The 72,089-nt window shown below is 46.0% G+C and overlaps 1 protein-coding gene across 1 annotated transcript; it reads right to left on the minus strand.

Moving 5' to 3' along the window:
- Positions 1 to 3,287: 3,287 nt before the first annotated feature.
- Positions 3,288 to 38,440, minus strand: Rubcnl (rubicon like autophagy enhancer). Its single transcript, XM_038310359.1, has 14 exons — positions 38,319 to 38,440; positions 26,039 to 26,650; positions 22,361 to 22,443; positions 21,653 to 21,863; positions 18,199 to 18,300; positions 17,736 to 17,796; positions 15,595 to 15,727; positions 14,089 to 14,234; positions 13,019 to 13,083; positions 8,255 to 8,493; positions 7,864 to 7,925; positions 6,586 to 6,739; positions 6,085 to 6,175; positions 3,288 to 4,228 (listed from the first exon to the last, which is right to left on the minus strand). The coding sequence occupies exons 2-14, from the start codon at positions 26,616 to 26,618 to the stop codon at positions 4,116 to 4,118; spliced, it is 2,040 nt and encodes a 679-aa protein (XP_038166287.1). The 5' UTR covers positions 26,619 to 26,650; positions 38,319 to 38,440; the 3' UTR covers positions 3,288 to 4,115.
- Between the last annotated feature and the right edge of the window lie 33,649 nt (positions 38,441 to 72,089).

Consider the following 72,089-nt stretch of genomic DNA (forward strand, 5'->3'; position numbering starts at 1 on the left):
GCCGTCCACTGATGGTCCTTCCAATGGCTTGGAGGCTTCGTCCCATGTCTCTTCCAGCTTCTGGTTACTGTTCACAACCCTTGGCTTGCCCGTACATCATTCCAACCCTGTCTCTGCCCTTGTCCTTTGTGGCTACAGCTCTGCCCATGTTTCTTTCCTCTTCTGAGAATATCAGCCATTGGGTCAAAGTTCATCCTGACCCTGCTCTAACTTGATGGATTACATCCTCAAAGACCCTAGTTCCGAATCCGTCATCAGTGCCTAGAGTTTGGATTCCTTCATATTTGGGGGGGCACAAATCAACCCACAACTGTAGGTATTGCTCCAATCCTCCTGTAAATTGTAAACTGAGATTCGTGGTAACTTACCCATCAATAAGATACATGGTACCTAAGTATCTACTTACACCTAATTATCACTTATTGTACCTTGACTGTGGTAGGTGCCCTGCTGGGTTCCTACCTAGGTCATTCAACTAGAAGAAGCAGGTGTGGGATTCCATGTAATGTCCTGGCCAGGTCAATTTAGCAGAATGTCTCTGGGAAGGCCTATCCTCCCTCTGCACCCAACATCTCTTGCCTCAAGGTGGCACCATTCTCTGCCTGCGTGTGAGAGCCATGACTGTCAATGACTGGAATTGCCCACATGCAGTAAGTCAGTACAACTGGATGCCTCACTGTGTGTGGGTGATGGTCTGATGGGAAAGTCTCTTCCACCAGCAAGTCACTCTGAGGAAGAACCACCCAGTGAGTAAACCCCATTAAACACCAATGTCACAATTCATGACCTCCCTATAGGGGGCGCCAGGGGGCTAGGATCACTTCTCTATTCTGATTGCCACCTCACTGGGAAGGAGCCTCAGCATGCAGGCTGGGGAGGAACCAAGAGTCTGGAATGGCTACAGATGAGCCAGTGAAATGATCTCATTCTTAAAATGATCTCATTCTGCCTCGAAGTGAAAATGGAAAAAAAAAAACCAGCATTTCCTGGTAGCCATTGGTCATCCTCAATCCCAACTGTGATAACACAGCTGGGGGCAAAGGCTGAGACAGTAAATCTCCCCTCTCAGCTTTTCCTGACACCAACCGTGATAACACAGCAGGAGGGGCGGGGGAGTGGCTCAGACAGTAAGTCACGCCCCTTGCCAGCACAGAGGCCTGAAGTCCATCCCCATGGGAAAACACCAGATTAGTTGTAAGCAACTGTAATCCCAGCGCTGGGGAGGCAACGATGAGAGGATCCCTGGGGCTCACTTCCCAGCCAATGAGAAACCCCGTCTCCAATGAGGCAGATGGCACTTGTGGGATTACAATGGATAATCCATTCGTTATAAGGGATAATGTTCTCTGGCTTCGGCACGCAGATTCACACACAGGCACACACATCTGCATGAATGCGTGCATACCCATACTCAAACACAGACACACTAAAAACAAAACAACAACTGAACCAAACACCTTAAGGCTCTTGGTGACAATTCTGAGGACCTGGGGTTGATCCCCGGGATCCATTTGGTAGGAGGAGAGAATTGACTCCTGCAGGCTATCCACGAACACACACTTGTGCTCACATACACATGAGGACACAAGTGCGTGTGCATGTGCGCGTGCACGGGTGCACGGGTGCACACACACGTGTAACTAAATGTCATTTGAAATTTTAAACCTGCATAAATACACACACACGCCAGTCTTATGAACACAGTGGCTCTGACCCAGAACCTTCACGCAATGACTGAGGCCCAGTAGGTCCCTAAGCTCAACATGGGGAGGGGGGAATAGTGAACAAAACACTTTACCCTGTGTCACGAATGACGCCCACTCCCTGTGCGAATCCAGGCAAGTTATTTCTCTTCTAGGAGCCTCAGTTTCCTTCCCTGTAAAATGGGGGTGCCAGCATTCACCCTAAAATACCATTGAGTGAGGAACCACACATGCTCTTTCACCCTTGCTTCTGAGGAGAGACTGTGAGGGACAGACAAGAGGGAAGCGGTGTCTGGGGTTTAATCTTACGTCCCCTGTGCACCCGTATTTCTACTTAAAAGTCCTTGCTTAAATACAAACATGGGAGAGCCCTCAACAGGATGTCCAGACATGGCGGGGACACTGTGCATACTTCAGTCTGCTGGGTATTATCTCACTGAAACTCATTCTCCTTTCCCTCACTCAACACAGATGGTGGGGGACACTGGTGGGCAGGGCTGGGGATGCCTGTAGCACTTTGCTGCCTGCCTTTGCTGTTTGAGAAGTTCAGCCTGGGGCACAGAGTGCTAGGCACTATGATGATATGATAAGTACTGTTGAGAACCAGTCAGCCTGAGGCTATTCTAGGAAGGGACTTGGTCCTAAGTCTCCTCAAGCAGGACAAGGTATGCAGGAGAAAGGAGGGAAAAGCAGGCTTACCCATTCCAGGAAAGTGTGTAACTAAGAGAAGCGGCAGGAAAAGAATTTAACCAGTTTTGTGATCCTCAGAACTTGGTCCTTAGCGTTTACATGCAAAGCATCCCCACCCTCAGCCCAGGTTCCTGCATTTAAACAGTTAGTTGGTCCTTACCTCAGAGGTTTGGAGCCTTTGGTTGGCAGAGGTGCGTCACTGGGGTGGGCCTGCGGAGGTCTGGCTGCTTTCTGTGACAGAGTCTGTGCCCTGTGTGCCTCTGTGACGTCTGTTTCTTCCCTGATCTCACATACCTAAGCCACGAGGTTATAGTGGTCCCTCCCTTACGTTGGCTCTAGCAGGCATTTTACCACAGGTGTGAGAAAAGTCATTCCTACGCATCGTAATGGATGTCACGATTCTAAGGTTATGATTGAGAGCGTATGTTTGTCAAGAGTTTAAGAGTACTTTTGTTGTTAGGTGTTGAGACATACCCCTCTAGTCCCAGTACTCAGGACAAGACAGGAGGGAGACGGGACAAGACTCAGGAGATGGGAGGCAAGTTCGAAGTCTGCCAGGGCTTCATAGGAAGAACTTGTCTTTTGTGCCTTTACTCCCAGCACTCAGGAGGCAGGAGGATCTTTGTGAGTTCAAGGCCAGCTTGCACAGGCTCCAAAGCTACAGAGAAACCCTGTCTCAAAAACAAACAAACAAAAAAGGAAGAACTGTCTCATAAAACAAAAACCAAGCAAATGAAAAAACCAAACAAATGAAAAGGAATATTTTATCCAAATTTATTTGTTTTTAAAATTCAATTCTCTTTAAGATTTTTTTTTTAAAAAAGGTACAGGTTTTATGTGACCTGGGCTGGCCTTGGATTTTCTGTTAATCTAGAAAGTCCTAATCTCGCCTCTTCTTCCTAAATGCTGGGATTACAAGCACAGGCCTTCGTGCTCCGCTTTCAGATTCTCTGTGTTCTGTTCTTTTTATACCCATGAAGTTTCACCATGAAGAGGTGGAATGGAGTTCTCCCCTCTGGCTCCCTTGGTTTAGCACAGACGTCAAGGCTAGCATGGGACAGAGCCGGCTTAAGGGGCTGAATGTATGCTCTTGAAACAGCGCCACCTATAGGCACCTGCTCCAAATAACATCTCACCAGGACCCAGGTGGGTGGCTGAAACAGTCCTCTAAAAGGGAACCTAAGAGCAGAGTTGCCTTGTATTCCTTGCACATCGTGGGATAAATAAAACAGAAGACTGACACACTCATGAGGTAACATCCAATAGAAGTCTTTTTCTTGAAGAAACAAAAGCTTGGCCAAACAGAATTCTTGTTGTCCTGTGTTCCCTTATGGGGCCAATCCATTTCACAAGCAACTTTGAAGGAAGCAGAACTAAGTATTTCACCTTGTCAGTTACAGTTCATAAAAAAATAGGTTCTGTTTTTAGCTTAAAACAGCTATCCCTCTACAACTTAAATACAAAAAGAATTTTTTTACAAACAGCCAGTAGCAGCAAAAAATAAAAAATAAAAAGTCAAACATTTGTAAACAAAACTTTAGCAACAACCTTATGCCTAGTAACAAAACTTCCATAGTTCTTGAAAGCATTAAATATATACAAGAGGGGAATTATTTTCATCTTTCCCTTACTATAAAGTACTTAGTATCTGAAACAATGTTACCAGGAGCAGACACAATTTGGTATGGTCATAAATCGCTTTGAACAAATGCTTCAGGGCCGTCATGTCCCCGTAGAGGGCAAGCTCTCCAGATGCTGTCTCCGAGCTGTGATCCTGGCACAGCGGGGGCATCTCGAAGACTGGAAACACTGTTTGTGAAAGCAAGCCCTGCACCCTGCAAGCAAGGGGGCCAGTGGTCAGAAATGTGCTCCTTAATTTCTCACATACAGATAGATACTTGTTCCCGTGGTGGTGTGGGGTTAGGGAGGGGCTGGGACCCTGAGTCCAGAACACAGGGTCTTATAGGGAAAAAAAATCAACCCTGCCAAAACTCTCAGGGCTATCAGTGACTCAACTGTTCTTGACTATGAATGAGGCTCAGGAGCCTGGTGGATGTGGTCGATACCACCTACTTCCAGATCAGCCCAAGCACTAGGGACAGTTCCCCTCATCTTAACTTGGTGGCTGATGGCTCTTGCGAGGTGGCATCCATGCTCCTGAAATGTCTCTAAGCGGACAGAGCTGCCTCATCTCAAGTCATGTTCTTTTCTTGGCACTAGCCTGAATCCAGTCACTGGTTGCTGTGAAGTTTGAAGACCCAGCTATCTCTGAAAGCTGGGACAATGCTGAACAGCTACCCCCATTGCCACCCAGAGCTCTGTAAGATGGCCCCGGGCTTCTTGAAGCCTACCACTATGCAATAGTGCCCCTGTCCAGGTCTGCTATTTTCATATCCCCACGGGCCTGCCTGGAAATCCCAGGCTGAAGTCTCTTTTCTGGGGAACTTGTCTGCAAGACTAGAACATCCTGAGAAGAGGCCATGTTGACATAAAATATGAAGAAAGGGTTCCCCATGAACATCCCTCCCACGCACGCAACAGAATTTAGAGAGCATGGGATTCCCGCAACAGCCCCATCTGTAAAGAGACAAATAATTAGGACCAGGAGATAGCTCAGTTGGTAAAGTACTTGCCACATAAATATGAGGACCTGGATTCAATCGCCCAGAGCCCACATACAAAGTTGGGTGTGGTGGCACATGCCTGTAACTCAGTGTTGAGATGACAGAGACAGGAGGATTGCAGGGACTGTGGACCAACCTAGCATATTCTAGGTGAGTTCGAGGCCAGTGGGAGACCCTGTCTCAGAAACAAAGATGGATTGTGCCTGAGAGATGACACCCAAGGGTGGCTTCTGGCCTCCACACACATGCATACACACTGGCCCATACACATGAACGTACATGCACACGTACATATAAGAGCCAGTATCAAATGTTTTAGACTTTGAGAGCCATTTTGTCTCTGTGGTGGTTTGACTAAGTATGCCCCCCCGCCATAGACTCATGTGTTTGAATGCTTGGACCACAGGGAGTGGCATTATTAGGAGATGTGGCCTGGTTGGAGGACGTGTGTCACTGTGGGCGTGGGCTTTGAGGTCTCCTATGCTCAAGCTACACCCAGTATGGAACACAGTCTCCTGCTGCCTGTAGATCAAATTATAGAGCCCTCAGCTCCTTCTCCAGCACCAAGCTTCTGCTTGCACACTGCCCTGCTTCCCACCATAATGATAATAGACTAAACTTCTGAACCGGTAAGCCAACCCTGGTTAAATGTCTTCCTTTGTAAGAGTTGCTGTGGTCACTGTGTCTCTTCACAGCAAGAGAAACCCTAACTAAGACAGTCTCTGTAACAACAGGTTCACTCCACCACTACGCTTTAAGAACAGAGATAACCCTTCAGAGTTGGGTGGAATTGTAATCTAGTAAAAACTGGTGGTGGGTGGCAATGGGTCAAACTGGGACTATCCTCTCCATCCAACACCCCAAGAAATATCATTCTTTATCCCTCTCTGCAAAATATGCCTTGCTGTGGACCCCAAGCTTTACCGCCTCCAATCCACCCTCGAACGCACACTGCATCACTGCCCTGTATGGAGATAAGGGGCTGAGGCATCATTTGGTTGAAGTTAGTATTGGGATTTTAGATACTTGGCTATTAAGGGATTATGAAGCTGATGTTATTAAAGTACCTGGGCATCTTACGCAAGTCATGGTCTGGAACGGGAAGATGACGGTCGTACTCTGACAAAACTCACAGATGAAGCCCTTTCCCTGGCACAGCTGCAAAAGAAGGCATCTAAGGTCACACGTTGACACTGCTGCTGGTGCTGGCCAGACTGGGCGACCATTTACACAGAACCGTAGAAGCTTCAATTGTTAGTGTCTATGCATTTAGCCTTTAGGACAATGGATCAGAATAACAACAACAAGAAGAAAAACCACATTCTATAATGCTGCTTCAGGGCAGAGTGGCCTCTTACAGAGTGTGGGCATTCAAACTAAGAAGCTACAGGGTCCCATCTTGCATCCCAGCAGAGAGGCTTTGGTTAGCTAATACAAGATTCTGTCTGATTCAATGCTCTCCCTGCTCAGGGCGGGGAAAGTTAGATGTGATCAAGAGTCAAATGAGAAGCGTCTCCCTCCCTAGATCCTGGCACTAGGAAAGGAACCTGTCCCAGGGGATCCTTCACCTCACAGCTGGCCACGTGGGCAAGAGAAGACTTCAGGATGTCCTTAAGCAAGGGTGCCAGCAGTCCTCTCTTGGTCCTGAGGAGGTCCTCCATGGAGAACAGATGGCATTCACCAGTCAGATGGCTGGGAACCTGCTCAAACTCTTTCAGCACACTGCCAGAGAGGAGACAGTTCCCTGAGTCACCTACACTCTTTCCCAATTAAAAGGCTCTCTTGGGGCTGGGGCAATGGCTCAGTCACTAGAATGCTTGTTTTGTAAGCACAATAAGGAGATCTATTGATGAGACACCCACCACCAACCTCTGGTCTGCACATGCACATAAACACACATAAAATCTCTACCCATAAATTCATGTCTCAGCCTTTACTGACCTTTTGCTTTTGATAATGTGTCTGTGATGTAAATTTAACCATCCTCCTATTACTGAACACCTAGTAGGTTTCTATGTTATTTCTTATTTTAAATGTATATTTTAACTAAATTTCTTCCCATCTCTGTAAGAATAGCCCTCGGGTAAGCATTGAGAAGTAGTTTCGGGAAGCCATGATCTCACTCAGTGAGACATGCATCCTGCCTCTACGTGAGGGGCATTTCGTAGGCCCTGGAAACCCTCACACCACTACTCACAAGAGACAGACAGCAGCCTATCCCTTGGTGGGTGGATTTAAAAAAAATCAATATGCACACACAGCCGAATGCTACTCGGTCTTCAAAAGGGCTGGAGTCCTGACACATGGGGCTATGTGGATGGACCCTGACAACATGGAAGTGAAATAATCCAGTGATAAGAGGACATTTATTCTATGAACCACATACGTAAAGTACTTAGAGTGGTCAAATTCATCGAGAAAGAATGTGGGTTGCCAGGGGCCGGGATGCAAGAGGAGAGAAAGGGACGGTGGAATGGCTACAGAGATGGGGTTTTGCAAGAGGCAGGAGTTCTGCAGATGGACCGTGGTGGTGGCAACACAATTGGAAACACCCTCAATCTCCATGGACTGTGCACTGAAAGTGGGTGGGGCAATACAACTCCATTGCTGGGGTCCAGCACAATCTATTGCATATATTTATATTCTGTATATACTCTAGCCACAAGGTATTTACTTTATCCTTTTCCTGTCCTTTTTTTGTATTAAAAAGACTCATTTTTGTTTGTTTACTTCAGTGCTGGGGGTCAAGAATAAAAGGTTCCAGGGAGTTGGAGGAACTGTGGCAGCCAGGCAAGGAAGCACACCTGAGCTGGGAGTGGGGAGAGCGTTCCCGCTGGGGATCTTACCTGTCAGCAAACCTGCAAGTCCTCAACAGCTTCTTGATATGAAACAGTTGCTCCCGGATGTCCTAAGGCAAGAAGTCAACCCCTGAGAATGAGATGATGTGTGGCCACTGGCAACGAACATGGCAAACCTTCAAGTTATTTGAAATACTATGCTGGTAAGCAAAAATCAACTTTCAAGGAAACATAACTGAATCCTGGGATCCAGCATCCTGAATGGACGCAGGTTCTGTGGAGCCTTGGGCCCCCGCAGGTGAGAGACCATTCACTCCACAGCCTATCTGCCTTGTTGAGGGTCGGGAGACTCTCTGAAACCAGAGTGACAGGCATCTCCTCCTATGGGGGGAGCCCTCTTCCTACCCTTGCTTCCTCCTCCATGGAGGCATCCGCTCACCTTCACCCTATCCAGTTCCTTGGCTTTTGCATAGAGGCTGTGGTGCCCGCCTTGCAGGTTGAAGACAGGCTGGTGCCATATGCTGTCTAGTAGCCTTTTCGAGAAGTTGCTGACTGGGTACTTCCTGAAGTCCCACATCGTCAGGATCCTGGCAGGGATCCAGGACTCTGCCAATGAGTGGCAGCTGTCACAGAAGTACTTGCCCAGATATTCACAGTACCGGAGCCGCTTCACAAACTCTGTGGAGGGCAGGAGGGTGAGACCATGTTCATGATGCTAGGAACCTGCCCTTCGCCACCTCCCCACTCCTACGCCGGCTTCAGACTCAGACCACTGCCCACAGTGGCAAAGCCAGGTTCAACAGCCAGACAGCATTGCTGGGACATGGGCATGGGGATTTCACTACAGCCATTTGTGACTTTGCAGGGATGAGACAGAGGCCAGAGAAACGGAATCCTCCCAAACACTTTTGGACTTGGAAAACGGGCTCTGTGAATCACAGTGCAGCGAGAACCTTTCGTGTGGGGTCTGGGAATCTGGTGGAGTGTGCAGATGCCACCTGCTACTGACAGGAACTCCAAAGACAGCTCAGAATCTCTTAGGCTAATAAACTGCGACCCAGAGACATTGGGGATAGCCCACATATGAAGATCACAGTCTAAAGCGGGGTACTCATGGTGTTAGGATGTAGCTGGCCGAAGGGCTTTTTTTTTTTTTTCCTTTTTTAAAATATAAATTTAGGGATTGGGCAGAGAGTACCTAGACTATAAATCACGGAGGAGGGCACAGAGAGAGTACCTAGACCTTCCCCCCAGAAAGCTAACGATGCACATCTCTGTGCCATGGGGAAAACTACTTATTTCTTGCACTTTTGAATCTGCTAAAACAAACACATAGTGCTTCTGGAATCTCTCTAATAAAATGTTTTGATGCATAAAAGATGTAGGGATGGCGGTGACATTATGGTGTCCTCACAACCTGGGCTAAGAAGGAAAACAACACAGCCCAAGTCTCCCGTGCAGCCGTCCCTCTGAGCCAACTCTTGGTGTTTGCCATTCCTGCTTTGATGTGTGCCTCTATGTAGTCGAGATAGCACAAGGTGTGATTCTAGTTCTTATGTCTGTTAGCTGCATGGTGAGAAAGAACAATAGAATGGGTGGGAAGGCGGTGACTAACGCCCTAGCACACTGTAGACACCCATGGCCATGTTCCTAATAATGCCTCGAAGAATGGCAGGAATGAGTCTCCTCTGGGCACTTAACCTGTTCCCCAAGCTGGTTATAGGTTAATATATGTCACTCTATGCTCATAATTCCGTGACTTAGGAGCTTGTGTTCTCTTTTTAAGGAAAACACAGGACAGTGAAGACAAGTGTCACCGTAGGGACACCCAGGCAGTGAACAGGCAAGCTCAGTTGACATCCAGTGTATAGCCAGCGTATCCTGCTCCTCCCTGGGTTCTGGTGCTGAAGGGGAAGAGGAAGAGCCGATGTCTCTGCACTTGCTGAATTATCCTTTGGGGAGAGGTTTGCTAAACAGTGAAATCTCCAACAAAACCAATTACAAAAGCACAGTACTCTGCGTGCCACCTGAAGGCAGACTCTGCCCTGGTAACCCTCATCCCTGATCAGACTTGCCATGATGGGAAGAGACAGAAGGATATAAGGGAGCAGTAATTTCCTCCTGATATAACCCAGATCTCCCCAACATCTAAGCCCCCAGCATCTCAGTATCCATTCACTCATCCACTCACCAAGCCTCACTGAATGCCCACTGTGCTGTCATGGGTACAGCACGGATGATGTCATCACTCTTCCTAAGACTGTTAGGGCAGAAAAATGGAAGGTTCCTAAACCAGCGACTCTCAGCCAGGGTGACTTTTACTCCCTTGGGGGGCATTGGCAAGTTCCTGGAGCCATTTCACTGGTCACTGTCTAGGGGGCTGCTAAGGGATCATGTAATTCTGCTCCAAACCTCAAACCCTGCCCCCCCCCCAATTCAGCAGAACTGGAGTTAGAAACCCCCCTCCCACAGCTGTTTTCATTTATTTATTTATTTATTTATTTATTTATTATTGATTGATTGATTGATTTTTGGTTTTTCGAGACAGGGTTTCTCTGTAGCTTTGGAGCCTGTCCTGGAACTAGCTCTTGTAGACCAGGCTGGTCTCGAACTCACAGAGATCCGCCTGCCTCTGCCTCCCGAGTGCTGGGATTAAAGGCGTGTGCCACCACCGCCGGCTCCACAGCTGTTTTCTATCTCACAGAGTCAGTGACATGGAAAATGATTCTAGAATTGGGCTGTCAAACAAAACCTTTTGAAGACATGGTGATGCACTGTTGTCCCACACGGCTGCCATGACATGGGCCAAGGGTGACTAAGAAACTGAAGTTTAAATTTCAATTGACTTTGAGTTTATGATGCCACATGGGCAGGCAGCTGCCATATTGGAGACTGCAGTTCTCGGATAAAGCTGACCAGAGAGAAATAGTACCTAGATGCACTATGCAAAATTTAAATTGGAACCTGAGCCATACATGATGATGTCTGGCAGATAGGGAGAGTGGACCAGAGGAGATAATAGTGGGACTTGCTGTTGCTATTTTGTTGTGATAACTACCTACAATCCTTCCTTTTAGAATGTTGAGTACAGGGTTGTCTTAGTTGGGGTTTCTATTGATGCAATGAAACACAATGACCAAAAAGCAAGTTGGGGAGGAAAGGGTTTGTTTGGCTTACACTTCTGCATTATAGCTCATCATTGAAGGAAGTCAGGACAGGAACTCAAGCAGGACTGGAACCTGGAGGCAGGAGCTGATGAAGAGGCCATGGAGGGGGCGCTGCTTTCTGGCTTGCTCCTCATGGCTTGCTCAGCCTGCTCTCTTATAGAACCCACGACCACCCCAACCCAGGGAATGGCACCGCCCGAAATGGACTGGGCCTTCCCCAATCATTAACTAATTAAGAAAATGCCTTATAGCTGGATCTTAGGGAGCTTTTTCTCAATTAATGTTCCCTCCTTTCAGATAACTCTAGTTTGTGTGTCAAGTTGACAGAAGACCAGCCAGCACAGAGGTAGAAGGTTAAATGGCCTGTATGTAAGATTGGAGGGGGACTCAGGAAGAATGTCAACAGAATGTGGAATTTTGGACTGAACTCTGAAATGGATAAAGACTATGGGCCACCGTCTTCTGAAATCTGGTAAAGTCTGAAGTTAACCTGAGGGGATTGAGCCAGACTTAACATCTCAGGTGTAATGATTGCCCTGTGATTGGCATTGACAGAAGCTAGGGAAGATGGCTTGGGAGCCCTTCGCACTGTTTCTGAAACTCTTCTGTAAGTCTAAACGATCTCAGAATTCAAAGTGGAAACAATCAGAATCAGACAAAGTTTTCAGGAGAAGCGCTAGATCGCTTCGGTAGATGACGTCACCTACTTACTCTGCACCTCCTCTGCAGAGTTTCCTTCTCCTCAGCCACCTTCCCAGTGGCCCCAGGCCCTTTGCATGTGCTGAGTACCCCATGTCCTGGAGATAATCACCTCCTTATGAAACCTCTCATTCTCCTCTCCACCTCCACCTCAGATTAAGTTTCTCCGCTGTGAATTCCACAGCAGTCTTGCCTTCCCCTTTCCTTATCTTGCCCTCCAAGCTGAGTAGCAGATTCTGTGAGGGTGGAATCTGCATGATTCCCCACTGTACTGACAGAATTTCAGTGAACTTAGGAAGGTATCAAACGATCGATGGAGTTGGTCATATCTACGTAGTTTCTGAGCCATGCATTTGACATTTTGGATGGCGTTAGGATGTACAGATTAACTAACAGACCTGCTTCTTGGTAGACTAGCTAGAAAAACTGAGTCATTTGAGGAAAATCTCTGTGACTGTGGTACATTCATGTGCAGTGAGATAGAAGAAGCGGGGTTGGTTCTGCTTTCAGTTCTAATCTCTTGAAATAGACATCTTTGCTGGAGACCAAGAAATGCCCTGTCTCAGCTAAAAATCTTTCACGGGTAAGACAAGTTTGCAGGCTCTTGGCCAGCCCAGGAATGAGTCACCATGTGCTCTCTCTGAGAAGTCTTGCCAGGAGCCATTTGTTTACTCTGTGGGTGTGTCTGGGGTGGGGGAGGGAATCATCTATGAGCCAGCATGGCCCTGAGGCTGGAGATGAACAGTGAACAAAACCAACAATGTCTCTGCCTTCTTGGAGCTTACTGGTGATGGAGACAGAGAATAATCTGTACATAAAGCTAAGAGTATTCTAGGGATGGATGCCATGCTGGGAGTAAACAGTCTTGAGACTGATTGAATGAAGCACAAAAACTACTGAATGTGGCCAGGTGGGTACATCCCATGGGGCAGCTAGGGAAAATTCACAGGAAGAAGGAGGAGGAGGAAGTGAAGAAGAGGGAGAGAGGAAGAAGAAGAGTAGGATTAAAAAAAAGAGGGTAAAGATGTGAAGGAAGCCAAGAGTCATAGGGGAGTCTCCAGGAAGGGCATTCTGGGGAGAGGAAGCAATAGGTTCAAATGCCTAAATCAGGAGTGGTTGGGTTCTCCAAGTGCCTAGCGGAGAAAGCAGCCAGGATGCTGGTCCTCCTGGCTCCTCACTAGTCACGCAGCTTTAGTGGATGATGATGGTGTCCTAGTGAAAGACAGCATCACTTCCACACATCCATCACAACATGCTCACACCGAAAAATCTCCTGTCCCGCACCAAAACCATGTACCGTCCAGCTCTGCCTATCGGCACTGTTGACCCACACTTACTGGGCTGTATCGGAGTCCCGCATCCGGCACAGAAGAAATTCTGGGCCACCACCGCTATGTCCCTCCTGAGGATGAAAGTGGCAGCTGTTAGCATTCCAGAGCTGATCAGGGCAGCATTTTTTCATTGATAACAAAGCAGTCGGCCTCAGTAGGCGTCATGGTGGGCTCCTTGGCGTGGGGTGCTTAATTTTGTCATTTTTTTTCATTTTGAGAGAATTTTATACTTATCCAATATGGTTGTCTAGTTAAACAAGGCCAGGTTATCAAATGCTCCTTCCTGCGAAGAGTGTTCTGGGAACACCAGTGCCCTGATTTCAATGGTGACCTAGAATTATGGGCACAGTGGGGCCCAGGAAACATTGCTCCATAGCCCTGAAGTTCACATGAGGGAACACGAGAACAGAAAAACTGCATGTGGCTCAAATATGTTGCCTGTAACCTTTGTCTGCAATCCATTACCTATTCTCAGGACAAATCACAATTGAACTACTATGTACACACAATGCGTCCTGCCAAATATGCGCACACTATATAAGTTTACTCCCTTCTTGTATAATTTTAGCTGTCTCGGAGAGCCTGTGATGTTATGGAATAAAGATTTTACTCATGTCCCACTACATTTCTCAATTATGGACAATCTCCTCGAGATTAAATTCTTCTCTCAAAACGTGCACGCATTCATTGTTTGTTTTGTTTTGTTTTGTTTTGTTTTTTTCTCCATTGCATGCTAGCCAGTCTGGGAAAGAGAAAGGTCTCATCATTTGAAACCGTTGCTTTTGGTTTTGGTTTCAGTATCAGCCACTTAGAATCCTCTTTGGGCCGATTTGATCTAGAGGTGTTAGGGAACTTTCAGAACTGGGGAGGGAGAGTCACACTCCTAACGCATGGGACCGCCTCTGTGCCTCCCCCCATCCCCAAAGCTCACAACAGAGCGCCAAAACAAAGCCAGAAACATCTTCTCCTTTGTCCCCCAGTACATTGGTTTTGCTTCATCTGCTTCCATAGGAATCAGGTGGGTCCCGTCACGTGTTCCAAGTAGAACCCGCATCCCGGGCAGCACCCACACTTACTTGACTGGCGTGTGAACGGTAAGTATGATTTGAAATCGAGGGGGGACCCAGTCTTCAGCCCCTGGGACCCTAGACTTAGGCATGAGTTCCTGTGTTGTGTCCACACCAGAGTCCAAGTCTTCACCAGCATGCTCTTCAATCTCCACCTGCATGACACGTGGGAGGATTCAGGGATGACCTCAGAAAGCATTCCAGGTGCTTAATTGAAAAGAACTCTTCAGTGTGTTTCCCATAAGAATTTACCACCAGAACTTGGAACTGGTTTTAGCTGATCTGAAGGATTTGACAAAGGTCCTTTACTCTCCAGCTGAGTGCCCCCTCTTTTTTTTTTTTATGATTCTGTGTTTTGTGTGCCTGGTGCCTGTGCAGGCCAGAAGAGGGTGTCAGAACCCCTGGGACTGGAGTTCTTTGCCCTTGTGAGCCGCCGGCTGTAGGAGCTGGGAGCTCACATTGCAAGAACATCCGTGCTCTCAGCCACTGCGCCTGGGCCCACCTGTTTTAGTATTTATAGCTCCTTTGTTCCCAGACTTCCCATGTGGTGAGGAGGGCTCTGTGACCAGGGCCACTCCGTGACAGAAGTGGCCTCCAGAGACAAAAGTAGCAGCCAATCAGAGAGCCTTTCCACGGTCTTGCTGCAGAAAACCCTGACTTACAAAGCTCAACAGCTTACTGTAAAATCTTACATTTTTCTGTTGTCATTTAGAATCCAGACTCCTCCAATCCAGAAACCTCCACAATTTGGCCATTATCATTCAAGCCTGTTCCCATGAATCCCAGCTCCCTCCCCCCCCCACACACACACACATACACTATCCACCACACCTGAGTCTGCTCATGGGGCTTCAGACCCGTCCATTTGTGTTCTGACCGCCCTTGCTAGCTCCACCTGGCTAACACCTGGGTCACCATCTAAGCTCTCCAGTCAGCTTGATTCCTCTGATAGAATTAGAGGCCTGCCCACCCTGGCCCTTCCAGAGAGGTGTTTTTGTTTGTTTAATTTTTACTTTTGTTTTTTCAACACTTCTTTTGGCATTTACTACCACCAGGGCGCTTCATGTTCTTGCGGTATATCCTGCAAGTAAAGTCTTGCATATTTTCACGTCTGTCAGCTATGAGTGACAGCTGCTTCACCAGTGACCCTCCCTGCCCACCGCCCTGCTCAGGTCTGCCCAGCACTTTAAAATAAGAGTAATAAGAGGGGAAAATGAGAGCAACACCTCAGGATACTTGGGGAGGATCGCAACATCTCAGCAAGCCTGTAATCCCGGCACTAGGGAGTCTGGAGTAAAAAGATTCTGTAAATTCGAGACTGGCCTGGCCTACACAGCAAGACCATTTCTCCAAACAATAACACCATAGTTTGATTCGTTAAGTACATTCCCTGATGTTTAATAGGTGCTCACAATCATTTTGAGACCATCCCAGGAAACATAAACATTTGAATAGAGCAGGCCAAGTGAGAAATTAAGAATGGTTCATTCCACATCAACTGGCTTCCATACTTACTCCTGAGCTGGCCGCTTTCAGGGAACCTGGCAGTTGAGAATTGACTTCCGACAGCACCTGGCACTTCCAGAACCCTCGGAACAACTCTCTGGCTAACAGCCCAGCGGGACTGAAGTCTGACTCACAAGTTGCACTGAAACACAAGAGAAAGAAAAGCTGGACAACTGACTGTACATAGGGTATACAGCCGGGATCTTTGGGAGTTCAACTGTATGTTGAGAAAACCATCGTGCAAGATAGTTATTAGCTGAGCATCTAAAGCAATACAGTTCATCCACAATCAGCAGAGTCATTTATTAAGACCACTGAGACCTGGGGTAGGCTGAAAAGAGCACTGGATTTAAAGTCAGAAAACCAGAGTTCAAATCCTTCTTCTGATGTTTAATAGCATTGTGGGGCTGACCCATCCTTTAATCTCAGCACTGGGGTGACATTGGTAGGGGGATCTCTGTGAGTTCAAGGCCAGTCTAATCTACTTAACAAGTTCCAAGACAGCTGTAGCTACATAGTGAGACCCTGTCAAGAGGGGCGGAGGCACTGTGACATCCTTTTATAAGCCTTAGCTTCCACATCTATAAAACAGGGTTACAAATAAATGCACAGGGGTCGGAGAGAGGACTCAGAAGTTAAGAGCACTTGTTGCTCTTGCAGAGACCCAGGATTTGGTTCCAGCACCTACATGGAGGCTCACAATCATCCATAATTCCAATTCCAGGGGATCAAAGCCTCTCTTCTGACCTCCATGGGCACACGATACACACATGGTACACAAACATACATGCAGGTAAAACACTCATAAAATAAATCTAATTTTGTTTTAAATAGAAGCACAAAGACATATGGAAAACTTGCCTAGCCTTGCAGAATTTTTGTACTCTGTGTGAAGATGTGTTGCTGCGATTGGTATAATAAAAAGCTGAACAACCAATAGCTAGGCAGGAGAGGATAGGCAGGACTTCTGGGCAGAGGAAGTCAGAGGGATGAATCTAGGCACATGGGAAACTCAAGGGAGACACTGAAGAGGTCAGACACACAGTACAGAGTAGAGGTAACCAAGTCACGTGGTTTGAATGTAGATTAATAAAAGCAGGTTCATTTAAGTTGTAAGAACTGGTTAGAAAAAAGCCTAAGCCAAGGCCAAGCTTTCATAATTAATAAGTCTCTGTGGGCTGGTGGTCCTGACAAGAAAGCTTACGACACATATACAATAGCCTTTCACACACCGTATATAAAACACACAGTGACTTTGGGGATGCTGGGCCTTGAATATGGGCTGTGTCCTCCAAAGGTCCAGGTGTTAAGGGATTGGCTCCCAGAGAGATGACTGAAGCTTGGGGAGGTGGAATTTAGCAGGAGGTCTGTAGATCATTGGGGGCAGTAACCACAAAGGATTATAGGGGAACATTCCCCCCTACCCTTGATCCTGCCATGATATTCCAAGCCACTCTACCCTCACTGTCAATGATACTATCTTGTCTTTGAGTTTCCAAAGACAAACAACCTTTTCTCTCTGTAAGTTAGTTGTCTCGGGTATTCATTGCAAACAACGCTACTGTTATGAAGGTGGCTGGCTGACTTCTAGACAGTCTTCCTGGATTAGTTTCTTCTCTTGGTGCTGTGATCAAATGGGGAACACTGCAGAAGGAGAGGTTGGAAAATTGTTAGAGCCAGGGGATTGGGGTGTTTGCTGTGAGGCTGTCTCTAGGAATGTCAGAAAGGATTTATTTTAGCTTCTTCTTCAAGGGACAGTCCACTGTGTTAGAGAAGTCAAGGCATCGGGACCTTGAAGCGGCTCACCACACGGCACAAGCAGTCAGAAGAGAACAGTGAATGTATGCATGCTCGCACTCAGCACTTTCTCCACCCATAGAGTGCAGCTCGCCTTGTCCAGAGGATGGTCCACCATTAACATGGGTCTTCCCACATCAGATAATATAGTCAAGATGATCACCAGAGACAGGCTGAGGGGCCCTACACTTGGGTGATTCTGGATTCTGTCAACCTGACAATTAATGCTAGCCATCCCCGAACCCTGTTTGTGGCTAACCTGGTCACAATATCCAGTATCAGTGACACAGTGGACATGTGGCTCCAAAGAAACCCTCAGCGGTCCATGTGTGTAAGCACAAGAAGACATGTACCTTTTTAAAGAGTTGCAGGGGCGTCTGCCGCATTCTGTGACGTCATTACATTCCCCAAGTTCTGCAAGAAAATGCAAGAAAGGATAACAGGGCCTTTTAGCCTGTCTCACTTGGTTAATTTTATAAGAATACAAAAATAGGAGCCTGCATTCAGGAAATCCGCTGTGGCTAACCACCTACAGACAACAGTGCAAGACTCCAGGTAACCACCAGAGATAGGATTTTTATATAAACTTCATCAAAACCACACAGCAGATCTAATAAATATCTGCATTTTTATTGTTTAGCTCTTACAAGTAAGATGAACAATTATCAAGATGCCAGAGACAAGGAAACAGCTTCTCCTTCGCCGCATCCTGGGAGAGGTTTCCTCAGACATCCCTAACATGGCCTCGTATGTGATGTTTGCTGGTAGGTGTGTGGTATGTGAAGGAGTTGGAAGCAAGGAGGTTCTAAACCTCACCTAACATGACGAACTCATCCGAGTCATGTCTGCAGGCCTCTCTCACCACAGGAGAGGCAGAAAGTGTCTCAGCCAGTGGGCTGACCTGGAGCACAGCACAACCTGGAAAGAAGAAAGAGGGACGATGTCATCAGGAAGTGAGACTGGAGCTGGAGAGATGGGTCAGTTGGCAAAGCATTTGCTGTGCAAGGACCCAAGTGCAGCTCCCAGAATTGACAGGAAAAGCGGATCATGGTAACTTGAGCTTGTAATTCTAACCCTGGGAAGTGGGGGGTGGGGCGCACAGGTAGAACTCACTAGAGTCAGTGAGCTAATCACAGAGTAATAGGCCAATGGTAGAGCTTGTTTTTAAAAAAAAAAAAAAAAAAAAAAAGACAGAGACTTGCATCAGAGCAATGGACTGAGCTCCCAAAGTTCAGTCTAAGAGTGGGAGGAATGAGAACATGAGTAAAGAGGTCAAGACCATGATAGATACACCCACTGCACCCACTGAAACAGTCTACCTGAGCTAATGGGAACTCACCAACTCCAGCTGGACTAGAAAGACTGGGAAGGAACAAGCATAAGACCAAACTAGTTCCTCTGAATGTAGTTGACAGTTGCATGGCTGGGGCAGACTGAGGGGCCACTGGCAATGGCACCAGGATTTATCCCTACTGCATGTACTGGCTTTTGGGGAACCTATTCTCTTTGGATGCATACCTTGTTTAGCCTAGATATAGTAGGGAGGGTCTCGGACCTTCCACCAAGCAATGTACCTTACCCTCTCTGAGGATTGGATGGGGGTGGAGTGGGAGAGTATGTGGAGGGAATGGGAGGAGGGGAGGGAGTGGAAACTTGGATTGGTATGGATAATAAAAAAGGATAGTTTGTTTTCTTTTTTAAAAAAATATATTAAAAGAAAGGAAGGAAGAAAGAGAGTACAAAGGAAGGAGAGGAAGGAAGGAAGGAGACAGTTCCTGATACGAAAATTTTCCTCTGACCTGCACACACACACACACACACACACACACACCCATCATCATCATCATCACCAACATCATCACACACATGTTTAAACACATATGCATGAATACCACAATCAGCAAACAGCTCAATAGTAGAACACCTGCAGGGTGGTGGGGGTGCACGCCTTCAATCCCAGGCAGAGGCAGGTGAAGCTCTGAGTTTAAGGCCAGCCTGTTCTACAGAGGGAGTTCCAGGACTCCCAGGGAGATGCAAAGAAACCTTATCTTGAGAGGTATAGGCTGGAGAATTGCACGTTCAAGCCAGTCTGGTGGACAGTAAGACAGTTTTGAAAGAAGAAGAGGAGGACTGTAGGGAAGAGGAAGGAGGAGAGAAGGAAGAGAAAGAAGAGGAGGAAGGGGGAAAGAACAGCGTAGCTGCCAACTGACAGAAACTGGACCGGTGGCAGGGATAAAGCTGCAGCTTCAAGGATTAAAAGCAGCAGGAAGCTAGTTTAGGATCTCTCATTCACTATAATTGGGTGAAACAGGCTACAATCTGTCTGCTTTGCGGTATGTTTGACAATTCCCCAGTATAACACAAAGTTTAAAATAAAATTAACAGAGGCAAAATAAAAATAAAAAAGCCAAACTGGCCATGAAATACATAGCACAGGGCACATAATTATGCTGGGTTGAGTCATGTCTGTCCGAAGTTCGTGTCCACCTAGAACACGTGAATGTGATCTTATTTGGCAATAGAATCTACACAGACGAAAGGGAGAGTCAAGCCATAGCCTCCCGCCCCTCCTCCCCAGAAGGGGTTTTAGATGAATAGTGTAGCCGTGTTAAATTAGATCTTAACTCTGCCCACCTTGAAGCTAGACATATGATTGTCCTAAGGGAAGCAGAGAAAGTGGAGTGTCTTTAAGCCATACAGGAAGGGCATTAACCTGGAGGATCTGGGGACCCACCAACTGGGCAAGTTGGACAGATGCAGAAAGACACATAAAAAAGCTCAGGAGGCTGAAGAGATGGCTCAGAGGTTAAGAGCATTGCCTGCTCTTCCAAAGGTCCTGAGTTCAATTCCCAGCAACCACATGGTGGCTCACAACCATCTGTAATGAGGTCTGGTGCCCTCTTCTGGCCTGCAGACATACACACAGACAGAATATTGTATACATAATAAATAAATATTTTTTTAAAAAAGAGAAGAAGAAGCTCAGGACTGAAGGTGCAGGTCTCTCAGAGGCATCCACTGAGAGGAGGCAATTGATGAAGACAAAATCTTCTAGAAACTAAACATGGGGGGGGGCAGGGCTGAACGTGGGACTTGTTTTAAGAAATGGATGCAAAGTGTCAAAGTTAGCATTCATTGCTACCTTTGGCGCCCTTTCCTCCAGAAGGAACTCTCTGGGTTCCCAGCTACCCTTGACCAGTGACTGGGCTGGACTGTCACCTCTGCAAGGTGTTAGCCCTCTCGTCTCCTTGGCCCCAGCTCCACACTTCTTCTCTGGGGAAAGAGAGTGTGGTAGTTTGCATGTAACTGGCCCCCATAATCTCACAATGAGTGGTACTACTAGGAAGTGTGACCTTATTGAAATAGATGTGGCCTTACCGGAGGAAATGTGTACACACTGTGGGGGTGAGCTTTGAGGTCTCCTATATTCAAGGTATCACCCAACGTCACAGTCCATTTCCTGTTGCCTTCAAAATGTAGCCAGCACCATGTCTGCCTGCATGCCAGCCAGCATGCTCTCTGCCATGATGAGAATGGACTGAACCTCTGAAACTGTAAGCGAGCCACCCCAATTAAATATTTTCCTTATAAGAGTTGCCATGTGTCTCTTCACAGCCATAGAAACCCTAACTACAACAGAAAGTGTCCTGCCACCTCTAAGTCCCATCATCAAGTACACGGCAGGTTCATTGTTGGCTAAATGAAAGCGGACCACTGGGCAAGGGATAAAAACATGAAAGGAAAGCTAGGGGGATGCTCTGTGATGGAAAACAAAGGAAGACAGCAGCCACCATGAAAAGGAAGAATGAAATCCAAGGAAAAACCAAACAAGAAATGCAGTATTGGCCAAAAGATGGAGCATGAGCACCAACCATAAGGCAAGACAGCAGCCTTGGTGGAAATCATCCACATGTGCAAAGCGGCTTTATCACCAACAAAGTGCATACATCAAAGGCCCTCAAAATTGAGTCACTAAAAATAACACATCACATACACACGCACACACACACACACGCACACACATGCACACACACACACACGCACACACATGCACACACACACACACGCACACACCTCAAAACATTTTAAGTTAGTTTCAGATTTTGAATTGCCACATTCATGGCTAACCTAGTGTGTATGTGGCCAATGGGCCATGGATTGGTCATATTTTCAAAGGACTGAAATATGTCCCTCCTTCTGGACTGGACAGAGAACAGACAGCGTGCGTGGAGATCACAACCCTCAGCATTCAAGCGTTTGTCCAACTTGCCTTCATAGCCACTATCTGAGGAAGTGGAGGACCCTGGCTCCGGCCTTGCAGAGGTGTAAAAGGCCACTTCAGCCTCGGTCTGATCGTCCCCATGAGACCCGCTGGCCTCCTCTGTGCCCCAGATCTCTGGCAGCTGTTGACTCATGAGGTTGCATTTCATAGTCTCCAATGCTGAGATAATCATATCTGCCGCATAGAAGTGGACATTTTCCTACAGGAAAAGACATGGTCAGTTCAAACAGGAGCACGATCAACTTTGCTTCAGAGTATGGATCAGATTTCAAAACTGGAGAAGTGCCACTTAAGTGACCTGAATGCAGATACACATAGCTGTTGATTTAACTAAGTTATGACATAACCCACATTCAGAGACACAGATATACCAAACTGAATTAATTCCTTTTCAGGACTGGAGAATGAACTTAACATCACATACGCTAGGCAAGCACTCTCCTACTGAGTCCCAACCCCAGCCACCAAGTTGACTTTCTTATGATAGGACACTCTCAGTACATGGGGCGCAACACCTGGCATAGTTCATCAGTCATGGACAACTGAGCACAGGTGTCTGGAAACTTCCCCCGGCAGCCTCCATCAAACACTGAGCAGAACCCTTTGGCTGTGCCTCGCCAGGGTGGTTTCCACACTCACATCTGAGAGACGCTGCCAAAGGACTAAGACTCTCAGTGGTTGAGAAGATCCACTCACCTTTTCCACATCAATGGGCAGCACAAATGTCTCTAGCGGGAAGAAATTCCAAGAATGGTTTCTTCTGCTGCTCCGAGCAGCACCTGCCAATACAGCTAGGCATTAAAATGGAGAAAGGGTGTGCATTATCCTGAATGGGCATAAATAAGGCACTGCTGGTGTAGCTCAGCGGTTAAGAGCACTGGCTGCTCTTCCAGAGGTCCTGAGTTCAATTCCCGGCAATAACATAGTGGCTCACAACCATCTGTAATGAGATCTGGTGCCCTCTTCCAGCCTGCAGGTGTACATGCAGACAGAACACTGTATATACACTGTATACATAATAAATAAATAAATCTTTAAAAAGAACTATAAAAAATAACAATAAAATGGAGAAAGGGGGCCTGGGGACATGGCTTGGTCAAGAAAGTGCTTGCTATGCAAGTTCCAGGACCTGAGTTTGGGACCCGAGTTCAGTCTCCTGTTGTATTGGGCACAGCACTTGTAATCTCAGTGCTGGAGAAGCGGGGACAGAAGTGTCCCTGGACTTGGTAGTTTAGACAAATTAGTGAGCTGCCGGCTCAGTGAGAGACTCTGTCTCCAAAAGAAGGGTGGATGGAGAATGATAGTAGCCGCCCGACATTGACTTCTGGACTCCATGTGTGCATGCATGCAGGTGAACACACAGCACAAAAGAAAACACACACACACACACACACACACACACACACACACACACCCGCACGCACACATGCATACAAAGACAGAGAAAAATGGGGAGAACAAATTGAAAGATTATCTAAACAAAACCAATTGTAGGTGCAAGTCTTCACCACCATTAAGAGGGAGGGAAAGGTACAGTTCTAGAAAGATGTGGGGGATGGAAGAGGAAGGAAGAGACTTCTGATGACAGGGCCTATAGACACAGCCTGGCTGTCAATTATTTCTACAGAAAACGAATGGAGTGACTGAGAAGTATCCGCGGGAAACCACGGGAATGGAGGGACCCAGTGGAGCAAAGATGGTGGGAAGATGAGCAGGTCACGGGAAATACCCACGAGAGACGGAAAGGCGGCCTTAAGAATTACAGGATCTCTTCCCCAGCTCGTGGCAATTGGCCCCAGACTTCCTGTTACACACACAAGTCATCTGAAAACAAAGAGTCCCCAGTCAAGCCCAGTGTTTGTGACACTGTGTCATCCATTCTTGCGTCCCCCCCTACTCCTTCCTGGCAATGGGCACCGAAGAGAGGGCTTCCTATTGCAGGGCTGCTAACTGCAGCCTTGGAAGGAAGTGAAATTTCATGACAGCCGGAGGAGCTGAGGTTTCCTGACCTGCTAAATTAAAATAAGATCCTGCCAACGCTCTGGGGGCTGTGGGTTCTCTGCTGCCAACAAACGCTGCCAGTGTCACCCTGACGCCTCATGTTGACCAAAGTGGGTTGGACATGGAAAACGGAGGATTTCTTGGCTGCGGTTGGTAAACATTTTGGGGGTAGGAAGTGAAGACCATTCACCATCTCTGCCACTGTAACCATAAGGCCACTACTGATGAAAGAAACTAAATTGCTGGTTTGTCTTTTTTAAAGCAAACACAGGAAGCTGGCAGGTTTGGGCCCCTTCGTCAGAGGCGCAGACCTGAGGGTAGAGGAAAAAGCAAGACCCTGCAGAATGGTGCCCAGCTTCATTATGCCTTGGTCACAGATTCTCTCGTGCCTTGAGTTGGGATTATTACCTGTTGCACATAAGGAGATAGAGAAAGCAAAGGTATTTTGTAAACATGTAGGTCCCGTTTAACCAATAGGACCCAGGAGGATTGCTTCTACAGTCTCAGGAAATGCTGCCGTTAGAGGCATGGGGGTCCGAGGAAAGCCCGTGTCTTAGTGGCCAATGTTCCTTCTTTCTGCTGCTCCACACTAAAGGAAGAGAGAACCCGGTCACTTCTGGGCTTCTGTTTCTTAACGGCACAGAAGGAATCTCTTTGCCAAGCTCAAGACGGTCTTGTCGGGTATGATGACTCACGCCTATCATCTCAGGAAGCGGAAGTGAGAGGATTGCTATGAGTCTAAGACCAGCCTGGACTACAGAGTGAGAGCTCATCTCTGAAACAAAACAAATAGAACACCTCAAAATACTGAATAGGTACTTATAGGATTGCTGGGAAACCCTGCCTTTGGACAACAGTGACCGCAGTACTTGTCTTTGCTTTGGGGTTCATTTTGTCCCATTGTTTTATCCAGGAGAAAGACAAAGACACAAAACTAATGCCAAGTTGAAGAACTGCTTGTACAAGGCTATGACAAGTGGGTTTGGGCCTCAGAGGCCATCGTCAGTCAGTGGCTGCTTTAACTTGTTACCATGATGGTTTATGTGGGGAAAGACTTCCTCCAGGAGGCAATCTAACAGCAAACTGTCTCTCACTTAGCAACCTCTAAATCCGCAAGCAAGCTGCTCTTGATCCTGAGAACTAACCACCTGGGTGAACAAAAGGAAGAAAGAAAGAAAGAAAGAAAGAAAGAAAGAAAGAAAGAAAGAAAGAAAGAAAGAAAGAAAGAAAGAAAGGAAGGAAGGAAGAAAGAAGGAAGGTAGAAAGACAGACAGAAGGAAAGAAAGAAAGACAGACAGAAAGAGAGACAGACAGAAGGAAAGAAAGAAGGAAAGAAAGACAGACAGAAGGAAAGAAAGACAGACAGAAAGAGAGACAGACAGAAGGAAAGAAAGAAAGACAGACAGACAGACAGACAGACAGAAAGAAAGAAAGAAAGAAAGAAAGGAAGGAAGGAAGAAAAAGAAATAAAGAAAGAAAGAAAGAAAGAAAGAAAGAAAGAAAGAAAGAAAGAAAGAAAGAAGGAAAAAAAGTAAGAAGAGGCCTCTTTTGAGAGGCATTTCGCTCAAATGTGGTGGCCTCAACATTAGCCTCTGAAAGACAATAAGATAAATGCACACACAGGCTGAGAACAGGCAGGTGACAGCTTTGAAAATTATTTTGCAACAAACAACAACGACAACAGAATGCTTCCCAGACTGTTTGAAGCAGGGCTCTAAACTCACAGTGTGGATATAAGGTAATGAATCCTTCGACATAAAATAAAGACAACTAGTTGAACCTTGCGTGGGGCTTTGGTTGGACTAATTCATTCAGCTTTCTATTTTCAGAGTCTGTGCACTGCTTCACAGAAAGGGAGCCCTTGTTTTCACACCAAGAGGCTTCAGATAGCCTTTCCGGCGAGTATTATGGCTACTGTTTTCAAACCTGCTATTTTCTCAGCTGTCTGTGCTGGAACTAGCACAGGTGAGGCACGTCCATCATCTGACTTCCCCACCCACAGCGGGTTGAGTGTTTCTAATGTTCTCCCTGCAAACAAAGCCTTGAGTGTTTTCACATCTGCCAGCTAGGAATGATACCCGCTTCACCGCTGACCCTCCCTTCTAAAGTCCCGGCCCAGCACTTGAACTATACTGAGCTAAATTGATGACCTTTTCTCTCAGTGGAAGGAGGAGATGATATCTGATCCACCTGTTGTGACCATTACAGAATATGGGCTGTGGTGACATTAAAGGAGCTCACGCATTGGCTTCTGGTCAAAGTAGAAGGCCATGAACGTCATTTTTCACTGCAAGACAATAGGCAGACTTTTGAGCCAAGCCCAGACAAACACATGGATGGAGAAGAATAAAGGAAGTCACCAGATAGAGTTACCGTCATCTGCAGAAGCTGTCAAAGGAGGAGACTCAAAACGGGCACTGTTTTCCTTAGGGCGTGGGGAAGTGGCCACAGTCTTGAGGTTTTTGAGCAGAGATCTGCGCTGAGGATGAACCTCTTGCTCTTCCGTAGCCAGGGAATAGTCACCATTCTTTCCCCCAAGGCCATTGGCAGTATTCTCAGACAGGGGTGTCTCAGCTAGGGAGTCCGGGTGGGACAACAGTGGAAGGCCCACAGGAGAGGGAGTGTCCACCACCAAGTGTTTCCCACTGCTCTGCACTGTTGGTCTCTGGGGGAATAAGTCTTGTAGCGGCTGCTCCACACACAGGGGGTTGATCCAGCAGGCTTTATGTCGCAGGAGCCTCACGTCTAGCTGGCAAAGAGGGTGGTCAGTGTCCAGGAGCTGGGGTGAACCATCAGCATCCTCACAGGCACCGCTGATCCCTTCCCAGGGGTCCATAGGACAATCTTGCCGGTCTGTGGATTGGGACACCATCCTTCCCGGTGTGGAGGGAGCGTGCTCGAAACATAGCTCTCCAGTGGCTGCTGTACCACCAGGCATGGTCCTTGAACTCATCACATGGCCAGCTGGGGGTCTGAAGAGTTTATCTGCAATGAGCAAGAATCATCCTAGATAAATAAGAGTCCAGTCATATTTTTGGTTATATATTATTGTCAGTAAGCAAAAAAACAAATAATTCCTTTATACCTCGCATTAACTTCTTGTATGTTCAAGTCAACATTAAATGACTAAATCAGAAGATTTAATGTAGAGATAAGAAACATTTTTGCCAGTGTGGGCTTAATTGAAGAAGCCACAAAGATCAACTAATAATGCAAAACAGCAACATACCAAAGGTATGATGATAAAAATCACCTGTCAAATCAAAAATGGGAGTGCCGTGTAAAAGTCAAGACACTTTTATAGCACATTATTTGGAGTTCCTTCTAGCCTTAGACCAAAGTCAGGAAGACAACCCCTAAGACCCTGGTGCCGTGTGGTTTGCATCAGCTTGAATATTCGCGACATCTATAGGAATTCAATATGAGTTTCTAATAGTTTTAAATCATGCTGTGGCTCTAGACTCCATCTTTAAAATGGTCTGTCTGCTTTGGCCGTAGTGAGGGTGATGATGGCTAAAATGTTGGTCTGCACAGTGAGAAGCACTTCGGCGATTTCAGCAAACATTTCTTTTTCCTGTCCGTCTTTTTTTTTTTTTTTGGTTTTTCGAGACAGGGTTTCCCTGTAGTTTCTAGAGCCTGTCCTGGAACTAGCTCTTGTAGACCAGGCTGGCCTCGAACTCAGAGATCCGCCTGCCTCTGCCTCCCGAGTGCTGGGATTAAAGGCGTGCGCCACCACCACCCGGCCTCCTGTCCGTCTTTGAGAGCAAGGTGGTCCAACCAAGTCAGCCTTCACAAGACGCAGTCCATCTGGGCAAGTCCAGCCCAAATGAAGAGTACCACCACACATGAGTCTCTATGTCTTTGTGTCCAAAACACCAGAGAGAAAAGCATCTTAAGGACTGACTGCGCTTGTGTCTTCAGCGGGTTCAGTCCTTGGTCACATAACCCATGTTACTGGGTGTAGTGACCCAGTGTGTCATGGCTGTGGGAGTGTGTGGCAAAGTCAGAAGCTAGAAGGGGCCTGAATAAGACATGCCCTTCTCAGCACGCCTTCGATGTCTTGCTTCTTCCAACCAGCCCCACCTTCCCATAGTCTATTCAATTTTTTAATCCCTCGGTGGGTTAGTCCACGGATTAGGTCAGAACCCTTTCGGTTGAATCCTCTCTGAAGACTATCACAGACATGCTGGAGGTTTATTCTACTTGATCCAGTCAACAGGCAAGACTATCACATACAAGTGTAACTGAATATGAAAATTTAGAGTCGACTCCAGAGTGTTAACCATCATCACGCCATGTGGAGCTGAGGTGCACGTGCGGATTTCTATCCAACGTCCCCTCCGCTCCAGGCAAGTTATCATATTACCTGCTTAACCTTTTCCCACTGACCCTCAACTTAATACACCTAAATCAGACTCTAAAGCCCCCTCTTCCAAAACTGCTCCTCTCTTTCTTTCCCCATCCCAGGAAGTAAATTTCTCAGTCCCCCGAGTCTACGATTTAGGAGCCATGTGTGACCCCATGCATTCCCAGCTCTCTGTCTTTAATCTCTGAACAAGTTTAGAGCTGGCGTGTCCATCTAAGCCACTGTCTTCTCCCACTTGGACACCCACCTAGGACTTCACAGTGGAGAGCAGCTTCCCTCCTTCTGCCCTTCCCCAACCACAACCTCAGGCATTCAGAGAAACCCTTTATAAACCCAAACTGCATCTCATTCTCCCAATCAAACCCCAAAGGATTCCCATCAAATCAAGAATAAAATCCACAGTTCTTACCTTGTCTTTAAGGCTTGCCCTGACCCTGAAGACCACTCATGTATCTTTTCTCAGCCTTTGTCAGCCCCAACAACACAACAAGCTCTCGGGCGCTCAATTCTCAGCACCCCAAGGGTGCAGTTCACCTTCTGCTTGAAGTGCTCTTCCCTCAAGTGAGCACAGCCTGGTCCTCTCTCGTCATGCCTTAGTTTTGAATTACTTCCTCAAGGAAATCTTTCCTAACTGAAGGTCGTTCCCTGCTCACCTCCTAGTCTGCCACTCTGTTCAAATGTTGTCACAGAAACGTCACTTCCTGATTCTTTTCCACTCCTTCCCTCTGAGTCTTCCTCTGCCCCCAACTGTAAGCTCCATGACAGCAGAGTTTTGTCTGTTCTCTGCCACATCATGTCCCCCGTGTCTTCAGCTGCACGTAAGAGCTTAATAAATGCTTATGGAGTAGATGAACATAACCAACAATTTGGAAATAAAGTCAAGAGATAAATACCTTCTTTGGTAGATATGGTTGTTCAGTTATTGGGATGTAATTATTTTTAACAAGAATAGAAATGAACACAAGCCTCCTAAAGATATAGAATTTTTCTCACTCCCAGTGGACATTGATAAGATACAACTTCAAATACACCAAAAGAAACTACATATAAAAATTGTTCTTAAGAGTCTTTAGATTTCCTTGATTTGAAGGCCCTGTATTCTAGGTTACATGTTTTGGAGAAATGCAGATGAAGGATACACTCTGTGTATGTGTGTATGATGTGTTGCAAAGGGCATGGAAGGGATGGAATAATTACTTTGGATTTTATTTACAAAAAAAATAGGTTTCTATAAAGGCCCTAAACACAGAGCCTCAGAACAAGAAGTGAAGAGTTCCCATCACTCAACGCTCCAAAAACCCTTCTTCAGTCCCACAGATAACTGCTGGCTATTCCACCCCTCCCACGTCCTTTACAACGAATGACCCACCTATGTCAGATCCCAAGATTTGTTTTGTCTTCTTGTTCAAGCACACACATTGGCTCTTCTTAGTTACTGTTCCATTGTTGTAAAGAAGCACTGTGACCAAGGCAACTCTTATCAAAGAAAGCATTTAACTGGGGTCTTTTTATAGCTCCAGAGGGTTAGTTCGTGGTCACCATGGCAGGGAGCAGACAGACATGGTGCTGGAGCTGGAGCTGAGGGCTCTACATTCTGATTCAAAAAACAGTAGCAGTGGGTGGGGGCTGAGATTGGGCCTGGTGTGTGGGGTTTTAAAACTCAAAGCCCATGCCCAGTGATACATATCCTCCAATAAGGCCACACCTCCTAGTCTTTCCCAAACAGTTCACCAACTGGGGACCAAGCATTCAAAGGTATGAGCCTATGGGGGCCGTTCTCATTCAAAGCTTCACGGTTTCATAGTGGACACGTCCCGTAATTTATATTCTTGTTCAACAATGCAACTTAAAGGTTACTTCACACACATTTTAACTTCTTTTTTGTTTTATTTCTTTATTTATATCGAATGAATGTTTTGTCTCCATGTATATATGTTCACCATGTATGTGCCTGATCCCTATGGCGGTCAGAAGAGGACATCAGATTCCCTGGAACAGGATTACAACCAGCTGAGAGCCACTATATGGGAGCTGGGAACTGAACCCCTGCCTTCTGCTAGAGCAGCCATCTCTCCAGCCCCTTGTCTTAACTTCCTACCACTTTCCCCGGTGTACATGTGCTACAGTTTACATAGCCAGACCCGACATACATATTTATTTCCAGCTTTTCAGTACTATGGAATATATATCAGTGAGCAACTTCGTTCATAATATAATTTGCTGACTCCCTCTGCTTGTCTGTTTCTCTTACTAGCTCCAATCTTACTTTGAGTCCCATTTCAAAATGGCCCCATGATTCCCTAGGGCTCTGGCCCCCAGTTTGTTTTCTACCTCTGTGACAAACGTCATGAATAAAAGCAACTTGGGGGGTGTAATGGCTAACCTTGGTTGTCAACTTGACGACATCGGGAATTGATTAAAACCCAAGCATACCCATGATGGATTTTCCTGACTGGATCATTTAAGATAGGTTGACTAGTATTCTGTTGTGTGTATACACTACATTTTTAAAATTTTTAAATGTATTCTTCTGCTGATGGATATTTAAGTTGCTTACATTACATATGTTGGCTATAAAGAACAGAGACTGTGGATATCTCTGGCATGATGAGTTCACTTCTTTTGGACATTTATCCAGAAGTGAGACTGTTACACCCTTTGGTAGTTCCATTTACAGCATTGGCTGGCCCTCCGTAGTGTTCCCATAATGGCAGTGTTGTTACTACCAATAGCACACCAGGCCCCCTTTCTCCACATCCCCACAAAGAAAATTCATTATGACACATTTCCTGGTGTGTTACTAAACACACCCAGTAAGCAAATGTGGCCGAAAATGAGTAATTCTTCAACCATAGCATGTGATCAAATTCATGAATATTTCCCTATACTCTCTTCAGTCTCTCTCTGGGCCTACTTCCCTTCAGACACTGACTTCAAACAAAGATTCACATCCCCAAGTAAGCTGACAGACTCTGAATCTATCATGTCAAACTGAAAACGTTAATATGCCCAGCAACACAGCTCCAAGCTTCTAGACAACATCTAGAATCAGAGCAAACAGAGATTGTTTTTTTTAAAGGTCAAAGCTTTACTGTAACAGGTGAACATTATCTTATAAGAAGGTCAGCAAGAAGGACACAGTGTCTTATTGCAGTGGCTGCTGGGTGACGTCACAGGCACTGCTTCCTCTCTGGTCCTCTTTTTCTCTCTGGTCAAATCTCTGGTAAAAAGAGATTTGCTAGTAGCTCTATAGGCTTGCTGTCAGCACAAGGAAGGCACAAGGCACAAGGAAGAAGGACAGAGAGCCATTGAAAGTAATATATGTGGTGGCACGATGAGGGGACAGCCCTAAGGCAAGGATCAGAGAACACCGGATGCTCACCTGAAGAACCACAGAGTTGCCTCAGATTCACAAGTGACCAACTTCCTACGGCTGTTACATGCTTCCCACTTCCCACTCTTAGCTTTCTCGGTGAACACTCACATGAGCTCAGGTGCTAATGTATCAATTTGAGAAATGAGACGGGACCATGAGGGGACTTGCCCCAAGCTTTACTTTGGCAATCAGCAGTAGAACAAAATGGAAGTCTGACGCCTGAGCCAAAAGTCCTTCCGTGAGGAGTCATATGGCCTACACCAGCAGTTTCCTTGGTAATGTGATCTTGAAGACTTTCCTATCAGATTTATTTCCAAGGGCAGAATTAAGAAGCTGAGAGTGGTGGCTCGTGCCTAGGATTTCAGCACTTGGGAGGCTAAGGCAGGAGGATCTTGAATTACAGGATCAGTTGAGCTACTAAAGAGCTCAAGGCCAGGGTGGGCTACACAGTGGGATGCTTTCTCAAACAGCAGCAAGAAAAGGAAGATTAAGAACTGGAATGCTCCCTGGACTTGGTGGTAGATGCTTGTAATCCCAGCTACTCAAGAGGCTGGTGATTCTAAGCTGATGAACAGATTGGGCAATGTGTCAAGATTCTGTCTCAAAATAAAAGTTAAAGGGTCTGTGGGTGTGGCTCGGTGGTATAGCACTTGCCTAGCAAACACACCAGGACATGGTTCTTTCTCCTTCCCCCAAAAAGAAGAGATTGTCATTTATATGCCCCATACATTCTCTACTTTAATATTCTGTATAATTATAAAGCACGTGTATAATTATAATTAAAAAACAACATTATTTTTGCTTTCTTGTACCTTAAAAATTGCTCAAGTAATTGTCCATTTATAATGTTACAGATGGAGAACAATAGTAAACCACCTGTAACTCCAGCATTCAAGAGGCAGGAGGAGCAAGATTCTGTCTCAAAAAACAAAGCAAGCAAGCAAACAAACCAACAAATGTGAAAGCAGAAATATACACGAACATAATTAAAGACTAACTAAAACACTGAAAGACACCTGTTAACCCCGAAACATTTGACTTGGTACTCGTCCTTGAAAGATGCCTAGATTTCCACACATGAGCAAGATAAAACGAGTTGCCATGGTGGAAAATGTCTGGCGCATCCCCAGGGTTAACACAAACTGACCATCTGATCTAGGAACGCTTCTGCAGACTCACAAAAAAAAAAAAACACAAATGGAAAAGGATGTTCAACAAGCCGCATACTTGAATGTGAGAGCAGCACTTGCTCATCACAGACAGAAAAGAGGAAACACTGCAAATGTCTACCAACCAATACTACATGAACAAAGGGTCCGGCAAGCATGCTGTGAAATTAATAGTGCTTAGTCATGATTAAAAATGTGAAATAATAGTGCTTAGTCATGATTAAAAATGAATGCTGCTGGGAGTGAGCCAAGTAAACGAAGTCAGACACGAAAGACATTTCCCTTTCCTAAGTATTGATGTCAGACGACCAGAGCAGGTGACTCTGCACAGACGGAGCAGATTGGCAGCTCTTAGAATGGAGGAGAGGGGAAAGCGGTTGGCTAAAGAGAAGCAGGCTTACTTCTGAGGTAGGAAAAGCAACCACAGCAATGGCACCCACTAACGTTCATTGACTTCTATGAGAAACAAGAGTCATATGGCATCTGAGTTTTATATTGATCTCAGCAATGCTATTTTTGTATTGGAACAGGAAGAAGTGTCCCTCTCCCTTAAAGAAGACCTAGGAAGATCTAGGGGGCTGGTGAATCAAAGCGGGGTCATCAGAGGAAGGCCAACCGCAAGGCTGCGGAGGTACGGAAATGGTAGAAGAAAGCAGGAGAGAGAAGGAGAGTTAAGAGATGATGAAGAGATGAGCCTAAAATAGCATGCAGAGGGAGGGGAAGTAAAAGTGAACTCACCACAACAGCACTATTTAGGAGAGAGAGGGGAGAGGGGGGGAGGGAGGGATGGCGAAGAACACACCATTCTAGATGGCTTCTGGAGAGCTATCATACCTATCTCTTGAGTACGCCACATGCTCAGACATGTACCCTGACTTTCAAACAGCACAGGGGCCAAGTCTGTGACCCGGTTAACAGCCAGGAAACAAGGCCCAAATGTGAAGCACTGTGGTGTGTATGGTTGGGTGCCCATCTTTTAGAAGCACATACAGAAAGACATAGAAAGAGCAGGATTTCTTGCGTTGCTTTAAAATGCTGCCAGAAGGGATGGATGTGGAAGACGGGCGTTATTAGACACACCGATAACTGCTGGAATTGTGAGAAGAGAGCACTATTCATTACACTATCCTTTCTACTTGCAAGTGGAAATTTTCCATCAGAAAATCTTATAAGTAAAGAGATTTGAAAAAGAGACTCAATTTGCTACATCTATATGCTATGACCTCTATGACACCTCTATCCTTCGTAAAACACTCCACACCTTTACGACTTTGGTATCTGGGTCTTTATGGAAATGCTACCATCACGTTTTCACCACCTAGGTGTGTGCTGTCCCCATTTCCCACCCACTGTTTCTCCATAGCCGTTTTCCTCTGACATCGTCCTCCTTGTCCGGTCATAGTACGGCATTCAGTTTGTGACTTGAATTGTTCTAAATCACACACACACACACACACACACACACACACATACACACACACTTATACTTTAGGGCACACTCTTTCAAGATATTTCAGGTAAGCATAAACTCTCCTGCTTTCCAAATAGCAGCAAAGAGGCCAGGGGATGAGAACAGGATGAAAACTATTAAAAACTCAGGATGACTAAGAAATACTCGGTATGGAAGCAAACCTGGAAGTCCTTAAATGAGGGAAGATGGTCCAGAAATGCAGACACTTGACATAAAAATAACTTGGGTTCCGAAAGGAAAGAAGAAGAGGGAAAAGAGAAGGAGGAAGGAAAGAACAGAAACCCACCTCTTTATCCTCAGAGTCCACGAGAAGATGTTAACGGGGCTACCTCTTAGGGAAGGCACACAGAGTCTGAAAAGCGTTTTCAAATGGTAGACCCCAGAGACCCAGGCCAAACCAATTTAGCCCTTATTTTCTCAGGCCCACAGGTGAAGGGAAAAAGTTTAAACCTCAAGACCCAAACACTTCCTCCTGAAGAACTGTACTCATCACGTGTTGTCACGGCCCCGTGATGATGGTGTGCTGTAGTGATATTTTGTTTGTGTTTTAATAAATAAATCCTGCCTGAACATCAGAGTGCAGAGCTAAGCCATTAGAGACCAGGGAGTGATGGCACACTCCTTTAATCCCAGGCCTTGAGGCAACCCTGTGATTCATGAGATTGAGTCTGTCCAAAAACGAGAAATAGAACTCACACAAAAGTGATCCCAGCACTTGGGATCCCACACCTTTAATCCCAGCACTAGAGAGGTGGAGACAGGAGTGATATGACCTGGCAGAGAGTGGTATTTAAGGAGGAGAAGACAAGAGCTCATTGGAATCTGAGGTTTGGTGGAAGCACAGTGCCGTCTAGGCCGTCTGAGGATCGCCTCTTCGGTCTGAGCATTGGTGGAGGCTAAAGGTCTCTCTAGTGACTTGCTGCTCTGCTTCTCTGATCTTCAGCTTTAACCCCTACATCTGACTCTGGGTTTTACTAATTAAGATCAACTAGAACCCGTGCTGCATTGTGCACTTGCTTCTCAGACACTAAAGCTCCAGAAGACTTCAAAATGAGAGCAAGCAGCAAAAAACTCCTGTGTTTATGCAGGTTGCAGGACAATTCAGATCATTTGGCAATTGAGCCATACTTATATGTTTTAAAATAACAGCTCATGTTTCTTTAGCTGTCCCCCAAACTACATTTTCAAATGAAGAAAGAGCAGAGAAGGATACCCCAGAGATTTTTCAGAGCTCAGATGTTCTCAGACCCACTAGAATGGGTTACAGGTAAAAGGGGGTGGAGAACATAGGAAAAATAGCCTGACTGCAATGTTCATCAGTTGACATCAACTGAGGACAATGCCCGCTCACACCTCAGACCTCCATAGTCTTCCGTCCACCCACAACAACAATGACAACAACACACGCACGCGCGCGCAGACACACAACCCACCTTGGAGGGCTAATGTACACTTCCCTCTTTTAATAAATGTAAAGCCAAAGGTGCAATCAATTTTTAGGGAGAGAGAGAGAGAGAGAGAGAGAGAGAGAGAGAGAGACAGAGGGAGAGGGAGAGGGGGGGGGATTTTCAAAGCAAAGTGCTGGGTAAATCGTGCTGGTTATGTGGTTTCATGGTCTATGGTCGATTTATTTACAGTTACCCAGCTGCCAGGTGACAAAAACACCCACATCTGAAATCTCCTTTCCCCCCAAAAAGTCTTTTTCCTTCTCAGCTCAGGCTTCCCGTTATGAAGGACACAGCATCTACTCAATACAAGAATACTATTATTATTTCATGAATCCGAGAACCGAAAGTGATGACCACACAGCCATCCCATAGCTCTATGGAGAATCACAGCTGGAAAGAGGATTCCAGAACCTCCATTCTCAACCCGCAGACCACCTCTGTGTATGGGATAAAACCCGGGGCAGAGAGCATACACACACTCACATGCACACATGCGTGCACGCACGCACACACCTCCCAGTCAGGAAGGTGATTTCACAACAGAGTGGGAAGACGCTTCTGAGCTCCGTGACCTTGAACGAGGCACCGCAGCTCTCTGTGCTCCATTCCAACCTTCAGCTGGATGTGAGAACTAACTGAATTGTAGCTTGTGTGACTCAGCCGGGCACACCGTGTTCTTTAGAAGTTAAGTTCGCTATCATTGTCCTCACTATCACAGAGCCATTCCCAGCTAAGGATGAACGGCTAGGAAGCCCTCGGAGTCTTCCTTCAGGTCCTCTGAACTCAAATGTATGGCCGACCAGAGATCTTTTGGAGGCATGATGAGAAGATGTAATAGGACCGACAGGCACCAGTGTCTCTGGGATTTATTCTCTCTGGAAGCCTGCGCATGTGTATTTAAGAAGAACTGCGTAGACGTTAATAGTCACACAGTTCACCACGCCAATCTCTCTGTGCATGAATAGAAATCTATTATTAGTGACGAGGGAAACTATTCAAATCTGTCGATTGTGTCACGTGTGTGCATGCAGAGGAACGGGGACTTGGACCACTAGCAAATGAAGTTCTTTCCACTTGAATAATTGCCCTCGGCTCCCACAGGAATTGTCTGTGTAAAAACAAAACAAATAACAAAGGGGGCTGGAGAGATGGCTCAGTAGTTAAAAGCACTGGTTGCTCTTGCAAAGGACACAGGTTAAAGTCCCAGCATCCACATGGTGACTCACAGCCATCCACAGTTGGGGGATCCGAGGCTTTCTTGTGGTCTCCTTGGGCACCAGACACACACACATAGTGCACAGATATACAGGGGGACAAAACACTAAAACATAAACTAAATAAAAAAAAAAAAAAAAAACAAAACAACCACGGCCTCAGATGCCATGATCCTCAAATTCCATCAGTGTTCCTTACACACACACACGCACACACACACACACACACACACACACACACACACACCGCCTCTCTACAGACCCCAAGGAACTGAATGAGAAGAGGCAGTTCCTATTATCTGGGTTGTGAGGAGCATGTGGCAAGGCCGCTGAAGAGGAACTGAGAGCTGCTGGGATGGAGAAACAGACATGCTTTGACCCTTGCCACAGGGAGTTACAAAAAGATCAAGCTTACATAAAGCCTCTTCTGGCCGCTGCCCGGCAGGAGCTATGGGCCCAGCACCGGTTACTCGCTGCGAAAGCCAACCCTAAAGCCTGTCGATGGTACCTCCCTCCTGGAGGCTCATTTCTCTTTCCACTCTCTGGGAATTGGAACCGGGGCTCTCTCGCCTCACCAAGGAAGTGCCTTGACAAATATTTGGCCCTGAGACTGGTTTAAGGAACCCCGAGTTTGCTAATGGGCTTCAAGTTCTTTGCCACTGAAGAATTTCGCACTCGGCACTGGGACGCGCGGTAGGGGCAGCTCTAGAGAACATGTTTCTTCTGAGCCTAAACTCTCATTTAGGGTAATACCTCTTCTCACACATTCTCACTTCTCTGGCAATCTGGTGTCACTAGGTGGTCCGGTCTGGAATCGCCCTAATTCCAGGTCGGCAGGTGGATGGACTTCAGGTGGGATGTGCTTGCTTACGTGGCAAAATGTTTTTCTGCCATCTTGAGAAGTCCAAGGCAGTTGGCATTTAAGGGCCTATGGGCAACCACCTGGGTTCATGCTCCTTACTGCCCCCAGTGATGATGCCTGGCTCCCTCCCTCCCCTGGCCCCCTTCCCAAAAGAGCACTCATTTTGCAAAGTCACACCGGGAAAAAAAAAAATCCTCTTCTTCCCCGAGGAACGCCTTCCCACAGCCCCCAAGTAACCATGACACTGTCCTGACCACCTACCTCTAGGACCACGGGTTACCCTATGTCTGAGGCCTCCTGCACTCCCCTCTCATCCTCATAGTCCCCGCCTCCCGCAGCCAGGCCAATACAGCTCCCGGCTGCCTTCAAGGGGTCACTGCGTTGCGGAACCTTGGGAAAACGCAGCGAGGACCGAGATGCAGCCGGAACGCTGCCGGGATGCCAGTCATCTTCGCTTCCCTCTGCCTGTGACGCCCACGATAACGAAAAGCCCCGGGAAAGCGAAGCCTGCGTCTGCACGCAGGAACGCGGGGACACTGGGACGCGCCACCGAGTGGGTGCCCTGGACCCGTGCTTCGAGGCTACACTCTGCCCTCGGATGCCACCGACCCGCCACACCCGGCTGAAATAAGCGCGAAACCAAACTGGTACAAATGAGCTCCCAGCCCCCAACTCCCGAGCAGCAGCTTCCCCAACTCGGATGTGTCAGCGCTGAAGTCAGCGAACCTCGCGTGGACCGCGGCTTACCTGTGCCTCCTGGCCGTTATATCCACCTAATAAACACCTTGCCATGTGGCAGCAGCAGGTCTGGATCACCTCGTCGATGTGCGGCCAACAGCTCCGAGGTTCTGATGGTGCAGACAGAAGTTGCCAACGAATACAGAAAGTTTTCACCAATAGAAACCTAAGTCCTCTGCTCAGCTGCACGTGCAACCACCCTCAGCCCCTCTAGGTGGAGCTGCGTGCTCTCTGGGGATAGGATTGGGACCATTAATCCTGCAGACAGTCCCAGCATCCCAAGGCTCGCTTCTCAGCTTCTCTGCAAAATCCACCTCCATCACTCCAGATGGTTCTTTGGCTTTGTTCATTATTGTTTCCAGGTTACAGAACAAATGCAATGAGATTTTGGATTATTTGTCGATTATCTCTGAAATATTCCCAGTGCCTGGGACAAGTTTGGAGTGGTTTAAACTTAACTAGTTGTTGGCTTTTCCGAGGAAGTTAAAAACCAATTAAAACAAAACCAGCTGAATACTAGCTGCCAGTCATTGTCCTCCCCTTTCCTTGTGGCTAGTTTGTTTGGGGGTTACACTGGGTTGGACCTGGAAAGATTCCATGTCAACTGAACACCCACCGGAGAAAACTTACGTTGAAAAGTCAGAAAGAGGAGCAAGTGCGGAGCTAAGAGGAGCACTTTGATGCCAGCCTGAGCTACACAGCAAGACTATTTCAAGAAAAGTCAATAAGCAAACTGTGTAAGTTAGCGCTAATATTCATTGCTCAGTTGCTGTGCCCGCTGCCTTTAATTGTGTTACGCAGCCTTTAAAACATCCCTGATTGCAACACATCATTGCCCCTGCTTCAAAGATAAGGGGTCTGTGGCTTACAAAGTTGTTTAATGACTCCTCCGAGGCCACACAGCTAGATAGTACCGTCAGACTTTTTAGGTAGGTATATCTGGGAGCAGATCCGACATCTGATGGCTACAGAATCAAACAGGCAGATGAATAAAGTAAAGGGAACCATGTGAGAAACTTGTATCAGAGCCATCTAAAAGGAAAGAAGTCAGAGGGTGGGCAAGAGAAAGAATCTTAGCAAAAGCCAATGTCTTGCGGAGCAAATCGGTGTTAATGAGACATCTCACGCAGATTCTTTCTTTTCTTTTTTCTTTCTTTCATTCTCTCTTTCTTTCTTTTTTCTTTTCTTTTCTCTTCTTTCTTTCTTTCTCTCTCTCTCTCTTTCTTTCTTTCTTTCTTCTTTTCTTTCTTTTTTTTGAAAGCTTGTTCCCGGGGTGGCTGGTGATATCTTGGAAGACTCTGGAACTTTTAGAAGGTAGAGCTGAGCTAGTGGAAGTAGATAACTAAGAATGGGACTTTTAAGTTTATAGCCCAGTCCCCGTTCCATGGCTTTTCCGCTCCTTCATGAACGAGCCCTTGCCTCCTCCTCCCGTGCCGACGGACCTCCTCCGACTGGAGCCCAAACAAGCCTTTCCACCCTGAAGTTAATTGTGCCAGGTTCACTGTAGTGATGGAGCTGCGGGCAGGCCTGCTTTTCGTCCCGCCCGGCTCCCGCATGGTTAGCTTTACACCAGAAATAACAACACACAAATTGTATTCTTTTAAATACTGCCTGGCCCATTATTTTCATCCTCTTACTCACATCTTGACTAACCCATATCTAATAATCTATGTAACACCACGAGTGGTGTCTTACCAGGAAAGATTCTAGCGTACATCCATCTTGGGCTGGAGCTTCATTGCATCTGTCTCCCTGAGGAGAGGCACAGCAGTCTGGCCCAGAGAGGAGAGGCGGGGCAACTGTCTGAGCCATCTACCTCACTTCCTTCTTCCTGTTCTGTCTACTCCACCCACCTAAGGGCTGGCCAAGGCAGTTTCTTTATTAGCGAATGAAATCAACATAAACAGAACACTGTCCCACATCAGTTCACCACTAACCAAAATGTAAAAACAATGCTCTGGAAGATGGAGGTGAGGCGCCGTAGTAGAGATGTGGGCCCTGAGTCCAAGCCCCAGCACCGGGAGAAAACAACTGCCAAATGGCAGACTAAATGAAGTCCTAGTTAAGAATAGGATTCTTAGGCTAGAGATACATAGGTCAGTGGAATTGCTGGGATGCATAAGTCACCACAGTTCCTGATATGTAAAGACTTTTCTCACAGGGGGCTAGGAGTTTTTTAACAAAAATTGTAGAAGTTTTGGTCAGTCTTCTGTGAAATCCTCTTCACCAAATTTGCTGTTTGGCTGAACGGCTATGAGAGCACCTTACCAAATCTGAATGTCCATATTCTATCTCAAGAGCTTGCCCTACAAGCATGAAAACCTGAGTTCACCAGGCAGTGGCAGCACACGCCTTTAACCTCAGCAATTGGGAGGTAGAGCAGACAGATCTCTCTGAATTAGAGGCCAGCCTGGTCTACTGAGCGAGTTCCAGGACAGGCTCCAAAGCTACACAGAGAACCCCTATCTTGAAAAACCAAAAAAGAAGAAGAAAGAAAAGAAAGAAAAGAAAAGAAAAAAGAAAGATCCTGAGTTCAGTTCCCAAATCCTATGTTGCGGGGAGTTGGGGTGCAGGGCACGGTGGCACTTGTTAATCCAGAGCTGGCAGGGCAGAAACAGACAGATCCCTAAGGTTCCCTAGTGGCCAGCCTAGCCCTCCTGGGCAAGTTCTAGGCCAGTAAGAGACCCTGTCTTTATAAGCAAGGTGGCTTAAGGAGGAATGGCAGCAGATGTTGCCCTCTGGTCTCTACTGTCACACACACACATATAAACACACACTCACACACACACTCACACACACACACTCACACATGTACACACACACAGAGAGAACATACACATTTCATATCTAGTCACAATGGAGCTCTACATTTTGAAAGAGAATCTTGAGAACTAAGAGGAAGTTTCAGGGACACGTCATTCAATCTGGAAACACTCTCTAGAAATCTTCCACATCCCTTCTGGGATGCGAAAAAACTTTCCCAGCATTAACTATGAGGATGGGCATCCTGGGGCTGCCTAAATGGCTGGCCAGTTCTCAGTCACCAATGACTACAACTGAGGATCACCCAGGCGAAGCATAGGCTGGCATGGTTTTTCCCCCATCCATGGAGAAGGCCAATGGCAAGGAGGTCCAAGACTAGCACTGAAAGACGTGCAATGTCGGGACAGCTTAGCCCGTTAGCCAGCCAGCATTAGATGAGCAAGCACATAAAGCTCCCTTGTGGCCAGAACATCCTCATTGTTGCAAAAGAGAATAAGAGCCTGGTGGTGGCCCCCCTGCAAAACCCAGCTGTTATAGAATATTAGTTAAAGATGTATCACATTTGTTTATGCCGTAGAATGTTTGTTTAATGATGCAAAGATGTGCCGCATTCTTTTATGTTGCATTTGTTTAACTCTGTGAAGCTGTGTTACTTTGCCTGTCTAAAACACCTGATTGGTTTAATAAAGAGCTGAACGGCCAATAGTGAGGAAGGAGGAAGGATAGAAGGGGTAGCAGGCAGAGAGAATAAATTGGAGGAGGGAAAAAGAAATCTGTGAAGAAAATCAAGGACCAAGAAAAGAAGGAGAGAGGATACCAGGGGCCAGCAACACAGCCAGCCACAGTGTAAGAGGAAAGGATTATAGAATAGAGAAAGATAAAAATTCAGAAGCAATAGATAGGTAGGATAATTAATTAACAAAAGCTGGCTAGAAATAAGCCAAGCTAAGGCCAGATATTCATTGATGTAGGTGTGTCTTCTATCTATCTGATGATTTCATTGGATAATTAATAAAGAAACTGCCTGGCCCATCTGATAGACCAGACGGTAGGTGGGTGGAGTAGACAGAACAGGAAGAAGGAAGTGAGGTAGATGGCTCAGTCAGATGCTACGCCTCTCCTAAGTTAGACAGACCGCCGTGCCTCTCCTCAGAGAGAAGCCAGACACAATGAAGCTCCAGCCCAAGATGGACATATGCTAGAAACTTCCCGGTAAGGCACCATTTCGTGGTGCTACACAGATTATTAGATATGGGTTAATCAAGATGTGAGTAAGAGGCTGAAATAATGGGCCAGGCAGTCTTTAAAAGAATACAATTTGTGTGTTGTTATCTCGCGTGTAAAGCTAAGCATGCGGGAGCAGGGCGGTGGGAATCCGGCCCACAACTCCACACTACAATTCATAAGAAAGAATAAGCCTCTGTTTTTTGGGAGGGAGCTGGCTGGTGGATCCCCCAAAGAGCAAAGAGTAAAATCATCAACTCCACCTAGCCAGTCTTCCCAAGAAGTCACTGTGCTCTGAGCAGAGCTTTGCCCCTGTGTTTGCACTCAGCTGACAGAGTCATGAAAGGGGAAACTGGTCTCCACAAAAGAGGAAGGAAATGAGAGGAAACAAGCTCCAGAATGAGCCGATGGAGCCTGGTGGTGTCATCCACACGCAGAAGAGACCTGTGGAGAGGGACAAGGCCAGCAAGCGAAGCTGCATTCAGCTGCTCTGTTGCTTCTCTTCCTGACAGCCTGCCTTACACAGCATTACCTACAAAAGGACGATCCATGTTTTCATTTACACGAGAAACCTAGAACAAATCCATAGAGACAGAAAGATGAATAAAGGTCACCAGGGGTAATGGGGATGGCAAAAGTGGAGTTATTTACTGCTTAAGGAGTATAAAATTTCAGCCCAGGATGACCGACATGTGCGACTGGATTGTAGTGGCGATTGTCCAATGTGAATAAAAAGGGTTGACATCATAACATTTTGAACATTTTACCATAACAAAAGCATATACACACCTATATTTATTAAAAATCCATTATCACAATACAATACTCTTTTGGACTAAAAGCTCAAGGGAATGTCATGTGCCTGAGAACACTTAAGAGACTCTTTGGTTGAGTTTTAACAAATCTGTCATTATTTGCTTCTTCTTAGAGGTACCAGGGCTGGACCTCTGGGTTGTTATCCTCCGCCATCAGAAGAGTATTCTTAACCCTTTGGGGGTTGTTTTGTTTGTTTTGAGTTGGTTTTGCTCTATCCAGTCTTCATCTCTTGAGCTCATAAAATCCTCCTGCCTGGGCACCCTTAGTAGGTGGATGTGGTGGTTTGAATAGGTACGGCCCCCACAGACTCATATGTTTGAATACTTGACCCATAGGGAGTGACATTATTAGGAGGCATGACCTTGGATGAAGTTGGAGGAAGTCTGTCACTGTGGGGATGGGCTCTGAGGTCTACTGTGCTCAAGCTATGCCCAATGTGGCATACATACTCCTGCTGATGCCTGTGGATCAAGATGTAGAACTCAGCTCCTTCTCCAGCACCGAGCTTCTGCTTGCATGCCATGTCCCACCATGATGATAACGGACTGAACTGTTGAAACTGTAAGCCAGTCCAACGAAATGTCTTTCTTTACAAGAGTGGCTGTGTTCACGGTGTCTCTTCCCAGAAGTAGAAACCCTCACTAAGACAGTGGAACTGAAGGCACACACCATACCGCTAACCTGCCACGCACTGTTCTGTGTACTTCCCCTGCTGGCTTAGAGTACCAGGGAGCATGCTCAGAGACCGCCTACCTTGGAGGAGGTTCTTTGCCTAAGAGATGGAGGCAGTTAACAAAAAGAGTGTGGACACACCACAAAGCTTAATCACAGGTTCAGGCCATCCCCAATCCCTAGGGCTGATTCCTGGAGCTGACAGGACAAGGACCTTTTTGTCCGACTCATAACAGGCACCGCCCTTTATTGTATAGTTTCTATTTCTTCTCTCTAAAAAGTATTTTTAGCTGGACTAGCAGAGCCAGAAGCTGCACCTGCTTTGCAGTCTATTTTTATGATTAAAATGTGGTGTACAGAAAAGATTGGGTTCCACGTGAGTGCAGCTCTAATTTGCTATTAGAACTAAAAATATTACATAGAAAGTCCCAGGCTAGCCAAGGCTACACGATAGGTAGATGCTGTTAAAAAATATGACAAAATAAAGACCTAAAAGTGATGAGTTTGAGGTGTACCCTAGTAGTGGAGCACTTGCCTAGCATGTATAAGATACTGGGTCCTCACTGGGACTCCTATCGTGGAGATCCTGTAGCTTTGGCTCTTCAGATCCGGCCCCTAGACATGCTCCCACAGTTCATAGATGAGGGGGGTGTTGGGGCGGGCTACCCTGCAATCCTGTTCTGAGCCTGGGTGTTATCTCTTACCAGTTTCTTGATTGTTAGCATTATTAAGAGAAACCGAAGTAAGAAGTGACATAAAGTCTAATAACTGATTCTACTTGCAGCTCTCGTTCCTCCTGGTCGTGAACAGTGCAGCAGAAGTCAGAGGCTTCAAGCCAGACCAAGGACTCATTGCAATGAACTTGCAAGTAAAGATGTACGGGTTAAAGGGAAGCAGTGTGACTTACAGCTTCCACGCTCAGAATTTTTGTTTATATTTTGCTTATTTGTTTGTTTGCTTGGTTGCCTGGTTTTGAGTTTTTGTTTTTGTTTTATTTTACATTAAATTTTATTTGGGGGGGAAGGTTACAAGAGCAGAGGGTGGAAGCAAGGGAACAGGGAGAGAGTGGGATTGAGATCAATATGTTAAATCCACAGAGAATCGATAAAAAGTTTTTAAAAAAAGAAATTGGTAAGAAGGCTGGAGAGATGGCACAGCAGCTAAGCGTGCATACTGATATTTCAGAGGCCATGCATTCAGTTCCCAGTACCCACATCAGATGGCTAAAACTACCAGTAACTTTAGCTCCAGGGCATCTGACACCCTCTTCTGGCCTCTACTGACAGGGCTCTCTTAAGCCCATATGATCCCTCCCTCCCACATCATATAATAAAAATAAAATGAAAGCTTTAAAAAAAAAATAAATCATGGTCTACAAGAGCTAGTTCCAGGACAGGCTCTAGGAACTGCAGGGAAACCCTGTCTCGAAAAACCAAAAAAAAAAAATTAAATTAAATCAGCAAGGATGAGCTGGGTGGGCACGGTGTTTCATATCTATAATCTCAGCACTTGGGAGGCTGAGGAAGGAGGGGTGCTATGAGTTCAAGACTAGCCTGGATTACACAGTGAGTTCCAGATCAACCTGAACTAAAGAATAAGACTCGGCCTCAAAAAAAAAAAAAAAAAAAAAAGAAGGAAAGAACAGTATAAAGACGTTGGCAATTAAATTGTATAAACTTAAAAGCATGGTGAATCTATGATGGAGATATTAACTCTGTACTTGTAGAGGGAAAAGTGCAGATTCCATTCACAGAGCAGTTCACAGTCTTAGCATTCTGAAGGATTTCCTCCTAGGAGAGTCAACTGTGTTTCCCTCACTGTTTATAGGCTGGCTGGTGAGAGAGCTTGTGACAGACTGGTCAACACGGATGACACTGGATTTTGTGCTCAGCACTAGGGCTCTGTGAAGAAGGAAGGACGTGCAGAACAGACCAAAAAGGCCATTGCAACACTTGGTCAGCTAGGAAGGGCCCTGGAGGGCTGATCTCAGATGCAGACAGAAGTGACACCCATAGAGAAGAGTGAGGCTCCCTGTGTCAAGAGGGAGTGCTCCCTTGTCGAGAGGGAGTGCTCCCTTGTCGAGAGGGAGTGCTTTGTAGCTGGAGCTACCACTGACCACACTCGCCAGGCCACATGGGGTAGGGGATTTTCCTCTGTGCATCTGGGGTTTTAAAGAGAAGCAGATCAGTCAGCAGAAATGTATGCAAATGAAGCAGGAGGAACACCTGGCTGCCTTGTGCTGCTACTCCAAGCTAAGCTCACCTGGAATCTAAGAAGAAAGTGGGAAGATAAGAGATGTGAATTGGAAGCCCTGGGATTGCAGCCTTATACCAAGAGCAACAGGGCTTTGAACCCTGGGGCATGAACAAGCTGAAAGCCTACTGATAATGACTTGCACCTCCACACGTGTGCGTGCACACACACACACACACACACACACACACACACACACACACACTTTCCACCCCACACCCCACCTCTACATCCAGCGATCCAAGGATCTTTAAGGCAGTTTCCCAAACACTGATGGGCATAAACTTATCTGACAGTCTTCAGTCCCCAGCAGTAGGTCTCTGGTGGCACACCGCCCTGAGCAGCTTCAGGAGATACTTGGAGACTGTTCTCTGAACATCAGACTTTCAGACAGATGTCCTGGTTGGGTTACTTGTCAACTTGACCCAAGTTAGAGTCATCTGGGAAGAGGGAATGCCTTGTCAGATTGGCCTGTAGGGCATTTCTTGATGAATGATTGATATGGGGATGGTGCTAATCCCTCCAGCAGGTGGTCCTGGGTTGTCTAAGAAACCAGGCTGAGAAACTCGTGGGGAATAAACCAGCATCAACATTCCTCTGTGGCCCCTGCTCCATCCCTGCCTCGGGGCGCCTGCCCTGACACCCTGCCCTGGCTTCCATCAGTGATGGACTATAAAAACTGGAAACTGTAATAAACCCTTCCCTCCCCAAGTTGCTTTTGGTCATGGTCTTTATCATAGCGATAAAAACCTAAGACCAGTGAACACTCCATTGAATCCTCCATTGGTTTCTCAGGGCTTTGAGAAGGCGAGGATGTAGCTAGAAGGCTCGTACTAAGCTCTTTTCTACCCTTAGATTGCTGTGGTTTTTCTGGGGTGACCTAATTGCCCAGACAGACAACGCCGTGACAAGGCTGTTAGTCATTTATTCTAAGCACTTCGGTTTTTCCGGAACTTTATTTAGACTCAATACTTTCAGCTCAGAACCCCGGTCTCGTCTTCTCTGTCTGTGTTCAGTTTCCAAAACGGATTCTGAAGATGTTTTCTTTTCCCCTGTTGTCTGCAGTGAGACTGACCCCTCCCCTTTTCTAGAGGCTGATGTCTGTCAACACAGAAAACACAACTCTGGCCTCACAAGGGGTAAGCGACAATTTAATAGGAGCTAAACTTGAGTGACTTATGACTACAGAGCTAGGTTACCCAGAGTTCATGTACCAATGAGGAAAGAGTTTTGTGGAGCTTATATATAGTAAAGGAGCAAAGAGAGCTATAAACCAAGGCGTTTAAAAAAACACTTGGTGAAATCAGCTGAGAAGTGGTTACAGCAAGATGGGGGATTCTCTCTGTATAGGCTTCCAATGCCATCTCATGCGCTGAGCTTTGCCCTTGGGAGAGTCGATGGTCCTGCTAAATTCCAAAAGGTTTCTCTCTATTAATCCCAGTCTGATACAGAGATAGGCAAGAAATGGCTGTTTAGGAAGCCAAAGCTAGCTTTACGATAAAGGACCCTTAAGCTTTGGATCAGCAACTTTCCAACCCCTCCCCCACCAGTGCCGTTCTAATCGGGCGATCTTCGCAGACACTGCCTCTTTCCAGGAATTCCTGTGCACACACCAAACCAACGCCATCAGAGTCTCCAAGTGCGACCCGTGAGCCTGGATTGGGATACCTTAGGGATTTGAAGAGAGGTTACAGATAAATACGTTAGACTCCTTTAAATTGGTGCTTTAGCGAGAGAAACGGGAGCCTGGCAGTCTTGGTGCGTGTGTCGGTGCAGCGTGTGTATGCACAAGTGTGAATGAGGCTGTGGGTGGAACACTGAGCCACGCACAGGCTGACCCGACACAGGTAGCTAACACTGCCATGCACATTGTCTCAGTTAGGGTTCCTATTGCTGTGATGAAACACCGTGACCCAAAGCAACTCAGGGAGGAAAGGGTTCATTTGGTTCCCATATCCCAAATCATAGTCCATTGAGGGAAGCCAAGGACGTTGGGGCAGGAGCCCGGAGGCAGGGACAAAAACGGGAGCCATGGCAGGGTGCTCTTACTGACTTGCTTCTAAAAAGTTCATTTTATGTAATTTACACATATGTTGCCAAACCAAAATAGTTTAATTTTAAAGTATAGGGGTGAGGTTGTGAGATTGGTCAGCTTGCTGCCAAGACTAACAGCCTGAGTTAGCTCCTAGGACCTAGGGAAGAAATAATTTCTAAATGTTGTCATCTAACCTTTACACAAACTGTGGCATGTGTGTACGTGCACCCTCAAGCATAAATAATAAACAAATAAATACAAATATCAAGATAGGAAAACTAGCAAGATTTGTATACACTCTCTATACAGGATGGGTACCTCAGATTCCAGCCCCCAGGAAACAGGTTCTGTAGTTCAGTTAATAACATAACAACAACAACAACAAAAAAAAAACTATGTGCAAACACCTCAAGTGTCAACCTTACCTCACACCCCACACAAAGCAGGATGTGAAATGGATCACAAAGGCCGAAGAGTAAGACAAAAGTCAGAGCAGAATGAACCCCTTTTACGTGAAGTGAACGATGATCATAATTACGTAAGCAGCCTTCTCCAGCCAGCTCCCCATGGGAGGCAGACCAGAGTTTTTGTTGCTGAGGCTCCGTACTCTGTGTTCCATGGGACACTCGTCATCCATGTGATACGGATAAGATGCTTCTCTTTGGGCTTCTGTTCCCTTCTTTGAAAATGGATGCAACCCTAGTAATGCTTAGTACACAGAGCTGTCATGAAGACCAACTGAGACACACAGCAGACACACAGACATAACAGAAAAGATTAGTAACAGAAACAGATGCCTCAACACTCTCTGCAACGTAGTGGGATCTTTTGTATTAGCTATGATATATATTTCTTAGGGACTTACAATGAATCATGAATGATTGTGCTGATGGGATTAAATAACACATAAATGCAAAAATTGATTTTGCAAAAGCACTAGATAGAACCTTTCCAATTGATAATTAGTGACGAAGAAGGAAAGGGGAAGGCAGTGCTTTTAAGACTGTCCCTAAAAGTACATCAGGATGGAACATGGGCCCTTAGAGTGCAGAGCTCCTGACTGTCATCTGCACCATTCTGGGTCACGTGCAGGATGTGTGTGACCTCCCAGCGCAGGACAGCTGACCTTCTTCAGCAGCTAAGAGGGTTCTCGCTAAGCTTCGGTTCCCTGGTGGAGTGCCAATGATTTCCAGTACAAGGAGTTGATACAAGGACCAAATGAAACATACACTAGATGTCTAGACCTTAGGACAAGTGCCAGAATGCAGATGTCAAAAACTCATGGACAGTCACGGCTCTCAGGAGGGAGAGCCACAGCCTTCTCCCGCACTCCACGCTTTCTCTCAAGGATCAAGCTCTGACTGCTCCACACCCGGCCAGACCCTTGACTCCAGCCGATATCTAATCTGCATAGTGCATTGGTTCCTCAAACCAATGGGCATCATACTATTGTCAAATCTAAGCAAAAACAGACTAAGATCCAAGTTTGGAGATAGGGGATCTTTCTAGTCCAGCTTCTCAACAATCAACGTAAATGCAAAGTCACGGGGCTGAGATTGATGCTGCGTGAGAAGAGGCATCGTTGTGAGCTACAGGCTAGCCTGGTCTACGCAGTGAGTCTCGAGTCAGCCACAGCTACATAGCAAGATCCTGTCTGAAAAAGAAAAAAGTAAGAAAGATTACCTGGTCAATTTTTCTCTCTCTGGAATTAACAAGAGTTTTCTACTAAAATTCTGTTCCCTAATGGTAGCTAATCTCTACACCATATCAAGGACTCAAGATAACTTCTGACAGAAATGATATTTCTTTCTTTGACCATGCACGAGTGGTTTAAGACGTCTAAGCCTCAGTTTATTTGCTTGTCACATAAATGAGAGTCTATTTTATTGAGGCAATTTTGAAGATTAAAATAATACAAATACAGTTACAGCAATCATACCTAAGTATGTGATGCTTATAACCTATTAAAACACTGAGAAGATTGCCATAGCTTTTTCCAACTGTCAAAGAAGGAAATAACACTTGGCTATGTGACTTTTTAATGAAGATTAAATGAGAAAATGAATTATGTATAGTGGAACTTCTGATACATTGTAAGAGTTTGACAAAGGTTATCTTTCTTGAAAAAAAAACCTCTTTAGTTGTTTGTTTAGTAGGCTTAAACACACACACACACACACACACGACAGAGGGCATATATGTCTGTGTAACTTCCCATGGTCAGCACTGATCCCAGCCAACAAGAACAATCTACACACTGTTCCTTGACCCTCTGCCGTCTTTGGGATTCTGCCGAAGCCCCCTGTCCAGTCGGAGAGTCATCAGTCTTACTGCATAGATCAAATTGAGAATTCCTTTGAACCCAACCTTTGGTTCCTTTGTTGAAACTTCTGCTTGATGGGAAGAACATGGTTTCTATGTATTCTTTGTCCAAGGATTATTTCCTCCACATCCAAATGGATTTGTAAACTGTATAATCATCGCGTGACCCATGAAGACCTTTGTGGTGCTGTTCTCTTCTCCCCAAGTCGTTCCTCCAAGACGCTTGTCATGTCCCCATCTGAACAAAGCCCAGCTGGACTCTTCCTCACCCACCAGCTCTCAGCTCACTTCTCTCTCAGCCAATCATTCAACTTCATCCTTTTTTCCTTTTCAACTGGCTTAGACTTATAGGTAACTTGGTATTGAGTCCCCATGAATGTCTTTCTCATTAAACAAACAGGCTTCTCTGTCGGTGCCTAAATGCAGCAGCCGCTCAAGACATGTTTTCCAGCCATATTCTTGGAGCTGAGAGACTGTGCACTGTGTCAAAACCACAAACCAATGGGTAATGTAAAGAGGTGCATTAGCTCTCTGATGCTGCATCAGCTTGAGCTTCAGACGCTTGGGGGTGGATAGTTCCTGGGCTGGAGAGTTGCCTCAGGGAAAGTGATTGTTGGGTAAGCATAGTGAACTGAGTTCTATGTCTCCAGCACCCACGAGGAGGTGGGGGTGGGGAGGGGCAGGCAGATGAAGCAGGATCCTACCTGTAATCCCAGCACATGGAAGGCTGGGCCAAGAGGATCCCATGGGGCTTCCTGAATGGGTAAGACCAGGGTTCAGCAGGAGCATGGGGTCTCTGGTCACACTGCATCTGCAGTGAGAAAGTAGAGAGAGACATACGCTTATGCTGGTCACTGGTTCCTTTTCATTCGGCTCCTGATCCCAGGCTGGAGGATGCTGCCCACAGTTGGAATGGGCCTTCCCACCTCAGGCTAGAGCTCAGTCTAGAAACTCACTTACAAACATGCCAAGAGGTGTGTCTCCTAGCTCATTCTAGATCCTGTCAAATTGACCATTGAAGTCAACCGTCACAGGGAGGGAGCAGAGGAAGGACATCTGGACACCTGGTTTTCTGCAAGGGTTTTCCTGTGGAGCGTGGCAGTGGAGGAGAAGACAGAAGAGAACACACTTGGTATGTTCCAGTCAGGTAAGCGAAATTTGTTCTGAAATAAACCCCTCTCTTCTGAATCTTGGAAGAACATTCATGTTGTGTGTTTGGACCCTATCTCTGACTGGCTTCTCTGAACAACTTTCAGCTGCTTTTTGTAGCCACCCCACTCCTTAAGCATGGAGTCACACCAGGATGCCCTCTCGAAGAAAAAGCCCTGATTGTTAAGGCTGGCTCCAACACCACAAGGTCACCACGAACTCAAAAATATCTCCTCAAATGGTCATGCAAAGGCTAATCTTTTAAGTTCCCTCTTCCTCTGTCTTATGGTTAACAGAATATCTGTCCACACAAGAGACAGAAACAAAGATATTGGTTGTTGAGGGCAGAGGGAGAGGTATTTACTCTCGACAGTAAGAAGTATTTAGGTGAGGTTGGGTGATCTGAATGTACCCATGAGATTCCTTTGAAACATAAAAAGATCCCCACTCCCCACACATAAGTGCCCCTGCCCACAGCCCTTCATACTCTAGCTGACCAAACAACATGGCTAAGAGCCTGCTGATGGATGCTTTGTGACAACATCAGCGGTCACCACAAGCCGCCCATCGTGGCGTATGAGCAAGAGCTGAACGGCAGGATGGCTCAGCCATCGTGGAAGCTTCTGACTGCGTTGCCCAAAGAAAAGCGGGCTTCTGTTTTAGGGTCGTGTTCTGTTTCTGTTTGTTCGTCTTGCTCTTTTCTTTTCTCTCATCCTCTGCCCCAGAATAACTATTCCCCTCCCCGACGTGTCGGCCAGTTCCATGCCACGTCACTGACTTAGAAAACCAGCTATGAAACAAGAGCAACTAGAGGAGTGACTTCCGGGCTCCTGTTCAACCCAGAAAAGACATCCGAGGACCACAAAGTCCCGCAGCACAAGCAGAACACACACAGAGAACCAGAAGGCCCAGCTGGAATCGAGACGCACATTCCTATCCCTTCCTAAGAGCCTGGAATAGATTCCCGATATGAATACACTCTAGAATGGGAATGCTACAGAATGTGTTGGTTTGCTAATTTTTTAAAAACCCTACATAAAATTCCTTCTTTGCGAGGGACTAGTGGTTTAACTGCTCCACACCGATCACTTTGTTCCAAAATTGGGCAACTCCTCAGCATTCTGAGTGTTTTGTTCTCTGTGCTTGACTTAAAAGCATCTTGTGTTCCTTGTTTGGTAGCATGGTTGTGGGCCTGGAGGGGGAGGTCAGGACCCTGAAATCCTAAACTGGGTTTACTTCTGAGCAGCCTGGAATAAATACACACAGTCTTTCTGGAAACTGCAGAAAGCCTGGAACTGGGGGGAGGGGGGCAATTTAATGATAATGATAATGATTTTGCTGGACACGTGGTACAGGCAGAATAACCAAACAAAAAGGAAGATAAATCAATAATTTTTAAAAGTGTTTTGAAGAGTAACAGTCTCATAATAAAATAACTGGAGAGGGGCTGGAGAGATGGCTCAGTGGTTAAGAGCATTGACTGTTCTTCCAGAGGACCTGAGTTCAATTCCCAGCAACCACATTGTGGCTCACAACCATCTGTAATGAGATCTGGCACCCTCTTCTGGCCTGCAGGCATACATGGAGGCAGAATGTTGTATACATAATAAATAAATACAATCTTAAAAAAAAATAACTGGAGAGGCACTCAATAACATAGGTGTTGGGGTTCATGACATGGTTCAGTGATAGAGAGCTTGCTTAACATGCACAAGAGTGTGGGTGTCCTCCCCTATACCTCAGAAAGGAGGGAGAGAGGAAGAGAAAAGAAGGGAGGGAAGGAGTGAGAGATGGGGAAGGAAACAGAGGGAGGAAAAAAAGGAAGGGTTGGTAAAAGAGAAAATATAATATAAGAGAAAATATAATATAAGAGATAAATATATAAAAAAATATAATATAAGAGAAAATCTAATATAAGTGATGTGTTCACTCAGGCTTGTAATCTAACACTTGGGAGCCTAAGCAAGGGAGCATCGTGAGTTCAAGCCCAGCCCAGGCTATGTAGTAAGTTCCAAGTCACCTGAGCAACAGTGTGGGACTCTACTTCAAATTAAAAAAAAAAAGCGAGTAGATACAAAAATGCATGTGGTTTATTCTATTTACATTGCAGTCAAAAGAGATGATACCCGACTCTGTTTTTCGAGGGATGTATAGGACCATGCACTATAAACATGGTACCGAGGGCAGCGCTTCCCACCGTAGTTTGGATAGGCTGTGATTGTGTAGAGGTGAGGTTCGGGAGGTTGTGGCAATCTCCTAGCATCTGAGATGCGGCTGCAAGGGTGGGCTGCTGTCTGAAGAACTTAATGCAGCAGGCGGGACATTGGGCTTCTCGGAAGGTGTTTAGATCGGGAGGGCTCCACGTTATGAAAGGATTAACAACTAGCCTTATGAAAAGGGCTCACTGGAATGAGTTTTTTTTTTCTCTTCCTGTCTGCCTTGTGAGGATGCAGCAAGAAGGCCCTTACCAGTGGGAGCGAGCTAGCCTGGGTCTCAGACCTCCTGATGCCTGAGTGTGAGCAGCTACTTAAAGGTCATCAGTCATCCAGCTCCGGGTATGCAGCAACCAGACAAAAGCAAGCTATTTGCTATGTAATTATTAAACAATATGCACAACTCTTCATGTACCTTTTCTTAAAATATGTCTTGTATTGTTTGTTGCTGTTTTTTAGACGGTGAGAAGGAGACATTAATAAGCTCTAGAACAGCAAGCATTCTCTCCTGGATGAGACTGGATGGTGCCCCTCCACACTGGTGACCTCACTCTGGGGCTCGCCCAAGTGAGGCTGTTTGTCACTTTTTCTCCTCACTGTGACCAAATAAGAGAACGACCAAAGGGAGGAAGGGCTGATTATATCTCAGCTACAGGGGAGTTTCAGTACCTCATGGGAAGGAAGACACAGAAGAGTTCCTAGTGGCATCCACGCAGCAGGAACATGTGGTAGAGGCTTGTTCACACATGAGATACGATGCATGAATGGGAACCATGTGGGGAAGGGGCGGATATAACCCTCAAAGGCCCAGCCTTAGAGCGACTTCTACCACTCAGGCTCCACATCCTTGAGGCTCAAGCACACACACTGGAGACCAGAGATTCAAAGCAAAGCACAGGTTTGGAAGGTACAATTCAAACCCCCGCTGTGACGTCCCTTCTGCTTGTCACTTTATTTGGCTTCTCTTATCATGTCCATACAAGATTGAACTTCCTCATTTTGTCTTTGTTAAGCAAAGTACCGCAACCTGGGTTGCTTAAAATAGCATATATGTCTTCTCTCCAATTCTGGGTGGGGTGGACAGGCTAAAATCCAGGTAATGGGCAGGGTGGCAGTTTTCTTCTCTGGTCTCATAAGGTATTTTGTAGAGCAACTTCACAAGCTCATACGGGGAGATAGCAACCACCTAACTGCACCCTTAGCCCGTGGAATATTCTGTTATGAAGTTACTAAGAGACATGGCCAGCAGCAATGGGTCTCAAGGAAGCAATTCCCCCCAAGAATTTTTTTTCTCAAGAATTGTTTGCTGAATAGGAAGGAATGGCCCAGCATCACAGAATTTCATTGCGTTTGTCTTTTAAATAAAAGACCACAAGAGGGCACCAGACTTCACCTTTCTTACTTAAAAACAGCTACCAGGCTTTATAAAGTTCAAGGTCTGGGTAAGGCTTTCTCTGTAACGTGTGCCTCTGCTCTCTAATAAAATTGTAAACATATGTCTCCATATTATTTTTCAAAAATGTGGATATTAATTTTTTTTCAAACTCAATATCTGAGTTAAACACACACACACAATCATCATTTTTTGCTTTTGGATTCAGACCTAATAGAGCTGATGAATTAAGTAATGAAGCTTCCAAATTGTTTCTTGATACTCGTTTCCCAGACTGGGTAGCCCACCCATAAGCGTTTTGTTTTTATTTGTCCACTTAGCAAATCTCCTTCTGGTTTGACTGGGCGTAGGCAAGCTGCTTGGTGTTGAAACATCCATACGGAGCCATGGGGCCTGCCCTCAAGGGGTTTGTCATTAGAGTTGAGCCTGACACAAACAGACAAACAAGAAGGCATGGGCCGTGCTCTGAGGGGTGTTTCAATGCAGCATGGGCTCTGGGAAGGGCCTGAGTCACTGGTGTCTGTGTGTCCCCAGAACCCCCATTGATGACAGTATAAATGAAAGGCCCTGGGAACCGGGACCCCAGCTTCATGTTGGTCCTGCCTGGACCTTCGGTTGAGAGCTCTCTGATCTCCTATACCCTCAGTTTACCCGCAGAGTTGAAGCCGTTGTTCTCAACAATCTGTGAGACTCTCTCCCTAACATCAAACGTACCATTTCAAAGTTCCTTCTTTTTTATCGTGGTAAAGCATGTACTATTTATAGCCATCCAAATGTGGACGTGTGTGTTTGGATCGCCACACCACCAATTCTACGCTGTTTCAAGTGTGAGATTCTGTGGCATTCAATACGTTCACATTTTTGTGCAACCACCACCCCATTTCCAGAGCTCTCCCTTGGACTCGACCTGAAGCTGTATGCATCAAACCCTCCACCGCATTCCCCATCCCTCACTCCTTCCCCACCTCCTGGAACTGCTATTCTGCACTTTCTGTGCCAATATGATTATCCTGGGTGCCTCATGTGAGCAGAGTCATGGGGCGTTTGTCCTTCCGTATGGTTTATTTCATTTAGCATGGTTTCTTCTATTGCTGCTTCCAGGCCAGAACCTGCCTTTTCACAGCCCCTCGGCAAGTCTTAGAGATTACAGTCTCACTGAGCCCTGCGGTTTAAGAGACCTGACCTGCACGAAATGCTTCGCAAACTGCCTGTAGTGAGAAACTCATTTTAAAATTCTCAGTCCATATGAGACCTGCACTTTTAGAAAGTAGCTGTACAAGAATGATAAGAAACGCTAACTGAGAAGTAAGTAAGCAGGGCTGGAGAGACGGCTTGACAGTTCAGTGCTCACTCTCTCTCAGAGGACCCGAGTCCAGTTCCTGGAAGGTCACAATTGCCTGCGACTCCAGCTCTAAGGGATCAGATCTTCTTTAGGCAGCTACATACTCAGAGAATGCACTCAACCAGACAGACAGACACACACAAATACACAGGGCGCACACTCATCCAGACAGACAGACAGACAGGCAGACACAGACACACACACACACACACACACATACACAGGGCACACACTCATCCAGATCCAGGCAGACAGACAGACAGACACACACACACACACAGGGCGTACACTCATCCAGGCAGACATACACACACACATATGCAGGGCGTACACTCAGCCAGACAAACAGACACATACATACACAAGGTGTACACTCAGACAGGCAGACACATACATACACAGGGCATACATTCAGACAGACAGACAGACCCTACATGCACAGAGCATACACTCACCCAGACAGACACAGACACATACATATGTACACACATACACACACACACACACACACACACAGAGAGAGAGAGAGAGAGAGAGAGAGAGAGAGAGAGAGAGAGCTTTTTTAAAATGCACAAATCAAATTGGAACTACTTTCACTATTAGAGTCAGCTGGCGAGTTCTATGTCAATTTGACACAGCTGGAGTTATCTGAGAGGAGGGAATCTCAATTGAGAAGATGCCTCCATAAGATCCAGTTATAGGTAAGCCTGTAGGGAATTTTTCTTTAGGTTGTGATTAATGCAGGAGAGCCCAGCCCATTGTAGGTGGTGCCATCCCCAGGCTGGTGGTCCTGGGTTTTATTAGAAAGCAGAGTGAACAAGAAATGGGGAACAAGCCAGTTAGCAGCACCCCTCCATGGCCTCTGCATCAGCTCCTGCCTCCAGGTTCCTGCCCTGTTTGTGTTCCTGTCCTGACTTCCTTCAATGATGAGCTACAATGTGGAAGTCAGACAAATCCTCTCCTCCCCAACTTCTTGCTTTTGGTCGTGGTGTCTCATCAATAGTGACCCTGACTAATACAAGTCAACTAATGTAAAATTGCATTTCCATGAATATATTTAGGAAGAAAACGTTTTGGTTGTGGTTTTTTGAGACAGGGTTTCTCTGTGTGGCTTTGGAGCTTATCCTGTCACCAGCTCTGTAGACCAGGGTGGCCTCGAACTCACAGAGATGGAGGAAAACATTTTTAAAAGAGAATTATGGAAATCATACCTGTATACTGAAAATGCGGCTTTCATCAATTGATAACACGAATCCGTATTATAACATTTTACCATGGTGAGCAGTTAGGAGTGATTTGATTTTCCTATAGCAAAGGCTTCTATGCATCCTTTCAATGACTATAATATATATTAATATTTAAAGCTTTCTTTTTAAAAAATATTTATTTATTTATTTATTTATTATGTATACAATATTCTGCCTGTGTGTGTGCCTGCGGGCAAGAAGAGGGCGCCAGACCTCATTACAGATGGTTGTGAGCCACCATGTGGTTGCTGGGAATTGAACTCAGGACCTTTGGAAGAGCAGGCAATGCTCTTAACTGCTGAGCCATCTCTCCAGCCCCTGCTTAAAGCTTTTCATATGACTACTATATTCATTTTCTTTCTTTTTACAAATATTTATTTTTATTTATTATTATTATTATTATTATTATTATTATTATTACTTTTTTGGTTTCTCTTTTTATCCTTGGCTGTCCTAGAACTTACTCTGTAGACCAGGCTGGCCTTGAACTCGCAGAGATCTCCCTGTCTCTGCCTCCTGAATGCTGGGATTAAAGGGGTACACTACCACCACCTGCCTAAAACGATTTATTCTTATTGATTTTTAGATGTGTGTGTGTATGTGTATGTGTGTGGATATATATATATATGTGTGTGTGTGTGTGTGTGTGTGTGTGTGTGCAGATGACCATGGGGATTAAAAGACAGTGTAGGATCCCCTGAAGCTGGAGTTATAGGGTTATAGGTTACAGGTATCTGTAAGCCACTTGATGTGGGTGCTAGGAACCAAACTGAATCCTCTACGAGAGTCATATGTCATATAACAGCTGATCCATCTCCCTTTAGTCTTTCTTGTTAAGTTACATTGGTAGTAACACTATTCTCCTGGGACAATGCATATCTAGACTATTGTTATGTCTTGTTTGAATGCACGGGGGGTGGAAAAAACAAATAGTCTCAAAGAGATCTATTGAAACAGGATAGAAAATAAAATTTTAAAAAAAATATGAAAAAAATTTGAGTCATGCTAGATTTTCAAAAGATCATCACTATCAAATTACAACAAATTCCCTGCAAATATAAATGTGAGTAATTGGGGGTACAAAGATGACCAATCCCCTGGGACTAGTGTGCTGCATATACTGCTTTTGACCTGAACAAAATTTGACAGCATCCATACTGATCCACGCCTTGTCCAGCTAGACCAGCTGTTCTCAATCTCTGGGTTGTGACAAACCTCTATCTCCAGAAATATTTACATTATGATTCATCACAGTAGCAAAATTACAGTTATGAAGCAACAACCAAAACGCTTTTATGGTTGGGAGGGGTCACCCCATGAAGAACTGTATTAAAGGGTCACAGCATTAGGAAGGCTGAGAACCCCTGGACTGGACCTGTTTGCCCAAGATAGCCTTGGGTTTCACACGGTTATCAAAGGCAACACAGGCTTCTACAATGTTCTCCGTGTCTGTGCACATCCTGCAGATGGGGAACAGGTTGGCCTGAGTGACAGCTGCAGATTGAGCCTAGTGCTCTGCACAGCTAAGTTCACGAGCTGACAGAAAAAGGGCTCCGGCTCCCCTCCCCACTTCTCAATGTAGGAATTCACCATCTTCCGCAGGCAAGCTTTTCCACTAATTTGGGTGTAGTGCCTTTCTTTCTTGCCCTGCATTATTGAATCTTTTTTCTGAAATCCCTCAGAATTTCCTACAGTAGATGTTTTTGATACCCACCTGACTTTATTTATTTTTTGCTTCTACGGGCCTGAATTTGAGGGAATTCTATCCCTTCATTAAAGGGATAGAAGTTACAGACTGAACATGTCAAAGGCTGTTATTTGGCATGTTAACTAGTGAAGGAACTGGTAAGACTTATAACCAGTTCCGATAATGTAAATAACCACACACAGACTGATAGGGATGGGCAAGCTGAGTTTACAAACAGACGCACACCTGAGCTACACAGAACTATCGCCCATTGCGCCCTCTGTGTGCACCCTACTTGAATTTCTGAGGGTAGGAACAGTTGACTACAACCTAAAGAGGTCTCTGCAGAGTTTTCGAGGCCCTCAACGACCATGGAAGCCTGAGAAAACGCAGCCACGTAGTGAGAGCACAGAACTGCGCATGCTCATTTGAGACCGTCCCATTCATTCCCTGCCCCTCCATGCTAGCCTACTGTCAATCTTGACTGCTCCATGCCCGCTAAGGGGAAGCCTAGAGCAAGTGTTAAGAGGCAACAGTGGAGCTCAGTTCTGACCAGTAAGACACAAAAATCTGGGATCAATGGGGGTATTGTTTGTCCTGGAAGAGGTGACCTTTCCGCGCTTGCGGCTCTGCTTCAAGCGTCTTGCCGCTTGAGGGTGCGTCTAGGATGTGGGAAGGTGTGTCTATCAAAGGAAGAATGGAAACGGAGGCTAGGGGTGCTCTGTTTCCACGCTCCCCTGATTGTTATATAACAAGATTCGTTCTTCACCATTAGCCAGCTTTTGAGTGAGTTCTCATTCAGGTGTGGGATTGCTCTGCTCTCCCGGGTCCTCTTTCTCCTCACTGAAGGCCACAGACTGGAAGAAAACCCCGATGGACTGTGGATTTGTAAGAGAACTGTGGTCCCAAGCCTCACTCCTTTAGAGACGTGTGTCCTGGGCAAGTTAGTTCAATTCTTCAGTGTTCTACTCTGAAGAAAATTACCAGGGAGGAGGTCTTACCAGGGAGGATTTGAAGAGATGATATATGTTAACAAAGCCGTAAGCTTTTCCTTTAACCTGTAAAATGCTGGAAGCAGCTGCGCACGCAGACTCCCTTTGGCACCCTCAGACAGGCCACCAGGCACGAGGGCCCATGGCTTGTTCCGCCTCTGCTTTTAGCTACAAATATTTCCCAGTTTTATGGATTGGGGACCTCTCTGCCCTTCAGCACATAGGCCCCCCAGCATCTCTCCTTTCCCTTCTTCTCTTTTGGAACAGCATGGAGGAAAATGTGTTTTCTGGGGCTCTCCTTAGAGGAAGTTCACACTGGCAACTGGCACACATGTAACGTGGGGGAGAAGGGAAGAAAAACCAACCAAAACAATAAGCCTGTCACCTTGTATGTTAATTGAAAGTAAATAAATAATAAAAAACTTAATAAAATAAAAATCTAAAATTCAGTAGTAGAAAAATGAATTAATGAAATAAAGTGTTTGGACTACGTTTATTAAGACATGAGAAGGTGGAGATGACCAATACCATGAAACATGAGGAAAATACGCGCGAGGTGAGATGGCTCAGCTGTTAGGAGCCCTGACTGTTGCTCCCTAGGGCCTGGGTTCCTGAGTTCTGTCCCAGCGCCCACACAGCTCCCTCTTCTGGCCTCCTCGGGCACCAGATGTGCACATGGTAGCTAGCTGGACTCACAAACGAAACATTCATACATATAAAAAATAAAAATATCTTTGAATGCCTTTTTAAAAGAAGCCTCCTATAGGATAGATAGTCACCTACATACCACACAGAACCAGAGTTTGAAAGTGAAACAAATAATTTGGCCACACTGTGTGCAGGGGAAGACTGCCTGGGCTTCTTCGGTGTTGTTGTGTTTTGATGGGATTTCTGTGTGGGGGCATGTGTGTCTGTGTCTATGCTTGTTTCTTGTCCATTGTCTTTGTCTCTTTCTGTTTGTTTTGCTCCTCTGTTTGTTTTGTCCCATTCGGGTTTGTTTGCTTTTATTTTATGATGTTTTTCTTTTCTTTCTTTAGATGTCTGTTTTAGAAGGGTAGAGAGAGCAAGGTAGGGTTATGGACCTGGGTGGGTGGGGGGGATATGAAAAGAGTTGGGGGAGGAGAAACTGTAGTCAGAATAAATTGTATGAAAAAAATCTATTTTCAATTAAAAGACAGAGAGAGAGAGAGAGAGAGAGGAGAGAGAGAGAAGAGAGAGAGAGGAGAGAGAGAGGAGAGAGAGAGGAGAGAGAGAGAGGAGAGGAGGACGAGAGAGAGAGAGATGGAGAGGAGAGAGAGATGAGGAGAGGAGAGAGAGAGGGGATGAGCGGAGACGAGAGAGGAGAGAGAGAGAAGAGAGGAGAGAGGGAGAGAGAGAGAGGAGAAAGAGAGAGGAGAGAGAGAGGAGAGAGAGAGGAGAGAGAGAGGAGAGAGAGAGGAGAGAGAGGGGAGAGAGAGAGGAGAGAGGAGAGAGAGAGGAGAGAGGAGAGAGAGAGGAGAGGAGAGAGAAGAGAGAGAGGAGAGAGAGAGAGGAGAGAGAGAGGAGAGCGATACACCAGACCATATGAGCTAGAAACTCCACTTGTAAGCATTGACAGTGAAATGGAAATGTATATTTATATTAAAAATGTGAATTTATTTTGGGGAGGGCGCGTTTCTTTGAGTCAAGGTCTCTCTGTGTAACAGCTCTGGCTGACCTAGAACTTACTCTGTAGACCAGCCTGGCCTTGAACTCACAGAGATCCGCCTACCTCTGCCCTCCGGAGTGAGCGCTGGGATTAAAGGTGTGACCGCCACCTGGCTTTAGTGGCTTTGTTTGCAATCGCTGCAGTGCAGAAAGCACAGAGAGTCCTCTCACCTGAGGACAGGGCAAGTGACATTAACCGTGAGTAGCTGTCATGGGCTTCAGTCAAGAGTCTCCCCTGTGCCGAGGCTGCTTGGCACTGTCACGGAGGTTTTTTAACTTGAGGATCAGGGGATGTATAGCATTTGCCTAGCATATACAAAGCTCTGAGTTCAAGCCTCATGTGATGATGTTACCTGCTCGACAAAATCTCGATGGCCTGGGAGATGGGCGTCTAGGCGTGTGGCGGGAGTGGGGGGTGTTCTTCAGTACTGTTCATTGACGTGGGAGAACCCACCTTTCTGCTTTTTTTATGAACCAAACATTTTACACAAAGTCTCTGAAGACTATAGCAAGGCTTCTTAATCATTTTTTTCTACTTGTAACTGACTCTCTTCGAGCTAGAGAAATTTTTAAAAAATTGATTTATGTTCTTTTATTCAATCACACACAGTCTTCTGTCTATAATTCATTTTAGCCTTTCTGGCTCCCTATTACACTGTCTCTTCCTCCCTCCTTCCCCCCAACCCAAACCCTTTTTTGGTGAGATCCGTAATTCCAGGTGGGCGCATTCTCCAGGCAGGGGAGCGCGGACTGCCGGGAGATGAGTGGAGCAGCAGCGTGTGCGCCTGCGTCTCTCCGCTTCCTGATTGAGGACGTGCCATGACCAGCTCTGGCACCTGACTTCCTTATCATGAGGACAGTACCTTGGACGGTGAGCTAAGACAAACCCTTTCTCCCCCGAGTTTCTTCTGATATTTTATCACAGCCTTGGGCCAAGAAAACTGAGGCACCCTGGCTCAAGAAAGAAAGAGCAAGGAAAGGAGGAAAACTTAGGTGGCCAATAATAAAATATAAAATATTATTCCTTTTAAATGATCTGACCAGAGGGCAAAATTTATGGAAGACCACGATTACCCTCTCTGTGTTCAACCAACAATCTGAACTTTGACGGTGAGACCTTCCAGAGAGATCACGGGCGACAGAAGGAGCATTTAAGCTGGGTCATGAAGAACTTTCAAGCCTTACACACTCAGATGAAAAGAGTTAAGAAATTGTTCATGAAATAGTCTTTGAGCAATTGGAAGACATTAACAGGTGTCACACGAGCTGATAGGCCATCCGGGAATTGAGATTGTTTTACTGTCATTATGACACCCAAGTTCAACAACTGTCTCATGAGGCAGGTAATTATAACAATTTCCAATATGAGGAAGTCGGTGAATGAAGTAATTCTGTGGGATGTTGAAATCCCTCGACACACCTCCAGGGGTACTTTGGCTGTTGTGTAATGGGTGAACCAGAGGGCCTCCCTGACAGGCGGGATTAGTGGGGTGGAGTGGCTCTCCCAAGCCGCGGTCTTCCTGAGCTACAATAGAATCCAGTTCTCTTAGTCAACCGTAAGATCTATATGAAGAGCATGTGCTCAGCATTATGAAGGCATTTATTATTTATTATTTGTTATCTTATGTGCTTTGGTGTTTTGTCCTCAGTGTCAGGTTCACTGGGACTGAAGTTACAGATGGTTGTGAGTCGCTGGGTGCTGGGAATTGAACTGGGAGAGCAGTCAGTGCTCTTTGCTGAGCCAGCTCTCCAGCCCTATGAAGGCATTTAAAGGAGCCAGTACATCTAGGTACAGTGCAATGTAAATCTTTAGGGTGTTTTCTGCTAATTCTTACATGGATTTCTTACAGAAAATTTGTAGTTAATCTAGAGAATGAAAGAGAAACAAAGGGTTAAGAGAAAAACCGAGGAGTAGATGAAGGGAAGGAGGAGGAAATGGGAGGAGTGGAGGGAGAGGGAGTGGGAGCTGGGATTGGTATGTAAAATGAGAAAAGACAGTTTTTTCTAAAACAAAAATAATAATAATTAATTTTTTAAAAAGAGAAAAACTTACATTAATAGAAAAGGAAGCTAAATAATTCATTGAGACAAATTTTGAGGCTCCATCTAGGGCACATTGACATAGAGGGAAGGCCTTCAGCCTTCAGGTGTCCAACGACCTGGAGTCTGATTGACCACAAAGGAATTCCTCCCAACCTTTCCCAGCATCCAGTTCTCCCAGTGACCATGGGGATCTGGAGCCAGCTAAGGAGTACGGTTTGGACACCTGACATGAGCATGTGGATTATGCTTCACATTTCCAGGGGACCAGTGTGTGATACATTTATGTTCTTCAAAACAAATGATTAAGGCAGAGGCAGGCAGATCTCTGAGTTTGAGGCCAGCCTGGTCTGTAAGAGCTAGTGCCAGGGCAGGCTCCAAACCCTGTCTCAAAAAAAAGATTAAAAAAGATTAAACAATGAGCAGGTTCTAGAAGAAGCATTTTCTATTTTATTTCATATGTGTGGGTGTTTTGCATCCATGTATGTTTGTGTGCCCAGCGGTGGAATCAGTAGGCCCCAGTCCTTACCAGTTCAACCGCTTTAATCCTGCCACCCTGGGGACCAGGATCCCAGCACATGAGCTCATAGTAGACACATGCAGGCCATATGCAAAGCACACTGATGAAGATCAATGGGTTGTCACCTCTTTTCTCCCTCTCCTCCTCTCCCCTCTTCTGGTCTCTCCTCTCCTATCATCTCTTCTTTCTCTACCTATCTTTCCCTCTTTTCCTCTTTCCATCCTTCTCCACAAATAGAAAACAAAATATTTCTATGCAATGATTAGGACCCGGATGTTGAGGAACACATCTTTGGGTCAATATATAAGTCTGGTCAATACACAAAACTAGTTTTCACAATGAAGGAGGTAGCCTGAAGTTGGGCTAGAAATAAAGGTGAGTTAATGCTCTAGCCAAGAGCATAGTTCTAGGACACACTAATTCCAGCAGTGTAAAGTCAGAGTAGACGCTACAGGCTAGGGCAGGGTTGAATCTATGGTTGAAGGTGTAATTGCCCGTTAGTGGAAAGTAAGGATTAGGAGCTCAGAAATCCAGGCAGGGGTGACTGCACAGGATTTACCCATCTATCATAGGAAATTAAACTCTAGCAATTAATTGTTAGGGTGAATTTGTTTTTAAAAATAAAATTTAGTGTTCTTGTATGTAATCTAAGAACTCAGAAAGTTGAAGCAGGAGGATTGCTACAAGTTTGAGGCCACCCTGAGATACACAGTAAGTTTCAGACCAGCCTGGACTGTAGTGTGCTGCCCTATCTTGATAGATAGATAGATAGATAGATAGATAGATAGATAGATAGATAGATAGATAGATAGATAGATAGGATGGATAGAAAGATAGATAGATAGATAGATAGATAGATAGATAGATAGATAGATAGATAGATAGATAGATAGATAGATAGATGATAGATGGATGAATAGATAGATAGATAGTAATTGCCTGCCTTTATAGGCAGGTATTCCGAACTATTTTTTGTTTGTTTAGGGCTGGGTCTCAGAAACTAATAAGGTCCAATTAAATCAGTCTTTACCCAATAACCCAAATAACTATCAGTCTTTGAACTTTTTTTTTTTTTTTTGATTTTTTGAGACAGGGTTTCCCTGTAGTTTCTAGAGCCTGTCCTGGAACTAGCTCTTGTAGACCAGGCTGGCCTCCAACTCAGAGATCTGCCTGCCTCTGCCTCCCGAGTGCTGGGATTAAAGGCGTGTGCCACCACCGCCTGGCTCAGTCTTTGAACTTTTTAAAATACATACAACTTTCAATGAAACAGTTCCTCAGAGCCTTCATTTATATTAATTTATCCACAGGCAATGAACAGGTATAATTTTCCTAAAACATTATGTAACTATATATTGAAAAGTAGAAATAAAACTAGAAATTTAGAAAGAGGAGATGAAGAATATGCAGAAATGCTGCCCTGATGCAGGAATGCTGCTCTGATGCAGGAATGCTGCTCTGGTGCAGAAATGCAGAAATGCTGCCCTGATGCAGAAATGCTGCCCTGATGCAGGAATGCTGCTCTGACACAGAAATGCAGAAATGCTGCTCTGACACAGAAATGCAGAAATGCTGCCCTGATGCAGAAATGCTGCCCTGATGCAGGAATGCTGCTCTGATGCAGGAATGCTGCTCTGACACAGAAATGCAGAAATGCTGCCCTGATGCAGAAATGCTGCCCTGATGCAGGAATGCTGCCCTGATGCAGGAATGCTGCTCTGACACAGAAATGCAGAAATTCTGCTCTGGTGCAGAAATGCAGAAATGCTGCCCTGATGCAGAAATGCTGCTCTGTGCTCTTAAACCCCTCTCAATTGTCAGTGGTCCCCCTGGGGTAAACACATCCCATTTTGAGATATTTGCTTTAGAATAGCAATGTCAAATTACACGGTCTAAATAGCATGGCTGGGTTTTTTTTTTTTTTTTTTTTTTAGCAACTTACACCAGGCTGGAAGCATGATGCTTGTTGATCCTACAGTGGTGTGTCTGGGTGTGCTGATTATTCTGAGGAATGGCACAGTAACCAGTCTCAGAGGGCCGTGCTGTTCCACCTGCCCATCCCAGCAAACCCCCAGTGCACCGATTTATCTTCTGCCTAAAGAATAGTAGGTTCCAGCTGCTGAGGTCAAAGGCCAAATGACACTTCACCAGATGCCAAATCCAGGGATGTTCCTAGCACCTGGGTCTCAGGTTTGGAGACAGGATCTAGCCATTCCTAGAAGAGCTGAATCCTGGGCTCAGAGAACAGGCACAGCTGGATAAGAAAACCCTGCTGTTTCTGCCCTGAAGGAATCTCACAGGAACAGTGTCGCACAGCCCAGGTCCCCAGACATACGAGCCTGAGCCTTGCACCCCACAGGGTCCTTTCCGAACCCTCAAACTTTCTGGGGACTTCAGGAAGGCATTCTGATACCCACTTCTTTATGATTTAAAAGTAACCAGCCTTATGCCCGCATAATTCACATTTTATCAGCTCATGTATATTCATATCTTAGTGGATCCAGTCTAAATATCCCTTATAGGCATGCCCAGAGGTAGGACTCTTCGGGAATTTTAGCTGAAAAGCAGTATTAATGACCACAACATCCTTCTTGAAAAATCGGCTTCCTTCTCCGCTCTCTTCAACTGCTCTGTGTGTCTGTCTCTGTTCTCTATACCTAGACACAGAGCCTTCCATCCACTCACTGAAAGTCAGCTATTTATTTAAATGTTTAGATAGGCCTTGGATGCTTCTGACCGAAGCCAGGAAGGTAACGCTATCTCTTCAAGCACCGCCATGATGGAATCAGTTTAAAGGATTCCCAGGGCTTATGTTTCTTCTCCAAGTTGTAAGTCAGAAAAGCGTCTTGGCTTACTTGAGAAATAGTCGGGTTGGAAATAGGGCTGCACAGCACACACCCTGGTCCCGAGAGCCTTCCCCTGGCTGAGGGAAATATAGAGACAATCTATCCAGTGTATGCTAAACATTTCTCCCGTGTCTAGTCTCTCCGGCCCAATTTCCACAGAAGCAGCGCCCAGGTGTGCTCCATAGGCTCACAGCTGGACAGGGTCAGGTCTTTACCTGCTGAAGGCCAGCTGCATCTTAGAAACTGTGTTAGCCACCTCTTTGCTAATTTCTGTTGAACCAAGACTTAGTAAAATCTGGTTGCGTGTCCTCTAGTTCAGTCCACCGTGGCATGACAGTCTTATTTAAAATCTTTATAAGATCCTGAGGAATCACGGAATGGATCGAAGTCCTCGTCCCACTTGGTCCAAAAAGCTTGTGAAGGCCTGAGTAAAACGGTGATACTGAGCACGAGTGACCTACTCAGAAGGGCGGGACCTCGGGGGACAATATTAGGTGGAGATTGTCTTCTCTCAGTGATAGACGGTATGGATTTTTTTCAACTACTTTTATATGTATTACATTTACGTGTTTACTGTGTGCATGCTCGCTTGCCTATGAAGATGCCACTCTACACATGTGGCAGTCAGAGAACAGCCATGAGAAAGTCAAGGATTGAACTCAAGTCCGTCAGACTTGGCAACAAGCGCACTTTCCCAAGGAACCATTTTATTGGCCCAGTTTTAGATGATAACGAAGACAGCGATTATTAATGGAAACCCTCTCCATAGCATCACTAGCCCTAAGATAACATCTGGATTCCCTTCAGCATCTGGCCCCAGCTCTCCTCTTCCTTTCCTCCCACCCCTCCCCCAGCCCTCACACATGCTACACCAGTGGTTCTCGACCTTTCTGATGCTGCGACCCTTTAATACAGCTCCTCATGCTGTGGTGACCCCCAACCATAAAATTATTTTTGTTTGTACCTCATAACTGTAATTTTGCTGCTGTTATGAATTGTAGTATAATATCTGATATGCAGGATATCTGATATCGACCCATCCAGCAGGTCCAGTTATTCAAGGTCCGAAGAGGCTCTACTTGTATGAATCATGGGCGAGAGAAAAGGAGACCAAGCAGAATCCAATTGTCAAGGTCTCCCTTTATTAGGGTAATGGTTACAGCTTATATAGCCCTTGAATGAGGAACTTGGCTTGGGGTGGGGGGTAGGGAGTAGCAAAGGTCACCTGGTGTTTTTTGTGTAAGTGGAAACATTCTTTTTGTGGTTCCATTAACAAACAGTTCTCAAGATAGTTGGGATGTGGGGCTCTCTGCAAATATCCTTAGGACAATGGTCCCTGCTATCATCTTTAGGACAATGGTCCCTGACATGATATTTGACCCTTAATGGGGTCACAACCCACAGGCTGAAACCCACTACGCTTCTCTCCTGCCTTCCTTCTTGTTTCCTTCACCAGAAATGCCTTTCTGGCCTCATGCTGCCTATCACACTCCTACTCATCCTGGACGTCCCAGCCTCAATGTCACCTCCACCTTGAAGCTTTCCAAGTCTCCTGTGCTGTCCCCAGAATTAGAGCTATGCAATCTCATGCCGCAGGAGCATCTTCTTTTCTCTCACCACATTTTTGTCTTTGCAAGCCTTTTCTCAGAGGGGTAATGTGTGTCTCTCCACAGAGAGGTAATGTGTGTCTCTCCACAGAGAGGTAATGTGTGTCTCTCCACAGAGAGGTAATGTGTGTCTCTCCACAGAGAGGTAATGTGTGTCTCTCCACAGAGAGGAAATGTGTGTCTCTCCACAGAGAGATAATGTGTGTCTCTCCACAGCGGGGTAATATGTGTCTCTCCCCAGCGGGGTAATGTGTATCTCTCCACAGATAGGTAATGTGAGTCTCTCCACGAGGGGTAATGTGTGTCTCTCCACGAGGGGTAATGTGTGTCTCTCCCCAGAGAGGTAATGTGTGTCTCTCCACAGGGGTAATGTGTGTCTCTCCACAGGGGTAATGTGTGTCTCTCCACAGGGGTTAAGGAAGATTACTGTGTGGATGTAGACGAAAGCAAAGTACCAGTTTTGCCTTTGTGCAAAGGAAGACTAAAGAACAATGTATACATAGGATAATAATTCAGTTTTTTCCTTTATGAAAAAGAGGATGAAGCCGGGTGGTGGTGGCGCATGCCTTTAATCCAAGCACTTGGGAGGCAGAGGCTCTCTGTGAGTTCAAGGCCAGCCTGGTCTACAAGAGCTAGTTCCAGGACAGTTAGGGCTGTTATACAGAGAAATCCTATCTCAAGAAATGTACATGAATATCTTTTGATTTAGAAAAGTAGAGCGAGATGGGGTGATGGTCTGCTGTGCAAAGCACTTGTCATAAAAGTGTGAGGGCCTGAGGTCAAGTCCCAGGCACCCACATACCATGTGGCTGCAGTGCTCATCTGTGGGGCAAGGTGGGAGGCAGAGGCGAGGGATCTCTGGAAGCCTGAGGCCAGACCGCCTGAGACAGGCAACTAACACAGATCCTGTCTCAAACAAGGGGAAGGTGAGGCTGCAGTTGTTGTTCGACCAGAACACCAGTACGGTGGCATGAGTGCATCTGTGCACACACGAGTGTGCACGCACACACACACACACACACACACACACACAAGCAGAGAGACTCCAGGTCATTTGCCTAGCTGGTATGCTTCACTGACCAGCCCGCATGTCACAGAACCCCTTCACCCCGGCTTATCACCAGGCACTGTTTTGCATGCCGAGCAGCATTTGGAATCCATTTATCGGAGCCTCTAGTCTGTGTCCAGATGACCCAAGGACTGAGGGCTCTGATTTCTGTCTCCAAATCAACAAGGAGACCTCACAGACTGCGGTCTGGACTTTTTTTCTACACGCGAGCCAGATAAGATCCCAAGAGAAGAGCTGCTAAGAATAAAGAGAAGACTCAACCAAACGGAAAAAGAAAGTAAAGATAAAAAGGCAGAGTGAAGTTGCTCGTCCTGGAATACCATGCACTCCATGGTTTTTGCGATTGGAATACCCTCTGTGTTTACCACAAGAGCATCAACCAGCAGAGCTGCCTTTCTCATCTAACCCCCAAGTGGTGCTGTCGGGATTCAGGAACCACTGAGCAGATCTGATTTCTGTAGTGCAGAGCCTGCCTTGGAGGCCACTTTAGCCCTTACTCCGCCGGCCCCTTGAATTTCCTCTACAGACCACACGTGTGCTGTCCCCATCAGGAAGAACAGGGAACTGGGACAACCACAAGAGTGTGTGTATGGTGTCGTGAGAGTGTGTCTGGTAGCGTCTAATGTATATGTGTGGGAGTGTTCACGCGTGTGAGTGTTCATGTGCAAGGATGTGTGTGTACAGGTGCACATTCACAAATGCCCACTTCTGGTAATCCTTGATCACCTTTCTCCAGAGCCAAGGTCTCTCAGTGAAACTGGAACCCTCTGATAGGCTAGACTGGCGGCCAACAAGCCCCAGAGATTTGCCTGGCTCTGTCTCCCAGCATTGGAAGGTTAGTTCCTTTTTAAATCCCTTTACCAGCCCAGCAGTGGTGGCGCATGTCTTTAATCCCAGCTCTTGGGAGGCAGAGGCAGCTGGATCTCTGTGAGTTCGAGGCCAGCCTGGTCTACAAGAGTATTAGGCACCAGGCATCAAAGCTACACAGAGAAACCCTGTCTCAAAAAACCAAAAAGAAGAAAGAAAGAAAGAAAGAGAGAGAGAGAGAGAGAGAGAGAGAGAGAGAGAGAGAGAGAGAGAGAGAAAGAAAGAAAGAAAGAAAGAAAGAAAGAAAGAAAGAAAAGAAAGTCCCTTTCCTAACTCCAGGGTGGTAGATGTAATTGTAATACGCACGCATGTTTTCTAAGTTAGCATGCCAAACTTCTCTCCAAGTTTCTTCCTTCTTTGGCCTTCTTTGACTCATCCATGTGTCAATATTACTCTCAATGGCAACCACACAGGTTAGAGTGCACACTCTCCTCTGTCCTCAACTACCTACAAATCACCTCATCACTGTAGAAGTAACAAGGAAGGAGATGGGAGAGAAAGGCCACAGTGGAAACACCCCACTCCTCCAATGATAGGAGTTGGTCAAATCCCCTGTAAGAAAGAAGGTGAGGATGCTTGCCTGACAAGTTTATGGGGACCAGGATTCGGGCAATAGCAGGGAGGAGAGGATGGGAAACAGATTGGGTTGGTGAGTGGAGAAGGAACAGTTCCTAAGTCCATAGGGTAAAACGACGCTACCGGATGGAACTCTCTCATCCTCTTTATGTAAGTGGGTGTCATCCTTAGGGGGAAAGTAGGGACAGGGCGGTGCTGGCCTTGTCATTTGGACACTGTGACCGCCAAATGAAGTCAGGCTCAGTTGGCAGCAAACAATAATCACGAAAGTCCCCTCCACCCAGCTCCTTTCCTGCCTGCTTTATCTCCAGACCCCGCACAAAGGGTCTGGTTCCAAACTCCTAATTCCATCTAACAAAACAAAGACTGGGAAATTGTGCATTGGCTTAGACAGTCCTCCGAGAGGCTGTTGGCTTTTCCAAGTCAGCTCCTCCATCCTTTTCCAAGCCTTGGTATGATCACTG

Source organism: Arvicola amphibius, chromosome 13 (genome assembly GCF_903992535.2).
Source record: "Arvicola amphibius chromosome 13, mArvAmp1.2, whole genome shotgun sequence".
In the NCBI taxonomy this organism is placed as follows: domain Eukaryota; kingdom Metazoa; phylum Chordata; class Mammalia; order Rodentia; family Cricetidae; genus Arvicola; species Arvicola amphibius.

What these genes read in the sequence shown, in the direction of transcription:
- Rubcnl (XM_038310359.1), bottom strand. Translation starts at nt 26,618, where the DNA reads ATGAGTTCAAGGACCATGCCTGGTGGTACAGCAGCCACTGGAGAGCTA. An exon ending in AGGAACTGGATAGGGTGAAG is followed by an intron (nt 7,926 to 8,254) that starts GTGAGCGGATGC and finishes TTCTTGCCTTAG; the next exon opens with GACATCCGGGAGCAACTGTT. An exon ending in CCCACGTGGCCAGCTGTGAG is followed by an intron (nt 6,176 to 6,585) that starts GTGAAGGATCCC and finishes CTTCTTTTGCAG; the next exon opens with CTGTGCCAGGGAAAGGGCTT.